Source organism: Rattus norvegicus, chromosome 1 (assembly GCF_021556685.1).
Source record: "Rattus norvegicus strain SHRSP/BbbUtx chromosome 1, alternate assembly SHRSP_T2T, whole genome shotgun sequence".
Classification (NCBI taxonomy): Eukaryota; Metazoa; Chordata; class Mammalia; order Rodentia; family Muridae; genus Rattus; species Rattus norvegicus.
This window is the reverse complement of record NC_141534.1, coordinates 231,438,004-231,510,092: the sequence shown is the minus strand read 5'-3', so window position 1 is coordinate 231,510,092 and position 72,089 is coordinate 231,438,004. Positions and strand designations below refer to the sequence as shown.

Genomic DNA, 72,089 nt, shown 5'->3' with positions numbered 1-72,089 from the left:
GTGTTGGTGGTCTCTTCTGCTCTGCAGCCTCAGGAGTGCCTACCTGACCAGGCGGTTGGGTCTCTCTCTCACAGGGTCTGGGGGCAGAGAGCTGCTGCGGGCTGGGATCCGCGGGTGTGGGACTTCCCTTGTTTTTTTTTTTAATAAGTGAACATTCAAGATACAGTGTTCTATTTAAACACCAAGCAAAATGAGTTAGCTCAGATCATAGGGTAATACTCTAGCTGCTATGTAGATATGTCAAAAATCTTAATAAAATACAAATCACTAAAGTTTAGAAATTCTGATATAAAGGTATCAAGAGTGTTATCCCCAGTGACAACCTTAATAGTTTTAAGATTTATACTTTCTTGATGGGAAATAGGAGAGCCATTGGTGATTCTGCTGGCCTCTGTCTCTTTGAGAATTCATTGAGTCCCATTTGTTTTTTTCACCCAGTGAAAAATATTTGTTGAGTATGTTCTATATGTTAGTTTTAAAAAAAAAGGAAAAAAAAAAAACCAACATTGTTTGTAGAGTTGAAACGAACTGTTCCTGGGAAGAGAAATTGGCTTCTACAGTTTTTGCACAATGACCTGGCATTTCAGTTTAAACTTTTGCTGACATTCATTTCAATTCATGGGAGTAGATTTAAATTAAAATAAGACATTTCCTTTCTTTACTAAATGTGAAAATCAAATGTGTCTTAGTAGACTAAGGTTAGGAGGTACTGATTTTCATTTCACAACATGGAGAAGAGAGAATTCTCAGGAGAGAATCCACCTTTACCCCTGCCTTGTGTCCACACCTGCCTGGGGAGACTCATGGTATTCCCCTAAGGGAAAGGAAGTCTGACCTACCCGGAAGAGCTCAGGCCCAAACACCATTGACCAAATATGCACAGCAGCAGAAAGAAGAACTGAGCTGCTGTGAGAGCAGAGGTCAGGTGAGTGCTCTGTGCTGAGACTGTAGAACATGAGCTGTTTGGGACCAGGAGGTCTGGCTCAGGGAAGGCAGGAGGAAGGACACCATCCAGATTTCTCAGTGTAATGAAACAAAAGATGTGGGTTAAAAGGGGATAAAGAGAAGTGAGACTGAAAAATATCCCCGAAGAGTTTATTAGACATGGTTCCCTCTGTATTTCATGATTTTAAAGCAACCTGCCTTAATCAGCTTTTGTTCTTGTAGTAAAATGGCCAAAACTAGGTATTGGACAGGGATTGGCAACCTATTCTTCTGATTCTAGAAGCTGGGAAGTCCAATATCATAGTTTTGTCCGGAACCAGCACCTGTGGTTTCTGGTAAAATCTTGCTGTATCCACAGGATGGATACGCCAAGGGCAGAGATGATGCTGTGTCCTCCGGTGGCAGAAGAAACACATGAAAGGGTCCAGCATTCTCCTCCTGCCCTTTTCAAAGGTCACCAATCCTTTCATGTGGGCTCCTGGAATGATTTAATCACCTTTTAAAGGGCCCTCTTTGTAATAAATCACATGGATTTATGTTCTAACATATTAGTTATGGAAGAGCATGCGTATTCAAGCCCCAGCAAGCATGCTTTGCTTCTTAGCCCACCCCCAAGAAATTCATATTTCTGTGTACCCTACTAATATATGAACACCGAATGATAGGATACATTTGCAGGGGCTTTGGTCATTTTGATGATCAGGTCTACATTGATGATGAGCCTTGTAGGACAGACAGTGCATCAGTGGTGCTGTAGAAAAAGCAAAGGATTTCATAGTCTCATATTTGTAAATTAAGTGGCCATGTAACCCCATGTGCTAACAGGACAGTCTCAGTGGGCCCTTTGTCTTTTGCTTAACCAACCCTTCTTATAGATGTGTGTTTGTTTACTGGGCCAGAGAGGACCATTAAATCCCAACGGTGTCCTTTCTTATATGCTTGTGGCTGGTTCCTCTATTCTTCTCCTTTAAGTCATAACAATTATAGCAATTAATTTTGCCCACAATTTAGTCATTGCTGCTACTTCGTTACTCTGTGAAGTTCAGAACACTCCACATGCAATATGTCACCACTTCCTTGGAACAAGCAACATGAGAAAAACCCAGCTGGGAGTGCACAAGTAGAGACTCACAAAGGTTAAATGATTCGGTAAAGGTCACTCAGCTAAAGGTGCAGGGAATGGGACTGAGCTCAAGTTTTCTGGTTTTCTGCCTTTTATCTCTCACTGTTCTATCCAGAAGGCTTTACTGAAGCTAGACGTGAGCCTGGTAGGAATCGCTGGATGAGATCTCATAGCATCATTGTTTCACATCCCTCCCTCAGAAACAGAGGACAAGCCTTGAATGTCATCTCTGATAAGTTGTCACTTTGCTTTTCCTCAGACATCACGAGTGACCTTCAACGTGGTGACGCACGAGGCAGCCCAGACCATGTTTAGACATCTCTGATCGTCACCCAGTTTCTCCACATTTCTCTCCATAATTTCACTTGGCCTTATTCTGTTGTCATGATTTTTACCAGAAAAAAAAAGAAAAGAAAAAGAAAAAAGAAAGAAAGAAAAAAGACTTCTATTCTTTCTGTTAGACAGGTCTATACATTGTGCAACTCAAATGCACTGATATAATTTCCCGCCTCACACAGACTCTTTTCCATGCTTACAGCAGAGCCAAGCCCCGTTCTGCCTATGACAGGCTTTTTCATTCATTTCTGTGAGCAGCTCATTAATTGTGCCTATTAACCCAGAATGGCATGCTCGTGCATATGAAAGTCTAGCTTTGTTTTAGAGTTTTTTTCATGGAGATTGTAAACAAGCCTCTGAGCAGCAGCCTTCTCTTTTCTATTCCACCTCAGTTATTTAGATACAGGCTATATGCCTGGTCCTCTTGAGACCCTGGTGTTAAACTGTTAAACCCAATCATTTATATACTTATACCTTAAAAGCAAGAGAACATATAATAAAAAAAACATACTTTTGTCAAGGTGGAGGGCTAAGATTTTGAGGAAAATGGTGAGGTAGTTGTGGTGTTGAGTATTGTCAACTTGACAGAATTTAGAATGACCTAGGATATAGGCCTCTGGTCATTCCTGTAGGAAATTGCCTTGTATGTGTTGTAACTGTAGGAAGACTCATCTTAACTGTGTGAAGGTTAATCTCTCAGTGAGGAATCCTGGACTCTATAAAATAAAAACAAACTAAGCACTAACTTGCACTCATTGTTCACTTCTGACTGTGGACACAATGTGTCAAGTTAACAATTAAAATTAACTCTCATAGTTAAGCTAGGAACTTACTGAGCTGGTCAAGAGAATCTTCAACTCAAGATGTCATCTAGGCAGGACCACACTTGGGGTTCTCTTTCCTCCATCTCTCAGGAAGCTGATATTATAGTCATGAGCCATCAGGTTTGGCAGAAAATGTCATTTTTGTTAAGTTAAGCACAATAGTTTGCAGATCTTCGGATTTGACAGCTACGAGGGCTGACATTTTTGTTTGGGACAGTGCCTTTCCATTTCTTCTGCTGTGCTCCATTGCTGACTGGGAAGATGAATTGGTCTATCCTATAGGACACTAGTGGATCACCTCATCGCATGAAAAATCCTTCCCCTTTGGAAGTCTCTATTTCTATTCTTTACATGAGATGGCATTTGATTGGGGTTCTTTCCAGCTCTGAGGAGCACAAATCCTTCCTCCATCTAATAAAACTTTTTATTTTTATTGTAACCACAATATCATTAAAATTTGTCTTCCCTTTCTTCTTTCCAAACCTTTCCATCTCCCAATGTTTAGTCCTTTTGCTCTCTTTCAAATTGATGGTCTACACACACACACACACACACACACACACACACACACACACACACACACACACTCCTAAATATATAAATACAACCTCCTCCTTCTGTTTTCAAGGATGGCCATTTAGTATTGGATAACCCATTGGTGTGCTCTTTCTTTCGTGGGAAGACTATTTCTGCTCTCAGCATTCCTTAATTGCCTGTAGCACTTGGTCTAGAGTTGAGATCTGCTGAGCCTTCCCCCTTCTATATGCATGTCTGTTGATGTTGTCCTTGTTTAGTTCATGCTTTCCTTTTTATTGTGCTGTGATAGTTTCCTGCCATGTAGTGGCTTTATATTGACATGAGTGATATGTCCTCCTTTGAGAGCAATGGTGCTGCAATTCTATATTCTCTTGAACAATACTATACATGCATACCTTTGCCATTCCAGAGGTTCAGAAAAGGCTTAAATGTGTGACTGACTTTGACCAACAGGGCATTAGCAGAGATGATCAATCTGTATTTTGGCACTGGCCCAAGATGAAAAACATAGCTATGAGTCCATCTAGTATAAGTTAAACACCTAGTAAGTGTATGAAAGAGAAACAATTGATTTATAGTTTTGTTGCTGAAATGTGTAGATGTTTTTCAAGCTCAGTTAGCATGAGATTAGACATGTCAAATTTATAACCTGACCTAAATTTTTGCTTTTAGTGGATATGATGCACATTTTCCCTTCAAAACTGTTAAATATTTACTTTTAGTGTTTTATTTATATTGTATTAATATTTTATTTGTATGCATCACAATCAAGGTCCCAATATCCCCACACTCCTTTTTGAGGCAGAGCCATTTCCTGTGACCTAGGCTGGGTTTGAATTCAAAACCAATCCTTCCTTATCCTTTAGAAGGCTGGGATTAGATGCACACTGTATCCTGTGGATAAAGCCTTAATCCCTTGTACACATAGTTTTGGTTTAGTTTGTTTCAGAGTGATGTCAATCATGGAAAGAAAGATGGATTTATTACCCAAACTGTTTCATTTATGAGAACAACTCCAGATTTCAAAGGTTGAAATAAACCTTATTATCCTGAGTGCAGCAATCTGAGTTTTTGTTCACAGTACTTATAGCTACTGGACTACAGACTCTGTGCTCCTTTACTCTGGCTTCTAAACTACAAACTTAGTCTGCAAGCTTTTGTTTCCTGCTGTCCAGCAGTGGGGAGGAATTGCTTCACAAGGAGTGGCATCCGTAGTCTTTATGGACTTAACATGAAAGCATATTTTTCTACCACGCTGTGCGCCAAAATTAATTTGGTTTCTTAAGGGGAATAACTTGGGATTTCACAGTTGTTTAGGGTTACAGCATTTACCTTCTGCATATAGGATCTTCCATTATAGGATCAAACAGGACAAGACCCTAATTGTATCATTGAAAGCTGTGAGTAGCAGTGCCCTTAGCTTTGGTCTAATGGTCTCTAGCTATTTTTGAATTTGATGTTTTGAATTTACTTACAGTCTCTATACAAGACAGTTTTGGGATTGCTCATGGAATAGTAACAAAATTCAAGACATCCCTAGATAATTGGAATAAAGAAAACATATTGTGTTCTCACATTGTTTATTCAGAGGACCCATCAGCTTCATGGTTAAGAGACAACCCTCATTTTGTCTGTCAACCTTTCCTCTTAGTAGTGTTCTACAAGATTTCCAAGCTGAAACTCAGAGCCTTCAGCAAACACAGTGCATTGAAAAGGTGATAATGATTAGGAATGGAGGAGGCCTGGTGGTGAAGCTAGAAGAAAACTGGTTTTCAGTCACTGACGGCATTGAAGTTGTATTTTCCTTCATAACAAGGAAGAGATTTCCCCTGTACAGTACAATGATGGTTGGTGTAAATTATCCAGGAGTGGAATAGTCTTGTATAAATTGTTAAATTCTAGATAAAGGAGAGAACTGAATATCTCTCTTTAGGGGACACAGGAACACTTGACCAAACTATTTTGGAATTCATACATTGCCCATCATGAAAAGACATGGAAAGTGTGTTAGTCAAATAGTACATCAAAACATTAAACTTGGGGTTGGGGATTTAGCTCAGTGGTAGAGCGCTTGCCTAGGAAGTGCAAGGCCCTGGGTTCGGTCCCCAGCTCCGGAAAAAAAAAAAAAAAAAGAACCAAAAAAAAAAAAAAAAACATTAAACTTAGTCTAGTGGAAATGGGTCACAAAATACATTTTTTCCGAAATATTAATAATTTATTAAGCATGTTATATTTTTTCTTGCATAATTTTTTGAACTTAGCATTATATTCATATATCAAGCATCATGTACTTGCCTAGCTGAACATTCAATAATCGTCATGTGTATATGTGTTTTATGACTTTGAAGTAGAAACTTTTTATAGAGCAAAGCCTTAGATTTCTAAGTATTGATCTATTCCATACAGCAAGTACAATATGATGATGAGATTCTGGCTCAAAAACCTTTCAATTGGCACTCAGAGATTCAAAGGGTCACCTTGGCTAATCTCTCCCGAAACTGCCTACATTGTGCCTTGTATTTGATGTATTACAATCTATAACCACCTTGTGTGTTATACTATGTGGCTTTCAGTGGCTTCATGCATATTGATAGCTTACTAATTTGGAAAGAAGATGCTGTATTTATTTACTCTGTGAATGCATACTATGGGGCAATAAAGGAAGTGAAGCAATGGGTGTTTTTCTTGTTTGTTTTTCTTCTTTTTTGCGGGGGTGGGGGGTGGGGGGAGAGGGGTTCTAGGAGTTTACCAGAAAGCTAAATTCCCAACACTTAGGACTTTCTCATTAGGAAAATTAGACATGAGACAGATCACAGAAACGTTCTTCTTCTTAACTTTGTCATACAGCCATAACCACAGCAGGATTCTCGTGCCTTTCCATTCAGTGTGTCCTGAACCAAGAGGCTCAGTCAGGCACCCCTTGTGTTCTTGTTCAGGCTCCTACCCACCCTCAAAGAAGCAACCCCTCAAATGCAAAGAATTTTACCTATAAAGATTTTTACCCTAAAACTTTATGAACAAAACTTTATGATGGGAAATAATTTCTAATTTTTCAGCTCTTGTTTCTTGCTAAAGTAGGAGACCTGACTCATGCTAAACAGTGTATAAACTGAATTGCAGTTGGCAGAATGTGTCCACATTTGTGGATTCTCAGACTTCGGGGTATATTTTGCCTTCCAGTCACAGCCATGTGTTTCACAGATATGTGAGGAAGCACTTGGGAGCTAGTTTTGTTCTCACTACCCATCATAACCTTGGTGTGGGAACCAAGGACACTGAATTTACTGGACACAAATTTTCCTTTCAGTAACTCAGCTAATAACCAAGGACAATGTGAAGCCAATTTACCCTCATTTAAAACATTCTTCATGTGGGCATTGTCTTTTATTTAATTTTATTTTAATTCTATTCCAGGTTGAACTGGTTAAGATGATGCTAGATTTCATCTAGTGTGTACAATGAGGCACACAGGAGGTATGTCATTTGAAGAGAGGGCAGAGGCACAGTGGTGGACTGGCAGAGGTAACCAGACAAGGAACACTGGTTACTGGTAACCGCAGGACTGTAGGAAGTCGGGGAGGAGTCAACCCAGTATTTCTTGAGAATGTGGTGCTGCTAATATTTTTTGATTTCAGAATTTTGAAAAGTAGACTGTGGGAAAATAAACTGCTCTTTTAAGTCACCCAGTTTATGCTGTTTTGTTATGCAAATCCCAGAAAAGTAATGTGCCAATTGCTTGGTTGTAAAGAAACAGCCTAGCAATTGGGTACCATGGAATTATTTGACTTGATTTATAAATAGTGTTAGTTGACCTTTGTTGGAGTCCTGTGAAATAGGCACTTAACACGGGACATCTGATTACACCTTTGGGACACTCCCTAGAGTTGCTAGTAGATCATTGTAGGTGAAGCAGAATGGTTCAAGTTCCTTGATATGGTTAAGATCTACCTCTGTTTATTCAGTTATGAACTGTTAAACTCTTTATCCTCTCCAGATTCAGAAGTGACATCTGTGTGTGTGTGTGTGTGTGTGTGTGTGTGTGTGTGTGTGTGTGTGTGTGTGTGTATACTGTGGTGCTTGTGTAGAGGTCAGAAGACAGCCTACCAGAGTTGCTTCTCTTCTTCCACCACGTATGCTCTGAGAATTGGGTTCAGGTTATTAGGCTTGGCTGCAAGTGGCATTTACCATCTCAACAGCTCTCCCCAATCTTTTTTAATTTTATTAATTTGGTTCTTCCTCTTTCTTTTGATTCTTTTAGTTAAGGGTTTGTCTATCTTTTCAAAGAACCAACTCTTTGTTTTGTTGATTCTTAGAATTATTAACCTTTTTATTTCATTTGTTAATTTTTTAGCCTTATTTTAGTGACTGGGGTTCAGCTTGTTCTTCTTTTCGAAGAGTGTTAAGGTGTATCATTAAGTTGTTTATTTGAGATCTTGCTGATTCTTGATGTGGCTACTTAGAGGTGTAAATTTCTTTTCAAGGACCACTTTCATCATATTACATAGAGTTTGGCATTTGTGTTTTCTTTCGTCTGTAGAAGTATTTTGCTTTTTCTCTTGATTTCTTTGAGGATCCCTTTCATCATTCTCTAGTGTGTCATTTTGTCTTCATGAGCTTCTCTGTGCTCTATGGTTTTTCTTGCTGTTGATTTGTAGCCTTGCAATCAGAAAGAATACAAGAAATTATTTTGGTTTTTCTGCATTTGTTAAGAATATTATTTGTACTTGTTAAGGTGTTCAGAATTGTAATGCCCATTGTGCTGGTTAGTTCTCTTTTTCAATGTGAAACAAGAGTCTTCTGATGCCTCTATTCACACATAGAAGAACTTCAGAGTCACCAAAATCTGTTATTGTCTCCATTAAGAAATGGAAACACTTGCTTCCTTTTGAGTTAATTTGAACAAGATTGATTGAGCCCTATTTGAATTCTTAGTCCTCTCTCTCTCTCTCTCTCTCTCTCTCTCTCTCTCTCTCTCTCTCTCTCTCTCTGCATCTTTGCTATTTGTGTTCTGTGGTTATTGGCCTATCTGCAGTCTGTTATGTGTTTTTGCCTGGTGTCTGTGATTTGTGCCTGTGTCTGACACATGCATGTGTCTCAGTCTGTGCCTGTACTGTGTCTGTCTGTCCATCTGCAGTCCCTAACAATAGGCATTGCTCAATATTTACTGAAAAGAAAAGAAAACATTTCATGGGAAAGGAATGACAAGTTTTACAGAAAGTTTTAACAGAGTTTTACAAGAGGAGAAGTCTTTTTACTGTCCCCAACTGACTCATATTAGCAAACATAACCACAAACAGACATTACTAAGCTATATCCCACATGTTATTTCCAACATTTATTAAGATATATATTTGTTGTATAAGATTGCTTCCAACCTGTTGGCTGGGTTTGGCCAATGATTACTACAATATGCACCTGAATTACTCCAGATCCATGGCATAGAAGAGTAGTACATAATTTAAGATTAAAGTTATAGGTCAGTTTGGGTTACAAAAACTGATCACATAGAAAGGTTGTCACAGTGTTCTCTTAAAGGTAGATTAAAATAAAACAGTAAATAAAATAATACTGAATACACAGTAGCATAGCAACCTAAATAGCAGTCTCAAATGACTCCCATGTAGTATTATTAACTTTGCTGTAAGGTTTGCCAAAAGTTCAATTTTGGGGAGGGGTCAAGAGATATTTTCACAAAATACTATCACTACAAACTAGGAACTGGAAACCTCAGCCTAGGAACTGCCTCCATCAGATTGGCCTATAGGCTAATATAATACATTAATATATGTAGGAGGGCCAAGCTCACTGTGAGCAGTGCTATTCCAGGCAGATGGGCCTTTGTTATATAAGAAAAAGATGTGAAGGCCAGGTGGTGGTGGTGAATGCCTTTAATCCCGGCATTTAGGACACAGAGGCAGGTGGATCTTTGTGAGTTCAATAGGGCAACCTGGTCTACAAAGCTAGTTTTAGGATAGCCAAGGCTACATAAAGAAACCCTGTCTTGACAAACCAACAAGAAACAAAATGTAAGTGAGCAAGCCAGGTACAACTCTCTGTGGTCTCTGCCCTGGCTTAGGATAGGCTCTAGCCTGAGGACTATATCCAAATTAACCCGTTCCTACCCGTTGCTTTTGGTTAGGGTTTTATTCCAGCAACAGACAAGCAAAGTACTACAGACATCCCTGCGGGTTGTTCCCCTAGTAAGTGTGAAGAACCCCTTAAAAAAGATCTTTTCTCACCTGTCCGGTTTGAAGCCCATTTTGTCAGATTTCAAACAGTGATGATGCTTGTTTCTTGACCCCATTTGCTTGGCATCTCCTCTGTCATCCCTTCCCCCTAAGGTACTGTCTGTCCATTGTGGTGCGGTGCATTCCTGGAGGCAGCAAATAGATGGCTTCTGCTTTTTTTTTTCCCCCCTTTTTTATTAACCAAATCTTACTAGTCTGTGCCTTTGGTTAGGGAATTGAGATCATTAGTGTTCAGAGTTGTTATTGAAAAGTATGTGCTGATTCCAGCCATTTTGTTAGTTTTGTGGTGTGTTTTTTCGTTTTCCCTCATGATTAACTATTATTCTGGCATGCTTTATTTTTCCCTTGAGACTCATGAATGGACCTCCTCAATATGAAGCTTCCTTCAGATATTTTTAGAAGACCAGGCTTAGTGTTTAGTCTATTAAGTAAATTTGAATTTTTAAAAAATTTTCCTCCAATTATGACAGATGAATTTGCTGTGTATAGCAGCCTGGATTGGTAATTATTGTTTTGCAGAACTGGAAATACATCTTGAAAACTACTCACTTATTATTCTTGGCTGTATGTGCGTGGTATGTGTGTGGGGGCCGGGGCTATGATGTGGGGATATTACAAAACAACTTTTAGGAGTCTCTTCTTCCACCATGGGATCAAACTCAGGGGTATCAGGCTAATATGACAAGTACTTTAATGGGCTGAGGCATCTCCCTGACTCTGAAGTATACCTTTTGAGTCCCCTCTAGCTTTTAAAGTTTCAGATAGCAGATCTATTGTTATTCTGATAGACTTTGTATCTAAGTGTGTGTTTCTCTCTTGGTGCTTTCAATATACCCTTTTGGGGGGTTTATTTACTGTTTTAACTATAATTTCACAGTGGGAGATTCTTTTCTGCTCATGTCAGTTTGGTATCTTAAATACCTCACGTATCTGTGTTGACATTTCTTTTGCTAACTCTGGGAAATTTTTTGTTATGATACTTCTAACAATGTTTTCTATACCTTTAGGGTGAAAACTGTCGCTTACTTCCATGCCCATTACCTATAGAGTTGCCTGAGTCAGGTTGCCTGAATTACTTTTTTATTGCTGTGATAAAACACCAATACTGAAGCAACTTATAAGTGGAAGAATTTAATTTGAATTATGGTTTCAGAAGGTAAGATAACATTATGGCGAGTGAAGGAATGGCTGAGAGCTCACATCTTGTTCCGTTACCATATGGTACTATGAGGTCATTCTCACTGCAAGCACCGCACAGTTCCATATTGAAATACATCACTGGCACCTTCTCATTGCACCTTTGCCCTTGTTTGATCATTCCATTCTTTCACTTTGTCTTCAAGCTCATGCCATCTATCTTGGCCTTAATCTATTCCATTACTGAAACTGTCTGAAGAGTTTTTTATTTGACTTAGCTCTATTATTTTATTTCCATCATTTCAGATTTTTTTTGAAGGCCTCTTTCACATCATTCGTCACCTTCCTTATTTTGTTAAGCTGTTGCTTGTGATTTTATATGATACATAATCACTATTTTGAGTTCTATAGTCGGGAGTTTATCTAACTTATTTCCACTAGATGTTATTATTATAAGGTTAATATTTTTAGAGGAATTGTGTTCCGTTTCGGTTTCGTGTTTCTTATGTTACTAGGCTGGGGTTTGTGCCTCTGGCATTGGTTTGGTGCTTGGTTTATGTTTTCTATTAGCTATATGCTTTCGTTGAACTATGTACAATGCTCATGTGGGACATGGATGTAGAGTATGTAGTGGAGAAAATGGTTCTTTAGTCCAAAGTTTTAGAGTGCCTGGTATAAACTCTATTATTATTTCTTGAATCAGTTGTTAACTGGAAGAGGAACCACAGATACTTGATATTATCTCAGTAAAAAAGTCATACTAGCCAATTAAAATCAGGACCCACTTTGACTTCAGTAACTGTTGGAGCACATACAACCAAGGATAGTGTGGTTTTGGTTAATAAGATCAGAAGCAGAGGGAACACGGCTGAGTAGGATAAGGATTAAGAATTATATGGACTTTGAATGATAATTCAGGTGGGTGAAGTAGCTGGGAGAGGAAAGATGATACTGCTATCATCCAAAGAGTTTAGAGATTGTTACATCTATGAAAGGTCACAATTGAAAAGTAAAAGGAGCCAGGGATAGGGATGATAGAAAGGTGATCAGACAGGAGTAGGAGGCTGGAAGATATAATGTAAAGAATGCCTTATAGTAAACTGGGTGAAGGGGATGAATAACCCTAAAATATAACAGCAATGATGAAAGTAAAACCACATGAGGCATAAGTAAGAATACGAACTAAATAATAGAAAGCAATTAATAAAGAGATGCCTATGGATGAATTGCTGACACCACTGTGCTGAGCTGAAGGTGATGTTCTCACCCCTCTGGTTCCCAGAGTCTCCATTTGGTGCTGTTTCTGAGTCATTTTAAATTAGTAGTTTTCATGGTGGGCAGCTTGTTCCGTAGAGAAAACATGCCGATATTTGCAAGATTTTTTTTCTTTCTGAAACTCAAGGGTAGGTGGAATGGTAATGGTGGGATCTTTGAAGAGAAGCCCAGGATGCTGCTAAACTCAGCACAGGACAGTCCACTCAAGTGAAGGTCAGTATTATAATTGAGAAACCATTCTTTGATAACCCTAATATTACCTTGTTAGAGATGTTATATAAACAAGTCATATTTTTTCCTAATTTATTTCAGTTTTTGTTTCCTAAATGTTATGGATTGATTGTAGTATGTCCCTCCATTCCTCTAATCATGGAATTAGTATGCTAAAGCCCTAATACCTAGTATCTCAGAATGTCATTGTCTTTAGAGATAGGCCAGTTAGAGAAGAGATTAGGTTATATTTAGGCTATTAACCCAATATGACTGATGGCTTTTGAGGAAGAAATCAGGCACACGGATACTGAATATACACATAAAGTTAGGAATCAATCATGATCTGAGTGTGTCCTTCATATGTGTGTTACATGAGCACCCTGCTTTTGAATGGCATTATTGTTGGAGTGAGTTAGGTATCACAGAAGGGGTTCCTGGGACTAAATGAGTTTGGTCTCCTTCTTTGTCAACACACATGCTGTTTGTCTTTTCATCTTCCACCGAAGGATGGATAAAGAAGGATTTGACCGACGCCAGCACCATAGCTTGGCCTTCCCAGCCTTTGGAACCGTGCACTGATACATTCTTGTTCTTTACATATAACTCACTCACAGCCTTTTTGGTTACATTAGTATGAAATGGACTGAACAGAATCCCAGGACACAGAGAGAAGGCAGGGACTAGAGGAAGCTAAAGGAAACCTTTATCCTAGTCATCTGCTCTCCCAAACTGTGAGGTCAGAAGTAACCTCCTGGGACTGATATACCTGGAGGGCAGACTGGGTCATCTGGTGGCCTGTTCTAGTGTTCATCATTTTAGTCCCTTGAGATGGAGTCTTGCACAGAGCTTCCTGTCTCTACTTCCTTCCTTCTTCCATACCTCTAACATGGAGATTTTCGGGATGTGTATAGTCTGACTTGGCTTTTTACCTGGGACTTCAACAGTTCCTTTCTTTTGTCTAGCAAGAGCTTTTGCCTGCTGTGCTAGCTTTCCAGACTCCAGTAACCATTGTAGGATCACCACCATCCTCTTTTGTGTGACCTGAATTACTTATTTATTTTAAGAGCAGTTTAAGGAGTTTTGAACAATTCCCTTTAGGATATAATGTTGACAGATTAAAAAGACAGCACTGGACTACTCTTTCAATGTTTTCTTTTTGTCTCAAAAGCTACATGGAGCTTTTTGATTTTAAAGTTTAGAATTTTTATTTTAGAAGTAGCATATGGTTAACTATTACACATGGTTATTATGAAAATCTACAAAAATCAGAAAAAATGTTACCAGGTAGAGAATAAAATCACCTGTAATTTAGTGGTTTTTACAGTGAAAATTTCTTTTTTTCCTTTGGGTATTATTAAATTTCTTATTTTTTCTATAGAGATATGAAATATAGGTATTTTTCTATATAGGGTTTGTTTGGGAGTGCTATTTTAAAATTTACTTTACATCTATTTTTATTTAATGTGTATGGGTGTTTTGCCTATATGTATGTCTATGCACCATGTGAGTGCCTGGTACCATTAGAAGTCAGATACATGAGATCTCTGGAATTGGGGTTACAGATGTCTGTGAGTCAGTATGTAAGTGCTGGGAACCTAACTCTGGCCTTCTGGAAGAGCAGCCAGTGCTCTTAAGCACTAAGCCATCTTTCTAACCCAAGATATGTTTTTTTTCCCCATCTTTATTAACTTGGGTATTTTTTATTTACATTTCAAATGTTATTCCCTTTCCCGGTTTCCATGCCAACATCCCCCTAACCCCTTCCCCTCCCATTCTGTATGGGTGTTTCCCTCCTAATCCTCCCCCCATTACTGCCCTCCCCACAAGAATCCTGTTCACTGGGGGTGTAGCTTTGGCAGGATCAAGGGCTTCCCCGTCCACTGGTGCCCTTACTAGGCTATTCATTGCTACCTATGCAGTTGGAGCCCAGGGTCAGTCCATGTATAGTCTTTGGGAAGTGGCTTAGTCCCTGGAATCTCTGGTTGGTTGGCATTGTTGTTCATATGTAGTCTCAAGCCCCTACAGCTCTTTCAGTCCTCTCTCTGATTTCTTCAACATTCTCAGTTCAGTGGTTTGCTGCTGGCATTCGCCTATGTATTTGCCATATTCTGGCTGTGTCTACCAGGAGAGATCAACATCCAGTTCCTGTCAGCCTGCACTTCTTTGCTTCATCCATCTTATCTAGTTTGATGGCTGTATATGTATGGGCCACATGTGGGGCAGGCTCTGAATGGGTGTTCCTTCAGTCTCTGTTCTAAACTTTGCCTCCCTATCCCCTCCCAAGGGTATTCTTGTTCCCCTTTTAAAGAAGGAGTGAAGCATCTGCATTTTGATCATCCTTCTTGAGTTTCATGTGTTCTGTGCATCTAGGGTAATTCGAGCATTTGGGCTAATATCCACTTATCAATGAGTGCATACCATGTGTGTTTTTCTGTGATTGGGTTACTTCACTCAGGATGATATTTTCCCATTCCATCCATTTGCCTATGAATTTCATAAAGTCATTGTTTTTGATAGCTGAGTAATATTCCATTGTGTAGATGTACCACATTTTCTGTATCCATTACTCTGTTGAAGGGCATTTGGGTTCTTTCCATTTTCTGGCTATTATAAATAAGGCTGCGATGAACATAGTGGAGCATGTGTCTTTTTTATATGTTGGAACATCTTTTGGGTATATGCCCAAGAGTGGTATAGCTGGATCCTCAGGCAGTTCAATGTCCAATTTTCTGAGGAACCTCCAGACTGATTTCCAGAATGGTTTTACCAGTCTGCAATCCCACCAACAATGGAGGAGTGTTCCTCTTTCTCCACATCCTCGCCAGCATCTGCTGTCACCAGAGTTTTTGATTTTAGCCATTCTCAATGGTGTGAGGTGAAATCTCAGGGTTGTTTTGATTTGCATTTCCCTTATGACTAAAGATGTTGAACATTTCTTTAGGTGCTTCTCAGCCATTCGGCATTCCTCAGCTGTGAATTCTTTGTTTAGCTCTGAACCCCATTTTTTAATAAGGTTATTTGTTTCCCTGCGGTCTAACTTCTTGAGTTCTTTGTATATTTTGGATATAAGCAAGATGCGGTTTATAGTGCCTTATTTCCTTCCCAGCTGAGATTTCCAGTGAATGCTGAGCACAGAGGCTTCTAGAGTCTGTAACCATCTTTATCTTTGGAGTATTAGATGTTGGCTCCAAAGGACAGATACTTCCGGAAGTCATACATACATTGTACTGGATCTTTGAAGTCCCAAGGTGAAATTATTATGGCTAGTTCCTTCTACCGTAAGATCTGAATTCCATGTAATTTTGAGTCCTATATTGCAGGGAATCACTTTGCACAGACCAGTTCCTGTGACAGGAAGTTCTACCACTTTAGTTTTTAAAATCAGTGACAGGAGTGGTGAAAGAACTGTGGGGCAGGTTATCAAACTTGCCAGCTGGGTGGTCCTAAAAATGAAGAGGACACATTGCCAAAAACATAATGTTCATCATTGAAGGAAGTCCGGACAGGAACTTAAACAAGGGCGGAACCTGGAGGTAAGAGCTGATGCAGAGGGCACAGAGGAATGCTGCTTACTTTCTTGCTCTTCATGGCTTGTTCAGCCTGCTTTTTTATAGAATCCAGGACCACCCACCTAGGGGCAGGCTCCAGTCACACTGGGCTGGGCCCTCTCCCATCAATCACTAATTAAGAAATTGCCCTACAGGCTTCCTACTGGTTCATAGTCTGGAACAAGTCTCAGTCTCCTGGGCTTCTGCTTCCTAATGAGCAGTTCCTGCTGTAAAGCTGCTGTGAGGATGCAGGACACTGGTGACAGTGGCCACCATGCAGCAAGAGCTTAGTGAGTGCCACTGGCCGTTGGCGCTATCATTTTGTAATTTTTGTTGACAGCTAAAATCCTGGCTTAGCATAAGTACTCACTCTCCAATGTTTTGATAGTTGAACTTATAAGGATGGATAAAGATGTCTATGCTGTAAAATAAGCACCAGTAAACTTTAAAGTTACCAGGCAGAGAGAGATAGAGAGACAGAGACAGACAGACACATAAAGGGGTTGTCACCAACAACTATCCACAGGATCAAATGAATTTCCACTTTTACTACATCTTCTAACTCTGTATGTTTAAGAAGGAGCTAGGGATATATGACAGTAAGAGAATCTATCATACTTGGGCAATGGTGGTTCTTCTGGGGTTTTCGGGGTGGGGGATTGCACTCTACAGCCTAGAACGCTCTGAAATTCATTATATAGCTCAGGCTGGCTTTGGACTTACTGGACTCTTGTCTCAGCTTTCTAAGTGGTGAGATTACAGTCCTGGACCACTGAGCCTTGCTTTGGAGCAGACTTGATGATGTATTGATATTTAACAAAAAGAATAAACTACAGTAGGTCTTTGTGGTGAATGTTTCCAAAATATCTAGACTCTGCCTCATGTATGATACAAAAAGGGATTGTAGTCGGAGTTGGCCAATCAGATGTGAGCATGGTCAAGCCACATAGTTCACAGCTGTTCTTTGCCTCCTAAGGAGAGTCAAAAAGGATTTCACCGTACTTCCTTTCAGAAATAGAATTTGTGATAGATTTCACAAGTGTTGGGCTAAGATTTCTTTTTCATTTAAAATAACTTATCCAATTTCTGTCGTGGGCCAGCTTCTTTCACAAGTGCCATTCTGCTACATAATCTACGAGAAAAGAATTAGCTATGCAAATTAAAGCCATAAAAAGAAAGAGAAGGAAATGTTTGGGTCTCTAACAGAGGTCATGTTTCTCTCATATAATTTAAAATAAATGCACTTAAAATGCATCAAGTTTCTATTTTCCTTTTAGATTAGACTTTAGCAATCTTTAGAGGTGGTTCTTTAGAGTACTATGCATCTGGATTTGAATAGTGCATTAGTCAGCTTTCTATCACTGTGTTAAAATACCATGACCAAGGCAATTTATGGAAGAGTGTATTTAGCCTTAAAGGTTAGAGGCCATGGTGGCAGAGCAAAGGCATGGCAGCAGGAATAGGAAGCTAAAGCCTCACATATTGAACTGCAAGCCTGAAGTAGACAGTGTGAACTTTAAACCCTCAGAGCCTGGCCCCAGTAACACACTTCCTCTGAAAGGCCACACCTCCTAAATTTTCCAAACAGTGCCATCAACTGAAGATCAAATGTTCAAAAACGCCCAAGATTATGGGGAGCACTTATCATTCAGACCACCAGAGATACAAGGCGCAGTTTCTATCACTTGTAAATAAAGCCTTATTTTGGTATTGATGTTTGGAATAATAATCCTTGCTGTTATAATTATTGTTAGGGGTTGGGGATTTCGCTCAGTGGTAGAGTGCTTGCCTAGCAAGTACAAGGCCCTGGGTTCGGTGCCCAGTTCCGGAAAAAAAAAAAAGAATTATTGTTAGGAGTATGATACATGATGCATGTGAAAAACAGCTGTTGAAGAAATTGTCAAGCATCATTAGCAATCAAAGGTTCGAAGTATCACTACTTGCACAGGCTATTCAGAACAAATCAAATCCTTTTATATGCCTCTGACCTTTGTGACTCACAAAATATGTACCAAGTACATTTACCTCATTGGCCATTGGAATTCTCACTGACAGTAAGAACTCCAATTTGGGTGGGGTCTATGAATAAGAAGGGAATAATTGTGTACATAGATAGACTAACACTAACACAGAAAACTGTATTGGTAATAAGAATGGTAAAACAAACTAAAAAGAAAGCCCAGGATAGTATAAAGACTTGTTCTAAATCTATGTTGGCTCGGTGTCCTTATGACCTTAAATTATTACCTTCCTCACAAGAAGCAAATCCATAGACACCTAGATGCCTTCCAAATATATTACACAGTTTCTAATTTTTCCAAATATTAAAAATGTCCCAATTATATTTGTAAAAAAAAAAACCCAAGCAATACATAGTAGTTTAAAAATAATGTCCACTCCATTCCTCCTGTTATTTCATGCAAGGATGCTGCCAAATCCAGTTGTTAGTCAAGCTGTGTTCTTTCCTGGAAGCCCGAGGGATAAGCCACCCTAAAGCTCATCCAGAAGGATTGTTCATCAGAGGTCACAGTAATGTCTTCAAGGTCACTGTCAGCTTCTTTCTATGTTCCCCTCTTTCATTGACCCATCAAGTCCGTAAGAACACATGATCTTTTTCTAATGTGAATTTCTGACTTTTCCTATAATTAGAAACTTTAATGAATTGTTAAGGTTCACCTGCACAAATGCTACCCCCAGCCCATGCATACCACTTTTAAACATTATTTTTAAAAGATTATTTTATCATTTACGATTATGATTGTTTTGTCTTACTACATATATGTTCACCACATGTGTGCCTGATGCCCACCGAGGCTAGAAGAGGGTATTGAATCCCCTGTAACTACTGTTAGAGTTGTGACCCACCATGTGGCTACTGGGAACTGAACGCAGGACCTCCTCAAGAGCATGGAGTGTTCTTAACAAGTAGACCATATCCATAGCATTTATTTTTATGTTTTCTGTTTTTGTTCTTTGAAAGGGTAGTCTCGCTGTGTAGACCTGTCTGGAACCTTGTATATAGATCAAGATAGACTTTGCCTCAGAGACAAACAAATATCTCTGCCTCTGGTAGGGTGGAATTAAAGGCATTCACCTCCACACCTGGCCTAAGCTTCTTCTAAGCTTATCTCCAAGTCAACTGGTTAATAATGTGAACCATATTCACAAAAATCTGTTTCTCTGTATAATACAACTGTGAGTTGTACCTGACAAATCAAGGAAGGAAGAGTTTATTTTGACATAGTTTGATGGTACAGTCCGTCCTGACTGGGAAATCGTGGTGGCAGCAGGAGGTGGCTAGTCACATCGTGTTCGTAGTCAGAAATCAGAGAGATGAGCAGTCCTGGTCAGCTTGACTTGTTCTTTTTGTTTTCTCTAGAACCCCGCCCATGAAATGGAGCCCTCCACATTCAGGGGGATTCTTCTCTACTCAGTTGAACTTCTGTGGAAATACCCTCACAGATGTATCTAGAGGTGTGTCTTTGAGGATATTAAATTCAGCCAAGTTGATATTAAAGATTAACAAACATAGTGATACAACAAAGACATGGCGTCTGACTAAAAGAGCTCCTGATAGGGGCTTTGTGGAATCCTGCCCTCTACAGTCTTCAGACCTGACATCTGTCTAGCTGCAAACCTTCCTTCTCTTCCACGTGATCTTCTAGAGCCATGTCTCAGTACTTGGCCTTTTAAACGGCTCTTTTCAAAGGTTCTATTGGAACAGAACATTTTCTGCATAGATGACTATTTCTACTGCCTTCTTTCCTGTTTAAACTACAAATAGTGTTGCTTTGGCCACGTCGGCTCCTGGAGTGGAAAATGGGAACTTATTGTCCACTACCACTCGTCTTCATTGGATACACACAGATGCTGGCTGGCCGTTTCACAAGGATACATGTCTCCATTTTGTGTTTTTCTTTCTTATTTCTTAGATTTCTTATACAGTGAGACCTTCACATGTTGCCATGTGTGTGGCATGGATCGTTTTGGCATCATTTCTTTTACTCATTTTCTCTTTTAACAACTTACATAGATTATATATCTCACATGTGTATATGTACACACACACACACACACACACACACACACACACACACACACACACATTTCTCTTCCTCCTCTCTTCTCATCTTCTTTGTGGTGCTGGGAATTAAATCTGGGGCCTTGTCTATGCGGAGTAGGTACTCAACCACTAAAATAGAGCCTCCATCCTGCCTTAGATATTTTTATGACAGAATAACATTTAAAAATGGCTCCAACTAGTACTTTCTTGAAAAACCTAACACAACCCATGTAACATTTTGTTTTTGAGACAATGCTTTACTATGTAGCCCAGGCAGGCCTCAACCTTTGATTCTCTTATCCATGAGTCCCAAGTGCTGAGATTACAGCCTTTGTCATGTAATCAAATCCACTGTCCTCTTCCCAGTGATTCCCAACTAAAGTATTAGCTATGGAGAAAGGAGACTTGCTATATCTTTGTTTGACTCCTGTCTGGTAAAGTTATTACATATTGAGTAATGGAGATTTTCTTGGTTTCTTTCTTTGGAAGGTATAGATGTTAGACGTCAGTTATAGTAAGATGGGCCACGGAGGCTTAGGACTCGCCCTGAATTATCCCTCTAGGCTGCTGGCCTAGCATTGGATAAGATCAGACCGGAGGGAGTGCAGCTGAAGAGGCATTTCTTGTTTAAGCCCACGGGCATATGAAACTTGCAGTAAACATACAGGTAATTTCTGTGTATGGCCCTAGTTTCTTCAAGGGCTTTCAGAATTAAACAAAAAAACAAAAACAAAAAACAAAACAAAACTGTCTTACTGCTTAAAGAGTCTTAAAGAAATGGAGATACACAGATACAAAACAAAAAAATAAAATTCTAAACTAAAATGTGTCTCTAAAACAGATATTCCTGGGTAGCTGGTTGGATCTTTAATTCAGATGTTGGGAGATGTCTGAGTTTGAGGTCAGCCTGGTCTACATTATAAGATCCAGAACAGCTAGAACTATATAGTGAAACCCTGTCTTAAACAAACAACAACAAACCCCCAAACCCAGAACCAACTAACCAGACAAAAGAGCAAAACCAAAAATGTACTTTTACAATGATTATCTTACATGCTCTCAAATGATGACTTCCCTTTTTTCTGAGGAACACACTTGCTTCCTGCTAAAATGACTCACAATTCCCTCTTTCTGATCAGCTTCTCCAAGATGGGGTTGAAGTTCTTCCTGTTCTAGAACCCTCCAAACGAGGACTTACAAAGTGATGGAGGGATGTAGCTAAGCCACGTACATGCCTAAGATGAAGATGTATGATGCCCTGAGTTTTCTGTACAAAGTTGGAAGTGCAGGCTGGGGACATAAAGGGGACATAAAGAATGTGTTTTCTAGCTCTCTGCCTCCCCTGCCTCTCTGCCTCTTTTCTCTCTAACCCCCTTCGTCTTCTCTCCTCTTCACCCTCTCCTCTCTTCTTCCACAGGTTTCTGCCCCGCCCTTCCTCCCTCTCTCTGGCCCCCTCCTCTCTTCTCTCCTCCATAGCCCTAAATGAACTATTCTATACTAAAAAAAAGGGATGTGTTTTCTAAAAGACTCAGTGGACAGATTAATCTACACTTTCCAATTGGTACATTCCAGAGCTTATAGAGAAAAATAATGTTTCTGGTAACATTGTTTTGCAGATTTACTGTTGAAGTTAAAGCCTGTGAGAGGTTCCCAGCGATGCTTCAAAAGGTCCCTGTGCACCATCACCAGCTTCATTACAAATATCAGGACACAGTAATAGTTCCTTCTCTGTTTTTGTCAGGAGAGACAAATACGGTTCACATGGGTAACCCATTTTGACATCCCACCCCTACCTCTGTAATGAAACGATAACTTTTTAGTACTGGATGAGCAATTTGAAGACACTATTCCTCTCTAATACTAACTTGTACAATGCCATATCTCTTGTTGAAGACTGTGTTGACGAAATGGGTAGGATAGCTTGTGCTAACTTGGAAATGAGCCCCACATAGGCTGAAATGCCTTCCCTCCCCTCCCCTTCTGTCTCCTCCTCTCTACCTTCCTCAGTTCTTTCCCTTTCTATTCCTCCCCTTTTCTATCATCCCCCCAAGCTCTGTGGACTATCTGTGAACCTGTTGTGAAGGTCTAGGTGCCAGGGTGGAGCATGCACATGCATTGCCGAGTAAGTTCTGCCCTGAGTGAATTCTAAAATGCGCTTTCTTCTAAGAGTTACTATAATCTCTTTCTCCCACACAGAGAAAACAACTGGACTCTTTGTTGATTTGACTATTTCCTCTCTGAAACTGAGGCAGGGAGGGATAGGGGAATGACTAAGAAGGAATTCACAAAGGCAGGCGGAGGAAATTTAATTTTAGCTTTGAAAAGTTGAAGAATGCGACACCCCCTCCCTGTGGTAAGTTCTGAGAGGTGTGTGAATTGTGTCTGGATTACAAATGTGTCCCCAGATGGCACAGCCCTGCTGAGCAGGTAGATTAGCTCGAAGGGGCTGTATGCAGAAACAGCAGCATGGCCAGACATTTTTTAGAACTAACTAAAACCAAACTGATTCTCTGTGGATCAAGTAGAGTACTATCACTTCCCTTTCTCGTCTCTTTTGCTTCCTATCCATCCTCATCGTTTCTTTTGTGTGTTTATTATATAAACACATAGTTTGCGTGTGGTGTTTGTGTGTGTGTGTGTGTGTGTGTGTGTGTGTGTGTGTGTCTGGAGGCAAAAGCTGGCCTTCTGTGTCTTTCTCAGAGACTCTCCCTCTCCGCCTTCATTTTTAAGACAGGGTCTCTCACCAATCCAGAAACCTACTAATTCACATAGACTTGCCTCTATCCCCTTCGATGCTAGGGTTATAGATGCTGTCACCAGGGATCCGAGCTCAGTTCTGCATGCTCATGCAGCCAGCATTTCACTTACTGACCCATCTCCCCAGCCTCTACTACTTATTTAGTCTTGAGACAGGGTCATCTCATGTGTTCTATGCTGGCCTCAAATTCAGGATCTTTTTACCTTAGCTTCTATTGTGCCACAATTACAGAAGTTAGGCACCACAACTACGTATGTCAGTACTTTTTAAAATTTATTTATTTATTTATTTATTTATTTATTTATTTATTTATTTATTTTCATATGTATGTATATATTTAAAAACAACAGCACAGCATGCCTATGGTGGTCAGAGGACAAATGGCATGAGTCTGTTCTCATCTTCTGCTGTGCTAATCTAGGCACTGAATTCAGGTCATCAGAAACTTGCCCCCACTCAGTCATCACACCAGCCATATTAGTCCTTATTTAAATGTACACTTATTATAAAATTTTTTATTCATGTGGTCCCAGTTTGAACATTCAATCTCTGCCCACCTGCACAGACTTCTACCTTACCTGTCTAAACTGTCAATGTTATCTTTCTTTCTTCACTGCTTTCTTTCTTATATCAAGCTTAATTGTAGGCAAAATTGTGAACTCTCACTATCCAAGAATCCTCCAGGCCTGCATCCAATGTGCTCCCCAGTTTCTGTTTTACATTCTTCATTGTTAGTATGTTATTTTCCCATCAAAATAATAAACATGACTCACTCACCCAGGTATTATTTTTCTATGAGCCCCCTCTTAATCCTTACCAAAGTGTTCAGATGAACGAATGAAACATCAAAGTGAATGTTAGGGAGGGACTGGTGCCACAGTCTTGCTTCCTCTGTCATTTGTGGAGCATTTGAAACAGTGGGAATGAAGCTTTGAGAAACACGTTACCTCCTTTTCCTGGGCCTTGGGGGTGCTCAGAACCTCTAGAAGGAAGGAAACATCTGGGTAACAAATATTAAAGGAGTCAAACTGGACCACACACCCCAGTATCCCTAAGAGGTAGGAGGGGTAGCTGGCTGCTGGAGTTGGCTGCTTGTTTAGCTCCTCAAAGATTTCTGCCCTTAGATGCATCTCACACTGACAAACTGGTAGGACTGGTTTGTAATAGCCAAGATCTGTTTGGGTGCAGGTGCTGTTGTCTTACAAAGAGGAGGAGACTTAGGCTGCTCATCCAAAGGACTGACAGATGCTGCCCAGGTGTGGTGAATATCCTCTGACATTCTGGGGCCCTTATGACAGGGAAATTGCTCTAGGCATGTCCAATGCCCTTAGATGTTCTCCACTGACTTTCAAAACTCAGTAACACCATTACAGAAAGCCAGCCCCAACCACTCGGAGGAGCAGCACCTTTCCTTATGCTTCCCGTGAACCCCTTTCTATGAGGTCTGTCGACATACTGCCTTGTAATGGGTCTTTCACCTGCCTTTCTCTTTGGCTCACTTAGTCGATGACTGATTATGCACTTAGACTATCCACTGAGCTGAACACATCTATAGCCCAGGGTGGATGACCAGCAAATGCTTCTTGAGTGAAAGAATGTAAGAAGTTTATCATTTAGTAAAGCAGACAGTGGAAAACTTATGCCATTGCAGGCCTAGACCCCAGAAGAAGCTTCTGGCAACTACATAAAAACAAAACTTGTCTTTGAACTAAGGTTGTGTTTGAAGGTCTCTGAATTAACGGAAATCAACAAGGTTATAGAGCTGCGCTATCAGTGGATGGAGGGCAAGGAGGAGAGAAGCTGACTCATTCCTTTGAGCTGACAAAGCACACAAATCACTCCAGGCAAAGGGGAGAAACAACGAGCACTCAGCTATGGAAGTCAGTGCTACAAAAGGGGTTTGAGCAGATGCCCTTCCTCTGGTCCTGAGGGTGCCCCGTGTCTCCATCTGGAAGTCAGTATCTGGACTGTGCTTCTTGTGGCCTCGATGTTGTGTGCCTCCACCTTCTTTAGGAAAACGCAACCAGAGCAGAAACACGGGGGCAGGTTCTGGCGTGCACCACTGTATGTGTGAGAGACATAGGAGGGCAGGATGGGAGTTTATAGTAGAGCACAAAATGCCAAGTTCAACCTGGAAGGGAGAGGGTTTGGAAGAGAGGATTTCCTTTCTTACTGATCGGTAAGTATCTTCCCATATCGAGTTTTTTAAATTACCTGCATGAATTGCTTTGATATAATAAAATACACTACCAGTATGGTGGGGATAACGGGCAGAGCAGTGGGAGGAGTAACCGAGGAATGGTTGCCCTTTGAAGAATCGCTGCCTTCAGGTCTACCCTGGCTCCCTGGCTCGAAAGCCTGGGCTGAGCAAGGGAGAGGAAAGTGTGGTCAGAGTTTCTGCATTCAGGTCTTTAGGGTCCAATCTCTGCTCAGTCAATGCTGAAGTCTCCCAGTGTGTTAACTGCCTCTCTGAACACCCACCACCCATTTGCCCTTTTCATAGTCAGTGCACGTAGGTTTCAATTTCAACTTCTTCCTGAGTTGCTTTTGACTCCCTGTCCCTGACCTAAAGGGTTCATAGCCAACTTCCAAGCCTTCCAGACTTGACCTGGGTCCCAGTTTTCATGTTCCCAGGTTCTTTCCTAACTGATAGATTGGGAGTTGTCCTTACACAGCCAAAAGGGGTCACAAAAAAGCTGACATAGAGTTAATTACAAGCAGTACGACCCATGGGCTCTGTCTGGCCTTGCACTCACAGCAACTCTCAAGCTTCCATCATCCCTATCCTAGAAATGTGACCTTTGATAAATCATGAAAAGTTTCTCTGTTTCTTGATTTCTTTATGTACATGGAGAAAATCAAATAATGTTTACCATTCAATAAAAACTTAGTGTTACTATGTAACCAGGGTATACATTCATAATAAAGTTCTTTTTTTTTTTTTTCCTTTTACGGAGGGGTTTTATGTAGTCTAGACTGGCATTGACCTTGCTATATAGCCAAGGATGATTTTGAAATCCTAGTCTTCCTACCTCCTTTTACCTTGTGCTGGGTATCCTGGTTATTTATTCAATTGTTTATTGTCAATATATTTATTAATTGAAACAAGCTAGAGTCATTTGAGAAGTTTCCCTCAATAGAGAATATGCCCCCATCAGATTGGCCCTTGAACACTCCTATGGGACATTTTCTTGCTTAATGATTGATATGGGTAGGCCACACCAAGAGTGGGCAGGGCCACTTTGGGCAGGAGTCTTTAGTTTTATTAAACAAACAAACAAATAAGCAAACAAACAAAAACAGTCGAAGAAAGCCACAGGGAACAAGTAGCATCCCTCTGTGGCCTGTGTTTCAGTTCCTGTGTCTGGGTCCCTGCCCTGAGTTCCTGTCTGACTTCCTTGGATGATAGATGTGATACAGAAGTGGAAGCAAAATAGTACCTTTCTTCCTCATGTTGCTTTGGATCATTGTGTTTAATCACATAATAGAAACCCAGTTAAGACACTAGGGTTACAGGTGTGTGTCACTGGGCAAAAGCTACAGCCTGGTACCACTCCTTTCCCCTACAGATAGTTTGCTCTCACCAAATATCATCTCTTCTCATCCACCCTGCCCACGGTAGGTTCAGAGTCAGTGCCAGGAGAAGAGTTTTCCAAAAAGAAAACGGTTTATTTAGGCAATTTATTGTCCTTTTCAATAAAGTGCTGTTTTTTAGGTTTCTGCTCCTTCCCTTGTTTCCCCAACATGGCATCTGAGTGGGAGGATCAGGTTATCACAGTGGGGTGGAGAAAGACTTCTCCACTCCATGGTGTCTATATTAGTCAAGGGTCTTCAGAGGAACCAAGCAAAACAATAGAAGAGATTGGAATAGAGAATAGAGTGGAATAGACTGGAACAGCACAGCATAGCACAAATCAAAACAGAACAGAACAGAGCAGAGCAGAGCAGAGCAGAACAGAACAGAGCAGAACAGAGCAGAGCAGAGCAGAGCAGAACAGAGCAGAGCAGAGCAGAACAGAACAGAACAGAACAGAACAGAACAGAGCAGAACAGAGCAGAACAGAACAGAACAGAGCAGAACAGAGCAGAGCAGAACAGAACAGAGCAGAACAGAACAGAGCAGAGCAGAGCAGAGCAGAGCAGAACAGAACAGAACAGAGCAGAGCAGAACAGAACAGAACAGAGCAGAGCAGAGCAGAGCAGAGCAGAGCAGAGCAGAGCAGAGCAGAACAGAGCAGAGCAGAGCAGAGCAGAGCAGAGCAGAACAGAACAGAGCAGAGCAGAGCAGAGCAGAACAGAACAGAACAGAACAGAACAGAGCAGAGCAGAGCAGAGCAGAGCAGAACAGAACAGAACAGAGCAGAACAGAACAGAACAGAACAGAGCAGAGCAGAGCAGAGCAGAGCAGAGCAGAGCAGAGCAGAGCAGAACAGAACAGAACAGAACAGAACAGAGCAGAACAGAACAGAACAGAGCAGAACAGAACAGAACAGAACAGAGCAGAGCAGAGCAGAGCAGAGCAGAGCAGAACAGAACAGAACAGAGCAGAACAGAACAGAACAGAACAGAGCAGAGCAGAGCAGAACAGAACAGAACAGAACAGAACAGAGCAGAGCAGAGCAGAGCAGAGCAGAGCAGAGCAGAACAGAACAGAACAGAACAGAACAGAACAGAATACGGCAGTCTAGACCAGAGACTAGACTCAACTAGACTAGACTAGACTAGACTAGACTAGACCAGGCCAGGCTAGGCTGGGCTATAATTGTTAGGTTGGCTTTTGTCATCACAGATGCTGAAAAGTTCTGTCATGGCTGCCTAGGAACTGCATCATTAGACATTGTAGCTGTTCCAGGAACCTGGCAGCAGGACCAGAAACACAGGCCACTGAGGAATGATGCTTACTGGCTTGCTCCAACGGGCAGGAACACAGGCCAATCTAGTAGGGGGCGTATTCTCAATGGAAGAAAACTTCCCAAATGACCTGCTTGTGCCAAGGTGACAAAACAAACAAACAAACAAACAAACAAACAAACAAACAAACAAGCAAACAAGCAAACCAATAACGAGGATATCCTGACATTTTAAATGAACTTGTTAGAGCCCTGAGAATCCCTAGAAGAATGTTAATGCAAATCCTGGCATCAAAAGACTGAAAATCTTGGAATGTAACCCTGCAGATAGCCATCTACAGATCCTATGGAGGAATGTAGGAAACAGCTTGCATGCATCTCACCTCTTCAACTGTTCCCTTCTACCAGGGTCTAAAAATGGGATCTTCCACATCCAGGCTGGATCTTTCTTTTCAATTCTAACCTATGTGTCAATTCTTTCAGTAAATACCCTGAGACACATTCAGAAGTGTGCCCTCCCCTCAATACAATGTATATGACACTGAAAGTTAAGTACTGCAGTGTCATCCACACTCTGTCGGGTTTAGCTGATTTGGTGGCTCCTTGACCTGTGACAAGTGTGGAATGCTGGTAGCATTCTGGAGTGCTCTTGTCTTATTACACTCTGAAGCCTACCTTTGATGTGTCTTATGTGTCTTCTGACATGCCTATCCTTGGCTCCTCTTGTGACAGCCTAATAATGTGATACCATCAGGCATTTTAGGGTGGAAAGAGGTAAAGGCATGATGAAAGTAACCTCAAAATCATATGCCATAGAGAAATGTGGCATCATAGCTATATCATGATAATTTTGAGTATTTCTTAACTTTATTTTAGTATAATTTAGTTTAATTTAACTTTTTAATAATTAATGTTTAACTAGTTTGTTAAATCTTTCCTTCTCTCCCTTCATCTCTTTACACCCCTCCCCATTCTCCCTTCCTTCTTCCTTCCCCACTTCAGTCTCTTTTTCCTTTTTCCTTTTCCTTTTCTCTGTCTTCTTGTGTTTACAATTGCACTTGAGGCCTTGTGCACTCCCCTACCCCCTCTGATTTATGTATGTCCTGTTGTAACACAGGAAAGAGTTCAAGGCTTCTGGGCTGGTGGGAATGAATCATTCAACTATCTCTTCAGCTGGAAAAATTTGAATGTGTTAGACAGGACACAGGTATCAGCTGCTGCAACTCTGGGGAAAGGTTTGACAGAGAATTGGAGTCTGCCTTGTTTTATTAGATCGTAGGTCCTAGATCCATAGGTTTCTGCCTTCACTATGCCTTTAAAATATTTCGTGTATTTTACTACTGAGCAATACCCACATCCCCACAACACTTCTGACAGCCAGTGAACTCTCCCTGCCCTGCCACAAACTGTACTTAAGCTACCTTTTCAAGACAGCAGCTGGCAGAACTCCTAACCACACCCTCACCTAGATTCCTCCTTCCTTTTCAGAGGCAGATTGAGAGATAAACTTAGGTCCACCCTCTGCAATCCACCAGGTAATTCAGAGACAACTGGTAACCAAGCACTAAGGAGGAAGTGGGGCAGAAGCTTCTCTGCCTGAAGCATTAACTTTGACCCACAAAATGTACTACCCTCCTGGTGCCGTCAGTATAAGGCAGAATATCAAAGGGGGAAGGGAGAGGAGGAGAGGAGAGGAGAAGAGAGGGGAGGAGAGGGAGGGGAGCAGAGAGGAGAGAAGGGAAGGGGAGAAAAGAAGTGTCAAAGAGGATCAGGAAGAAATCAGGAAAGGAGGAAAAGAGAGAATTGAAATTTTAAGGGAGTGTTGCGAATTAGTCCTAGGACAGGGATGAGCTGATGACCAACAGTGTCTCTCTGGGGAGGGTCCAGCTGAGAAACAAGATAGTCAAGCTTCACAACTTGTAGGTGAGTACTAGAGAAGTTACCCAAAGCTTCAGAGGATTTGTAGAAGCCCCCCCACCATCTCTCCCTCTCTCCTTCTCTCCCTCTCCCCTTCTCCGTCTCCCCTCCTTCCCCTCCCCCTCTCTTTCTCCCCTTCCTTCTCCTCTCTCCCCCTTCCCTTTGTGTGTATCTTTCTCTGTATCCCTCTTCCTCCCTCCTTCCCTCCCTCTCCCCCTCTTCCTCTCCCTGCCTCCCTCTCCCCCTCCTTCTCCCCTCTCTCTCCCCCTCTGTGTATGTGTTTCTCTGTATTCCTCTTCCTCCCTCCCTCCTTCCCTCCCTCTCTCCCTCCCCATTCTCTCTGATTAATGTCTGACCTGCTGCAGCATGGGAAAGAGTTCAGGGCTCCTGGGCTGGTGGGAATGAATCATTCAAGTATCTCTTCAGCTGGAAAATTTTGAATGTTTTAGACAGGACACAGGTATCAGCTGCTGCAACTCTGGGGAAAGGTCTCACCAAGAGCTGGAGTCAGTCTCATTTTTCCAGGTTCTAGGTCTATAAAGTAACTCTGCCCTTCACTGTGGCTTCTTTTAACAATTAGGCAGTTTCTGTTCTAAAAATTTAAGAGATCCAAATATAGTTATCAGTTAAATGGCTGTTTCCAGTTTTAAAAACTATATGTGAATTTGAGGTGAACCTAAGGCATTGCCATGCTGTGCAAGAGCAGTGTCATATAGTTGTCCCCTAGCCCAGTTTTATTTTTTAATTTTTTTTTTTTTTTGGTTCTTTTTTTCGGAGCTGGGGACCGAACCCAGGGCCTTGCGCTTCCTAGGTAAGCGCTCTACCACTGAGTTAAATCCCCAACCCTATTTTTTAATTTTGAAATGGATCCCACGATGTTGCCTAGGCTAGACCTGCACCCACTCTGTAGCCCAGGCAGCCATTGAACTTGTAATGCTCCTGCGTCATCATTTTCCACGGAGCAGGGCCTACAAGCCTGAGTCATGGATAGGCCATGGGTTTAGACTTTGATTCCTGGCTTAAGCACGTGGTAGTCTGTAGTCTTGATTCACTCTCCTAACTTTTCAATCCTCTGCTGTTGAAAGTGAGGAGATCCACACAACCATGGAAGGATCAACTGAGAGAATGTCTACAAATCACCTAGGAGAAAAAGCAGCACAAGGTAGATAATAAATAAAAAATGTTTAACTTTCCATTTTTCCATTTCTCCTTCTCTTACATTTTTATAATGTTTTAAAAGTAGTAGACTTCTCAGGATAAATATAGCATCTTTGTCATTGGAAAGTAACTTTCCTTGGAAAAAAAATACAAGTTCTTGTTAAAATTTTCGAATAATATATCACCTAATTTTATGCTGCCACCAGTTCTGTATTCTAGAGAAAAATCACAATCAGATCCTACCAGTTTTGAATTTTAAATAACTTGGTGCCATATCAATTTGTCTAAAAGTCTTTCATACTTTTATTTCTTAATGTGTTAGAAGGTTGTGCTCTCATGTTGGCCAAAACTAGTTTATCCCATTTAAGCCATCATACTACCTCTGCGTCCAAAACAGTTGTTCCTTTTTAACTCCTTTGTTGGTCAGTTTAATGATATAAATAACTTAGCTTGGATGTTGTATATAAGACTTGAGTCCTTAACTCAGAGGCCATGACATTGTTGGACCAGTTCTCCCTTTTCATACCTTTCATTTTGTAACATCTGTCAGTTTATTGCGTTCCAGGTAGATAAAGTTGCTTCCTTTTTATAGCTCTAATAAAGCTTTCTGCATTTTTGTGATAACTAGAATCTAAACAGTAGGTGCCAGTAAATATGAGTGGTGGTTTGAATGAAAATGAACCTATAAGCTCATAGGGAATGGTGCTATTAGGAGGTGTGGCTTTGTTGGAGTAGATTGTGGCCTTGTTGGAGGAAATGTGTCACAATGGCTTTGAAGTTTCATATGCTCAAGCTAGGCCCAGTCTCTCTCTCTCTCTCTCTCTCTCTCTCTCTCTCTCTCTCTCTCTCTCTCTCTCTCTCTCTCTTCCCTGCTGATCTGGATGTAGAGCACTCAACTACCTTTCCAGGACCACATTTATTGTGCTGCCACGCTTTCTACCACAATGATAAGGAACTAAATCTCTAAACTATAAGGTCCAATTAAATGCTTTCTTTTATAAGAGTTGCCGTGGTTATGGTGCCTCATTACACCCTAAAACAATATTATTTTCTGCTATGCCTACCTTCATGTTATTTTTTGGCCGTTTTGTAAGTATTTTATGGTTTTCTTGTTTGGATCTTTGTTTATCCTAGGGTTTGCAATTGCCTTTGTGTTTTCCCTTTCATGGTTTTATTATACCTTTAACTTTCAGTGTTTCAGAGATCAAGCACATACATTTTTCTCTTTTTATTTTATTTTTAAATTATTTTAAATTATGTATCTGTATGTATGTCTACGTGTGAATGTGTGCACCTGAGTGCAGGTACCCTTGAGGACCAGGAGTGCCCAATCTTCTTGAACTTGCTGGAGTTACCAGTGGTTGTCTTCCTCCATTTAAGTGTACCCAGTTTCTCCTAGATGACTTTAAAACCCCAAGTTCTATATTTTTTCTAATTTCCTTAGTTTTTATCCAACATTAGTTTTCTAGAATACCATAATGCATTTATTAGCCAGGTTCTTCTTGCTGGGACAGTTTTTCAGATTCCATTGAAAGATTTGTGCAATATCAGTGAAGTTCTCTTTAGATCATTCGTCAACAGAGATGTGTCTGGGACTTTTCTTCAGGACTAGAATGTCACTTTATATTTCTAGGAAAAGGGTCAGAAGAGGCCCAGTGCCACTCTCATCAACGGTATCTACTCTGACTATGCCATCCCTGTTGATGTGAACTTGGCCAGCTGACCCAGGGAGCTTCTCAGATTTTGTATCGTCAAGTTTCTGTTTCACTCCCTTTACATATTTTTGGGAAAGGGCATTATATGCTCTCCATCCTTTAGATGGGCATTCTGTTTCACCTCTTTGAAGGCAGAAGAACTTTGTAAAGTATTTAAAATTTTCCTGCATGACATGTTTTTTCTCTTCTCTCTCACTTCTTTATTCAATTACTTATTTATGGTCATACAGATTCATGAATATTTATTTTGCACTTTGGTCTTAATCAAATACTTCTTTATTTTGTTTCTGGACCTAGTCCAGCTTTGACCACTTAGGACATCTTTCATTTGGCTCCTTTCCTCTTTTGATATGCCTCTAATATTATGGATTTGTGTTCTTTCATTTATTCTTGTGTATTTCGTACAGTCTGGCATCGTAATGGCTATAGCTAACCATTTGCAATTTCTAGCTATGAAAATAATTTTTCTCATGCCTGTGATCCCAGCACTGTAGGCAAACAAGATGGAGGGATGGTGAATTCAGAGCCAGCTTGGGAACTACAATGAGGGGGGAAAATGTTTAGAAACAATGCACCTGGCTCTCTCTGGCTAGGTTCTCAGAACTGTTGCAAGCCAGATTTTTTCCCTCTTCACACAATAGCAAGGACCTGGGAAGGCAATAAGTGGTCCCTCTTTGGGGGAAGCCATGCACACTGGAAGGCATTGATATCCCAGTTTATACTTCAGGAGTATGAAAACAAAACAACACACACAAAAATCAGACCAACGAGCAGACCACAAAACTTCCTCTTTCAGGGGACATTATTTGTATTTTTTAAAGTTTCTTTTTCCTCCACATTAGCCCTTTGCTTGTTTGTTTTGTTTTGTTTTCACATTTTCTTGGGATAACACTATTCAAAATTAGACTTTCTCACAGTTCTGGCAATCTTTGCTTCCTATTCAAAAGTTAGAGGTGGGGAATTCAACTTTCGACTGGAAGCTCTGAGGACTGGAGCCAATCATGCTGCTTCTGAGTTTCCTTATAGGGCAATTTGGGACCATGGTTGGAGAGGGCCTTGCATCCTGATAAGGTTCTCTTGGGCTGACTGACACCCTAGGGAAGTGTCAGTCAGCCCAAGAGAACTGTCTTTCAATTTTATTTTTAATGTGTAAACAGGAGTATATATTACCAACCTAGTATCCATACTTTAACTGTGCATCCTTCCTTCAGGGCAGACTCTTCTTCCTATCCTTTGCCATTGTGTGTAGAGGGAGGTAATTCTGTAGCACGCAGTAGTTAAGGAAGAGGAGTACAATTTTTTGTTTTCTTTCTTTCTTTCTCTCTCTCTCTCTCTCTCTCTCTCTCTCTCTCTCTTTCTTTCTTTCTAATTCAATGTGTTCAGTTGGGGTTACTTGCTTGGAGTGGAGGTGTTTATTTACAGAAGCAATTTATCAGTAGGTATGTCAATGAGAGAACTATCTACCATCGGGCTGGAGAGGTGACCCAGTGGTTAAGAGTACTTGTTGCTCTCGCAGAGGACCCAGGTTTGATTCCCAGCAGCCACATTGTGTAACCATCTGTAACTCCAGTACCAATACCTTCTTCTGACCTCCTTGGGCACCAAGTACATATGTGATACTTCTACATACATGCAGGCAGACATGTATGTATATTCATATAAAAAATGAATAAATTAATAAAAATTAAAATTTTCTATGACCGGTCTTAATGTTGTGTTTTAGTTCATTGTGGTTTTGCTGGGGATCCTGATAGCAGAAACGTTAGATTACTGCGTGCAGTCTACTGTTGATCTTTTTTCCAAATCCAGCTTAAAGCATTTTTTATGCTTTTATTGTTTTAAGAAGTTTGGAAGGAGGAGGGGTATGTATATTAGCCTGATCTAGGGAGCCACATTAATACTTTTTTAAATAGTTCTTAGTATGGTCATAGTGAATATTTAAGAAATATCAGTATAGTTGAAGAACACAGAAATTTTATAATTTTTCTGTGCTGAGCCCTGGAGTTGGCTGAACACTAACAGTGCACTGCAGGTGTTCTGTGACATGCCACAACTGTCCCATTCTGGTCTTCTAACTTAATCGAGAACAAAGACATTCTTTGTGACTAGTCCCTTTGTTTTTTACTTTTGAATAAACCCCAGGGAGGAGCAGCCAAAGACATTTATTCTGCCTTGTAAATCAGTAATATTAAAAGCAACGTTATCTATTACCACTTGATGGTGTTGGGAGGATGGGGCTCAGCTGGAGTTCTTGCCTCTCGCTGTTATCATCCTGGGTTAAAATCCTTGAAGATGTTAAAAATTAACTTTGTCAATAGATACTCACGCATGTGGCATGAGCTCCTACACAACTACATTGCTTCTACCCACTCAATGATGTGAGCCAAACACTTCTGGATTAATGCTTTTGCTATGGTTTATGATGCACTAAAGTGGATTAAAAATTCCTGTTGGCCTCTTATAAAATGCAGCTGCCTATGTTATTTAAATATAATTTGCTCATGAGATAACATAATGTTGGGTGAAAACTGGCTTTAGTTTAGGCACTGCTGTTTTAGTTTGGGTGTATGATACCTCACTTTTCTTGAGGCCCTGAGTTGGGAGTGACAATAACTTGAGTCAATGACGAATAAATCCCAGTGTGCCTCTCTGGTTGGTACAATACTGTGCAAATGTAAGCAGCACGTCTGCAAATAGTGTTTCACTTTGTTAAAGAAGCGTCTCTTGGGCTGAAGCATTGAGTGAGAGCAAAGCACTTTGAATAAACAGCAGCCAGGGAGACTCTTGCTCTCTGCCTCCAGTCAGAGTAGAAAGGAAGGCACACCTCTAGCTTGGAGATGGCTAAGACTTTGGCAGAATAGAGGCTCTAATCTTCCCAAAGCCCCTCTTGATCTCGAAGTTGACTTCGTGAAAGCCCCTGTCTCCGACTGCTCATCTTGCAAGCTTACTACATTTAGGAGGTTGTGGATATGTGACTGCCTAAACAGTCACATCTCTTCAAGAATTTTCTGTGACGTCAGGGGTTTCAGACATCTTAATGGATGTTATTTCCAGCCTTCTAGAAGAAAATCCAGCTGAGCTTCCCTGGTCTGTTTTGGGCTTGGATGTCTGACATTGAAGAGATTTAACGCCTATGATCAGTGACAGTCCTTTGGAGGACAGACAGACTCAAAGCCATTCTCAAGGATTCTTCTTTTATTTCTAAAATACCTTTTGACCACTGGAAAGGCAGCGGATCTCGGCTTTTGTTTCTTTTAGTGTGTTCACAGCAGAACTGAAGAGGGAAAGGGTATCTCAGCCAGGTTTCGTTTCTTTCTACTTTTCCTTCTACTTGAAAGACTCCATTGTTCTACCTCCAGTTACAGCCTTGGAGAAAGCTACTAAAGATCAAGGGAGGGAAGGAGGGAGGGAGGGAGGGAGGGAAGGAGAAAGAGAGAGAGAAAGAGAGAGAGAGAGAGAGAGAGAGAGAGAGAGAGAGAGAGAAGGCTGGTTACTTTTGTATTCTCAGCTGGGCAGACTGTGGCCGCACAGGCTTTTACAGACTGGTGGACGCAGATGCCAGCCATATTTCTGACGTCTAATGGCTTTATCACAACTACATTAGCATTGCTTGTGCTTGAGTCAATCGGGAGTGAAGGCTGTGCTTGACTTAAGCTGACTTTAGAAACACACAATACCTTAGTTGGCTGGCAGCTGTGATGGGATTTAATCAGGGTAAGTGGGAAATGGATCAGCTGTTTTCCCCACTTTCACTACATAATCTCCAACCTGCTTTTTTATTTATGGAATGTTTTCTCTGGGTGATAAAAGTGCAAATCAAGTGAAACGAAGTGAGACTGTGTACTTAGGTACTCTTATTTCTTTTCTTATATATTGATGCTGTTTGGTAGGTTTTTCTTTAGTCTTTTGGTCTTAATTAAAATTATTCTTTTTCATTTGAAAGAATTAACTTCTTATCGGAAGTGGGGCACCCATGTGCCACGCAGTATGTGCGAGGTTCAGAGGACAATGTTGGGAGTCACTTTTCTCCCTCTACCTCGTTGAGTCTCTCTCATGTTTCTACAGCCCCGAGTCCTCTAAGCCAAGTGGCCTATGAGGCTCTGTGTACTTTTTCAGACTCCTATATCACTGTAAGAATGCTGAGGTTACAGATGTGTGTCACCCCATCAAGCTTTCTACCTGGCTTTCAGGGATTGGACCTGGTTCATCAAGTTTGTGTGCCAAGTACTTTTACCAAATGACCCATCTATCTTACTAACCTGAGCCCTGTGTGCACTCTCTCTCCTCTCTTTCGTTCTCTTTGTGTCTGTCTGTCTGTCTCTGTGTCTCTATCTCTCTCTGTGTGTTCTGTTTGTTTGTCTCTGTGTCTCTGTCTTTTGGTCTCTCTCTCTCTCTGTGTCTCTAGGTTTCTCTCTGTCTTTCAGTCTCTCTTTCTTTCTCCTCTCTGTCTTTCTGTGTGTCTGTCTGCCTTTGCCTCTGCCTCTCTCTCTCTCTCTCTCTCTCTCTCTCTCTCTCTCTCTCTCTCTCTCTCTCTCTCTCTCTCTCTCTCTCTCTCTCATAGAGCCTCACTATGTAATCCAGGATGGCTTTAAATTCCTAACCCTTCAGCCTCAGTCTCCAGAGAGTGGAGATTACAGACATGGTAGGACTGGGCCTGTCTTTTGTATTGTTTGTTAGTTTTTTCACTGATTGGTTGGTTGGTTGATTTTTTTTTTTTTTTTTTTTTCTTCGGAGCTGGGGACCGAACCCAGGGCCTTGCGCTTCCTAGGTAAGCACTCTACCACTGAGCTAAATCCCCAGCCCCCCGGTTGGTTGATTTCTTGAGAGAGGCTCTTACACTATAACTCAAGCTGGACTCACACTTGAGCCCAAGCTAGCCTTGAACTCACAATAGTTCTCCTGGCTCTCAAATGCTGGGTTTATAGCTTGAACTCCTTGGCTACTTCTGTACCGTTACAGCCGTGAAGGCTCTGGTTGCTTTTTTTGTAGTTGTGTGCTGATACTTCTTCTAAAATTTGAAAATAAAACACCCGATTATGTCTCTAAGTCTTCAAAGAACTGTAGTGAAGAGGAAGGACAAGCCCAGTGTGAGACTAACAGCTAGAAAAAGCTATGGTTGAATTAATTCGTTAGTGTCCTCTGTGAGGTTAATAACTTATTAATGTAAATAAGACAAACTGCCAAGGCTTGTTCTGGAAACTTGGCCAGCAGTGTGATGAGGCTAAAGAACTTATGGCAGACTCAGGGCAGTTGGGATTGCCTCCTCGAAAGAGCTTTATTCTGAGTTCATGGAGTGAGTTTGTGGTTCCCACAGGTTACTGTTGCTTCTCAAGTGCATCAAGCCACCGTGATGCCATCTCCCAAGAGGCTTTTACTAGGGCCAGTACCATGCCCTTGCACTCTCAAATTATGAGCTAAATACATTTATTTTTTAAATAAAGGGACTAGTCTCTGGTATCTCAGTATAGTAATAGAAAACTGGCAAAGACCTTGGTAAATATGCAACACAAACTTAAAGGGACAGAAATGCATAGATGTGCCAGAGTGACTTCCTGGTTACGAATTATTTGTGACAAGCATCATCAACACTCTTCCAGAGGAAGAGAGTGGTGGATAAATGTTGGTTAACTGAGTATCCATGCTGGACATATGGAATGATGTCATGAAAGCTGCCTTGGAGTTGAAAAGCAAAGACATTATCAGGAATAGCAATGAAGCAAGGTGGTGGGGGGGGGGGGGGGGGGGGGATGAGAACAAACCTAGGCTCTGGAGCTCTAGTGTCCTCCCTAGGATGAAATGCTTCATTAGCAGGAACAGGAACAGATGCCACACTCTCTTCAATGGTCTCATCTCCTTCTGATAGGAGAGCAATCATTTGTCTGCGTGGATAAAGCAACTTAAATCACCTATTTTTGTCTAGCCCTTCCATAAACACATGCGGAAAGGACTTTCCTCACCTGTCAAAACAGATGTTTTTCTTTGAGGCTTTCAAACAAAAAGTAATTAGTTTTAAAAATGCATGGTAATTACTTAAATTTGATGTGTCAGTATCTTGGAAAAACAAGGAAACTCAGGACCAAACTTTTCTCTTTTTTTCCTGACTCATTCATAATGACTCAGGTTTGGTCATTGGTCAGAAACTAGAAAATATTTGCAAGAGAAAAAGGGTACGTGAAATTCTAAAAATATTGAAAAAATAAACAAAAAGCCAATCTTGCAGCTGCCTTTTCCTAATATTTTGTAAAAATGATCACGATCCCTAATAATTACCACCCAGTCTGGGGATAATTCTATTAAAATGTTAACCATAAAATGCATCAGAAGCTGTGATATTTACTTTACAGAAAGTACAAGGTTTGTATGATGTGCCCCCGTGCATTTTTATAGAAGTGGGTCATAACGTGAGAAACTCTCAGAATTGGACTGAGGAATTAGAACCAGATCCCACATTCTTTTAAACTGTTTCTCTTTCTGTTAGGAATGTATCTATAAATACTGGACTTGGCACCTCTGGTAAGAATGAGCTAGTGTTAAATCTCATGTGTTATGATGGCTTTTTTTAAAGAGAAGCACGGAGATCTGAAAGCTCTTAGTGGGAGCATCATGACCCTCTCCTTCTGGAAATCCTCACCTTGACTGCAGAGGATCTGGCTGTTGCTGCTTTAGGAGTCAGTTGGGCTTGTGCTAGTTGACATATCTATCTAACACCTCTTTGTCTTTCTCTTTTCTTAAGGATATTTTGTTCTATTTGTACTATTAAATACAGTGTTCAGGTTCTCCAGAGTTCTGGACTCGACCCACCGTTCATCCTATTCCTCTGAACTTCTGACCAGATCCATTCTTTCTTCATTATCAGCACCCACAGACCTATAGCAGAGGCTTCTCCCCAATAAATGGGAGGCACGTCAGATTCCCACTTAACAGTTCTAGCCAACAGACCTTGGACACTTATATTCCTCCTAGCAAAGCTGATCTCTTCTTCTAAATCTCTTTGCCTCTTTTCTTTCATAAAAGACCAATCACCCACCCCAGAAACTCCTAAAAAGGAGACAAAATACAAAGAACATAAACAAGAGTCAGCAGTGCTTTTTCCCCCCCAAATCTGTTTACGCCTGTTGAATTTTCTATTTAATATAAAGTATTAAATTGTATAAAAGCCAAAGAAATATAAGAATGAAAAAGAAGAACATCTGTTTTACAAGAATTAGTAAACATTTAGGTAGAATCTATAAAAGAGAGTACTATATAATAAAGCGTAAGGAAGATGTCATAAAATTAGAGGATATCAAAATATTCATAAATATGCAAAGCAGTTATTATCATGCTTCTCACCAGCTGACTGTGGCTTCTTATTCCATTAAAAAATAGAAACTGGAGACCAATGGTGATTCTTTATGCAAGAAAGCAGCAGAGTGCCAATCACACTGGAAGGGATGTCCTGGAACCAAGACTGACTAATGAATTCACCAAGAAATGATTAATGCCGGAAATAAATGATCTAGATGTACCTTTTTAATTTCTTTCCTCACTTTCACTCTGTTAACCGACTCATTCCCAGGCCTCATCGTTTCTACTTATAGGAATTGGACTCTGACTTGTCAGAGAGGTCAGGGTAGGATGTTAACACCAGCAGGACTCACAGCTCGTAAAAAACTGTGACTGAAATCCTGAGAACTTTGGTTAACCATGCGTTTGAGGCATTGCTATTTATCTAAAGGGTAATTATATTATAAGGAACAGCATCAGTTTCCGGGTTTGAATCCTGCTTCTATTTCTGACTGATACAGTACTGTATCAGTACTAATACTAATCACAAATTCTAATACTGAAACTTTCAATGCTAACAATGCTAACTCCTTAGGCTACGAGGATCAACTGTTTATTAAACAAAGCGCAGGCACCCCATGATAGCAGAAAGGCTAAGTATGCTACTTCTAGTCCTCCTTTAAAGTATTTTTTAAAGTAATTCTATTTCCCAGTCAACTTAATACAAAGATGGGCTCTGGAAATCGTTGGATGAAAAAGACTGAACTTTGTGCCCCCTTTGGAGGTGGCTAAGGCAATTGGAGAGAACCCAGGGACAATAGGATCCTGTAATTAGATTACACGGTGGCCAGAGGTCAAAACCGGGGAGCAAGCAGAACTTTCCTTCAAGGGTCAGTGGTCGAGCACAAGCTGAGTTCAGCCATATTTGCTGTGAAGCCCCTGGAGGGATCCTAGGGGAAAAGTAAAGCGCAGGAGGCCATGAACCAGGTTCCCGGATCACTGTGGCTGGCATGAGATCTCTGCTGTTGTCTGCAACTTTCTTTCTCTAGTATGGAGAATGAGCCTCTAAAAGCTAAGTTGAATCTGCCATTCCTATCTTCAAACCCCTAGAGAGCCCAACTAACCCAACTTCCTGGAAAGGGTCCATGAGTCTCTATAGTTACCAGAGTACCCACTCTCCTCCGACCACCACTAGCCTTCTTTCTTTATTTTTTTTAAATATTTTGCAGTTTTGCATTTACTTATTTTTTCGGGGGTAGGGCGCATGTGTGGGGGGTCACAGGACAAGTAGGAGTCAGCTAGCTCTTTCGCCAAGTGGGTCCAAGGAAATAAGCTTAGGTTGTCAGGCTTGGTAGCGAGTGCCTTCATCCAACATGGCCGTCTCTAAGTCCTCATTGGTGTTCTCCCTTCCTTTCTTTTTATCTAAAGATCTATTGTTTTTATTTTATAGATATGGTATTTTGCTCACATGTATGTCTGTAGACCAGAGATATGTGACCCCTGTGGAGGTCAGAGGAGGCATTCGATTGCCTGGAGCTGGAGTTATGAACAGTTATGAGCTGCCATGTGTGTGTGTTGGGAACTGAACCTGGGTACCAGGTCCTCTGCAAGAGCAATAGTCAGTCTTAACTACCTAGTGATACATCCACCCTCTCTCTGATACTTAGAGAAAAGGAGAAAGTCCCTCATCCTTTTGTTCTGTGTTTCCAGAAGGCCATAACACCCACAGCTACTTGTCCTTGTCTTGAGCTCGTGGCTCCAGTCTACTTCTCCAGTAAAGTGTACCTCTATTCCCTCTGACACCCATACTCTGCCCATCTTACTTCTCCCTCCTTATGTTATGTGAATTAGTAATTTAGCTTTCTCATCTGCCTATTCGCTAGACTAAGTTTTACGAGGGCAGAGAACCTTAGCTATTTTGTTCATTAATGTGTCTCAGAGCCCGAGACAGTTCTCGGCATGTGAGCTCATTAAACATCATATGGAAGGATCAACACAATTGAAGAACTAGGACCAGGCTGGATAAAAGACAGCCTGAAGCATTCTTGGCCACTGGCTAAGCACTTGCTGAGGGAAGGCAATGAACTGTTCAGAACTTTCTGACTTCGGCTGGTTGGACAGTCTCCCCTTTTCCTAGGTCATGGTATTTTCTCAATTTTATTGCCTTAGATTCAGGCTTACTCAGGCAAAGAAAACTAGAGAACTGTGGATAAGACCTAGATGATCCAGATAATAAAAATGTCTTCACTTCAATTTTGTGCCATAGAGGCACATAGCTATTAAAGTCTCCCTCCTCCCTCCATTCTTGTCTCTAGTTTTGTTTAATGATTACCTCGTGATTCAGCAATTAGTACTCTTCTTTGATTCTTTCAACTTCTTTAGTTTCTGACCTTGTCCTCAGTAGGTTCATTTCTGTCATTAACTATTTAGTCCCCTCCCTGTTTTCATTATCTTATTGTGACTTACATGTTTCCAGTTTTCATAGAGTACTAGTGTTCTTTATATAAAAATGCTAATTATAAAATTATTTAGGTTGATTTGGGGGCATGTACTATCTATCTAGGTCTGACTTACAAATGTCAGATCAAGTTTCACTAATCTTCACTTCAACCTTGAAGCAGGAGTTTGGACTCAGTAAATGTATTGCAATCTGCACAGCACACACATAATCTTTGGCCCAGACCCTTGAGAGTCATAGGAAGTAAATGGTGGTAGATCCCGGGATTATATCCCAGGTGACCTCTAGACAATGAGTATGTTAATTACCTCCTAAGGTAAAACTTGTGACACTCAGGTCCACCACACTAGTCACTAACTAGAGCATGCCTTGGGGCTTTTGTTGACAGTAGCATGTTATGGACATCTCGAGGAGCTTTATCGTGGAAACTCCTCAGTTTAGGTAGCATTTGACATGTGTTATCAGGCACAAAGCAAGCAGGCTCTCCCTACAGTTTCTACCCCACAGTTATTCAGATACTGTTCAAGGAGACCTTTGTTCTTTTATAGGCAGGATTATTAAGGACTCTTTTGGCTGTATGTCATTTTTTTTTTTTTGAGACAAGGTTTCTTTGTGTAGCCCTTGGTGTCCTGAAAGGCACTGTATAGATCAGGCTAGCCTCAAACTCTGCCTGCCTGCTGACCTTAAAAGGCATGTGCTATGATGCCTGGCTCAGATTAATTTTTGAAGGAATTAGAGAAAACTTCATTTGGTCAGTATAACTAGGGACAAAGAATAAAAGGAACACGTGTCAAGGCTAATACCAGCTTTCCTTCTTTTTTTTTTTCCTTCAAGTAAAAGAAAATAATATGACTTAAAATCAAGTAAGTAAACATTGAGATGGAAAAGTGAATCAGTAATCTTTGAGTTTGGCAAACGATGACCCTAAAGCTGAAACCTTTCTGCTATTTTGGTAAATAAAGTTTTATTAGAACACAGCCCTGTATACTCCCGTACTCTTTTACTCTTTCTATTCTGAGTGCTCTGTGCAAGGGCAGCTGAGCAATCTTAATGGAGATAGCAACACCAAAAATCTACTACTGCCTCTTTACAGGCTGCCAGTGGGACAACTAACTATTCTAAATTAGTCTAATCATTGTTTTCATGTGAAATGAGAAAGTGATAAAATCACATAACCATGCTAATCATCTGTGAGATACATAAATAGTATTTCCCAGTTGAATTGTTCACAGAATAATTCTGGAAACTAATGCTATGAGAAATGTCAAGCCATTGTTAGCTCATGAACTCCCTACACAAGATTATTAAATGGACCTTAAAGTAGAGCCCCTCTCTATATGGGAAGAGGGAAGAGATAGTCACTGAGAAAACTCTTTTGTTTGTTTGTTTCTTTCTTTCTTTCCCTGATTTTTTAATTTAAAAAATTTTTATTATATATTTTATTTACATTTCAAATGTTATCCCCTTTCCCTGTTTCTGTCCATGAGCCCCCTATCCTATCCCTTCTTTCCCTGCTTCTATGAGAGTGTTCCTGAACCCACCTCCCACCCCTTCCTACCTCCCCGCCCTGACATTCTCCCATACTGGGTCATCAAGCTTTGGCAGGACCAAGGGCTTCTCCTCCCATTGATGCCCAACAAGGCCATCCTCTGCTACATATGCAGCTGGAGCATGGGTCTGTCCATGTGTAATCTTTGATGGTGGTTTAGACCCTGGGAGCTCTGGTTGGTTGGTATTGTTCTTATGGGATTGCAAGCCCCTTCAGCTCCTTCAATCCTTTCTCTAACTCCTCCATTGGGGACCCTGTTCTCAGTTCAATGTTTGGCTGCGGAGCATCTGCCTCTGTATTTGTCATGCTCTGGCAGAACCTCTCAGGAGACAGGCTCCTGTCAGCATGTGCTTCTTGGCATCAGCAATATTATCTGAGTTTGGTGGTTGTATATGGGCTGGATTCCCAGCTGAGGCAGACTCTGGATGGCCAATCCTTCAGTCTCTGCTCCAAACTTTGTCTCCATATCTCCTCCTATGAATACTTTTATTCCCTCTTTTAAGAAGGACTGAAGCATCAGCACTTTGGTTGTCCTTTTTCTTGAGATTCATGTGCTCTTTGGATTGTATCTTGGGTAATTTGAACTTTTGGGCTAATATTCAATTATCAGTGAGTACATATCATGTTTGTTTGTTTTGTGATTGGGTTACCTCACTCAAGATGATATTTTCTAGTTCCATCCATTTGCCTATGAATTTCATGAAGTCATTGTTTTGAATAGCTGAGTAGTACTCCACTGTATAGATGTACCACATTTTCAATATTCATTTCTCTGTTGAGAGACATCTGGGTTCTTTCCAGCTTTTGACTATTTTAAATAAGGCTACTATGAACATAGTTGATCATGTGTCCTTGTTGTATGTTGGAACATATTTTGGGTATATGCCCAAGAGTAGTATAACTGGGTCCTCAGGTAGTGCAATGTCCAATTTTCTGAGGAGCCTCCAGACTGATTTCCAGAGTGGTTGTACCAGCTTGAAATCCCACCAACAATGGAAGAGTGTTCTTCTTTCTCCACATCCTTGACAGCATCTGTTATCACCTGAGTTTTTGATCTTAGCCATTCTGACTGGTATGAGGTAGAATCTCAGGGTTGTTTTGATTTGCATTTCCCTGATAACTAAGGATGTCAAACATTTCTTTAGGTGCTTCTCAGGCATTCTGTATTCCTCAGCTGAGAATTCTTTGTTTAGCTTGTTTATTAACAAGGTTATTTGATTCTCTGAAGTCCAAGTTCTTGAGTTCTTTGTATATATCAGATATTAGCCCTCTATCAGATATAGGATTGGTAAAGATCTTTTCCCAATCTATTGGTTGCCATTTTGTCCTATTGACAGTCATTTGCCTTATAGAATCTTTGCAATTTTATGAGGTCCCATTTGACTATTGTTGATCTTGGAGCATAAGCCATTAGTGTTCTGTTCAGGAAAATTTCCCCTCTGCCTATGTGTTTGAGGATCTTCCCTACTTTCTCTTTTATTAGTTTGAATGTATCTGGTTTTATGTGGAGGTCCTTGAACCACTTGGACTTAAGCTTTGTACAGGGTGATAAGAATGGATCTATCTGCTTTCTTCTACATGCTGACCTCCATTTGCACCAGCACCATTTGTTGAAAATGCTATCTTTTTTCCACTGGAGAGTTTTAACTCCTTTGTCAAAGATCAAGTGACCTTAGGTGTGTGGGTTCATTTCTGGATCTTCAATTCTATTCCATTGATTTACCTGCCTGTCTGTATACCTATATCATACAGTTTTTATCACTATTGCTCTCTGTAATACTGCTTGAGGTCAGGGATAGTGATTCCCACAGATGTTCTTTTATTGTTGAGGATAATTTTCTTCTCTATCCTGAGTTTATTGTAATTCCAAATGATTTTGCAAATTGCTCTTTCTAGCTCTATGAAGAATTGAGTTGGAATTTTGATGGGGATTGCATTGATTCTGTAGATTGTTTTTGGCAAGATATCCATTTTTACAATATTAATTCTGCCAATCCATGAGCATGGGAGATTTTTTCCATCTTCTGAGATCTTCAGTTTCTTTCTTTAGAGACTTGAAGTTCTTGTCATACAGATCTTTCACTTGCTTGGTTAGAGTCACACTGAGGTATTTTATGTTATTTGTGACTACTGTGAAGGGTGTCATTTCTCTAATTTCTTTCTCAGCCTGTTTATCTTTTGAAAAGAGGAAGGCTCCTGGTTTGTTTGAGTTAATTATATATCCAGCCATTTTGCTGAAGTTGTTTATCAGGATTAGGAGTTCTCTGGTAGAACTTTTGGGGTCACTTAAGTATACTACCATATTATCTGCAAATAATGATATTTTGACTTCATCCTTTCCAATTTGTATCCTGTTGACCTCCTTTTGTTTTCTGATTGCTCTGGTTAGGACTTTGAGTACTATATTGAATAAGTAGGGAGAGAGTGGGCAGCCTTGTCCAGTCCCTGATTGTAGTGGGATTGCTTCAAGTTTCTCTCAATTAATTGATGTTGGCTACTTGTTTGCTATATATTGCTTCTACTATGTTTAGGTATGATCCATGAATTCCTGATCTTTCCAAGACTTTTAACATGAAGGGATGTTGAGTTTTGTTAAATGTTTACTCAGCATCTAATGAGATGATCATGTGGTTTTTTTTCTTTGAGTTTGTTTATATAGTGGATTGTATTGATGGCTTTCTGTTTATTGAACTATCCCTGTATCCCTAGGATGAAGCCTACTTGATCACGATGGTTGATTGTTTTGATGTGTTCTTGGATTTGGTTTGCAAGAATTTTATTGAGTAATTTTTCATCGATATTCATAAGGGAAAATGGTCTGAAGTTTTCTTTCTTTGTTGGTTCTTTGTGTGGTTTAGGTATAATTGTAATTGTGGCTTCATAGAAGGAATTGGGTAGTGTTCCTTCTGTTTTTATTTTGTGAAATAGTCTGGACAGTATTGGTATTAGGTCTTCTGTGATGATCTCATAGAATTTTGCACTAAACCCATCTGGTATCAGGCTCCTTTTGGTTGAGAGTCTTTTAATGACTGCTTCTATTTCTTTAGGAGTTATGGGATGGTTTAGATGGTTTATCTGATCCTGATTTAACCTTGGTACCCGGTATCTGCCTAGAAAATTGTACATTTCCTCCAGATTTTCTGGTTTTGTTGAGTATAGGCTTTTGTAGTAAGATCTGATGATTTTTTGAATTTCTTCAATTTCTGTTGTTATGTTTCCCTTTTCACTTCTGATTTTGTTTATTTGGATACTATCTTTGTGCCCTCTGGTTAGTCTGTCTAATAATTTTATCTATCTTGTTGATTTTCTCAAAGAACCAGCTCACAGTTTTATTGATTCCTTGTATAGTTCTTTTTGCTTCTATTTGGTTGATTTCAGCTCTAAGCTTGATTATTTCCTGCTGTCTACTCCTCTTGGGTGTATTTGTTTCTTTTTGTTCTAGAGCTTTTAGGTGTGCTGTCAAGCTGCTAATGTATGCTCTCTCCAGTTACTTTTTGGAGGCAATCAGAGCTATGGGTTTCCTCTTAGCACTGCTTTCATTGTGTCCCATAAGTTTGGATGTATTGTGTCTTCATTTTCATTAAATTCTAAAACGTCCCCAATTTTTTTATTTCTTCCTTGACTAAGTTATCATTGAGTAGAACATTGTTGAGCTTCCATGTGTATGTTGGTTTTCTGCCATTTTTGTTGTTATTAAAGAACAGTCTTAGTTCATGGTGATCTGATAAGATGTATGGGATTATTTGAACCTTCTTGTATCTGTTGAGGCCTGTTTTGTGACTGATTATATGGTCAGTTCTGGAGAAGGTACCATGAGGTGCTGAGAAGAAGTATATTCTTTCATTTTATGATGAAATGTTCTATAGATATCTGTTAAATCCATTTTGTTCATAATTTCTGTTACTTTCTCTGTTTCTCTGTTCAGTTTCTGTTTCTATGATCTGTCCATTGATGAGAGTGGGGTGTTGAAGTCTCCCACTATTATTGTGTGAGATGCAATGTGTGCTTTGAGTTTAAGTAAGGTTTCTTTTATGAATGTAGGTGCCCTTGCATTTGGAGCATGGATATTCAGAATTGACTGTTCATCTTAGTGGATTTTCCCTTTGAGGAATATGAATTGTCCTTCCTTGTCTTTTTTGATAACTTTTGGTTGAAAGTCAATTTTATTCGATATTAGAATGACTACCCCAGCTTGTTTCTTGGAACCACTTGCTTGGAAAGTTGTTTTCCAGCCTTTTACTCCAAGGCAGTCACTGAGGTGTGTTTCCTGTTTGCAACATAATGCTGGGTACTCTTTTCATATCCAGTCTGCTAGTCTATATCTCTTTATTGGGTAATTGAGTCAGTTGATGTTGAGACATATTAGGGACCAATAATTGTTCTTTGCTGTTATTTTTGTTGTTAGAGGTGGGATTGTGTTTGTATGGCTATCTTCTTTTGGGTTAGTTGAAATTAGATTACTTTCTTCTTGGGTGGACTTTCCCTTCCTGTGTTTGAGTTTTCCATCTATTATCCTTTGTAGGGATGGATTTGTGGAATGATATTGTATAAATTTGGTTTTGTGAAGAAATATTTTGGTTTCTCCACCTATGGTGTAAGTGAGAGTTTTGCTGGTTATAGTAGCCTGGGCTGGCATTTGTGTTCTCTTAGGGCTTGTATGACATCTGCCCAGGATCTTCTAGCTTTCGTAGTCTCAGTTGAGACCTCTGGTGTGATTCTGATAGGTCTGCCTTTATGTTACTTGACCTTTTCCCCTTACTGCTTTTAATATTCTTTTTTTGTTTTCTACATTTGCTGTTTTGACTATTATGTGATGTGATGGGAGGAGTATCTTTTCTTATCTAACTTATTTTGGGGTTCTGTAGGCTTCTTGTATGTTTAAGGGCATCTCTTTCTTTAGGTTATGGAAGTTTTCTTCTATAATTTTGTTGAAAATATTTACTGGCCCTTTAAGTTGGGAATCTTCAATCTCTTCTATACCTATTATCCTTAGGTTTGATCGTTCATTGTGTCCTAGATTTCCTATATGTTTTGGGTTAGGAGCTGTTTGTATTTTGCATTTTCTTTGACTGTCATGTCAATGTTTTCTATGGTATCTTCTGTACCTGACTTTCTTCTATCTCTTGTATTCTGTTGGTAATACTTGTGTCTATGACTCCTAATATCTTTCCTAGGTTTTCTATCTCTGGAGTTGTCTCCCTTTGTGATTTCCTTATTGTTTCTATTTTCCTATTTAGATCCTGAATGATTTTGTTCAATTCCTTCACTTGTTTGGTCGATTTTTGTGTTTCCTATTCAAGGGCTTCTTCCTATTTACCTGTATTGTCCTGTATTTCTTTAAGTGAGTTATTTATGTCCTTCTTAAAATCCTCTAACATTATCATGAGTTGTGATTTTAAATCAAAATCTTGCTTTTCCATGTGTTGGGGTATGCCTCTCACCATCTACTTATCTCTGGTGTTAGCTGATCTTGCTGTCTCTGACAGTGGCTTGACCCTCCTGTAAGCTTGCATTTGAGCAACTGGGAGATCAGCTCTCTTCCAGAGGGGTCTTGATGCAGAGATTTGTGGCATAGGGTCAGCTCAGGGTGCATGGAGAAATGGAAAGAATCCTGTTCCAGACTGCTCCTCAGTTCCTGTATCCTGAGGGCTCTAGCGGGGTTCCTCTTGGGCCAGGAATGTAAGCAGAAGTATTAGTCTCACCTGTGCTCTTAGGAGTGTCAGCACTTCCGGAAGACAAGCTCTCTCCCAGTGAGTCTGTTACAGAGAGCTGTGGCACAGGGTCAGCTCTGGGTGCAGGTGGAAACTGGAAGGGATTTATTTTTTAAGAGTATAATTTCTTTACTTGCATGGACACTTGTGCACCACATGTGTGCCTGTTGCCCATGGAGGCAAGAGGAGAATATCACATCTGGAACTGGAGTTACGGATGGTTGTGAGCGGCCATGTAGATGTTGAGATTCAAACCTGGATCATCTGGAAGAGCAGCCAGGGCTCTTAACCACTGAGCCATCTCACTATCCCTGAGAAGTCTTTTCAAAGTGGAGGATATGCTCATCGGAGTGTGGGCAAGACATTGACTAATACATAGAAATGATAGTATAGCTTCAGGCTTTATACTACTGTCTTAGATAGCATTCCTGTTATGATGGATGATGAAACACCATGACCAAAAAGCTAATTGAGGAGGAAAAGGTATATTGAGTTTATACTTCTACATTGTAGTCAATCACTGAAGAAAGACTGGACAGCAATTCAAGCAGGACAGAAACCTGGAGGTAGGAGCTAAAGCAGTGGTTGTTGGTGTGGTGCTGTTTATCAGCTTGCTCATTGAGGCTTGCTCAGTTTGCTTTCTTATAGAATGCAGAACCACTCCCCCATCAATCACTAATTAATAAAATGCTCTACAGACTTACCTACAGCCATATCATATGGAGGCATTTTCTTAATTGAGGTTTCCTCCTCTCAGATGACTGTAGTTTGTATCAATCCAGCAAGTACAACTACAATATAGAGAGAAGTCAGCTTCACTAACATTTAATGTATAAATTGGCACTAGTCCCTGCACAAATGTAACATCAGCAAGTTATTTGAAGAACCTTATAGAAAACCTAGAGATTACCTAGTTTCAGACAAGTAGGTACAGAGTTCTTGCTTTATTTTATTTTATTTTATTTTTTATTTCAGCGTGTTGACATTCTGTAAGGTTTACATATACTCAGTTAAATGACTTGAGGAGTTCACTCTAGACTTCACAAAATAGATGACAAGCACTTCTATAAAAATATTTAAGGTTGAAGAGAATAATTTACACTCTGCTTAATAATAAAAAAAATGGTGGAGGCAATATTCCTTATAACCCTTTGGAATTGGTCCTCAGATGTGAAGGAGGGCTAAGAGATGGACTATAAAATTCTAGTGAATTGTGGAATAGTCATAATAATATCTCTGATACAGATTCCTATCTTCTGTCATTGTAGATTTCACCCTGGTTGAGTACTTTGTTGAGTTTCAATAATTTTTATATAATTAGAATGATTTTTTTTTTAAAAAGAGCCATGTTTGTAGATACAGATGAGATCCTTTTCTGTTCACTTTCTTGGATCATCAGGAATTGACTTCCCAGCTGGAACAATTGTTAGAGTTAAGAACAGAAATAATGAGCACGGTGGCAGAATGAATCACAGGAATTTTAAAACATAACTAACTATAAGTCCACAGTGTTTACAGAAGCCTTAAAAGTGCTAATGAGCTTTTAAAGTTAGGAATAGTAAACATTGGGGCTGGAGAGGGGCTCTGAGGTTGAGAGCACTCACAGCTCTTGCAGAGGACTGGGTTTTGCTCCCAGCATCCACATGGCAGTTCACAGCTTCCTGCAGCTCCATTACTAGGGGATTAGATACTTCTTTATGGCCCTCAAAAGCAACAGGCACCCAAGTGATGTATAACCATAAATATAGGCAAATACCTTACATATAAAAATAATTCAAAAAATCTTTTTTTTTAATATAGGAGATATCTTTGTAAATTAACAGAAAATAAAAATCAAAAGAACTGCGATTTGCTATTTCTATATGTCTCAGTTAGGGCTTTACTGCTGTAAACAGACACCATGACCAAAGCAACTCTTACAAGGGCAGCATTTAATTTGGGCTGGCTTACAGGTTCAGAGGTTTATTATCATTAAGGCAGTAACATGGCAGCATCCAGGCAGGCATAGTGTAGGAGGAGCTGAGAGTTCAACATCTTCATCTGAAGGCTGCTAGCAGAACAGTAGCTTCCAGGCAGCTAGGATGCGGGTGTTAAAGCCCACATCCACAGTGACAAACATACTCCAACAAGGCCACACCTACTCCAACAGGGTCACACCTTCTAATAGTGCCATGCCCTGGGCTGAGCATATACAGATCATAACACTATATATATTTTTTTAACTATTTGTGAGTCAATAAAAGAGTTTGCTAGCATGTCTGACACTCTTGTTCCCACAGTTGTCTTCTATCTCCACATGCACCATGGTCAACACATACATATACATGCACATACTGTTATGCATGACTTTGTTTCCTGAGGTTTTAGTTATTCATCGTTAATCTAGTCTCGAACCACTGAATAAAAATGTCCCTATGTGTTAATTCCATGGCCTTCGGAGTAGTACAGAATGATCTCATGCCATCCACTTTGTTCCGCCAAGCTCCCTCATCACTTCTAGTCTAGCAGACTGATGCTTGTACACCGCCAACCTGCTTCCTCCTTAGTAGCTGTCCCAAGCACAAGATCATCTGGCACCACGGTTCCTGGGTTTGAGGGACCATCATGTAGTCAAAACCATGTCATGTTGCCTGTGTCATTCTCGTCTCTTCCACTTGTCCCACATTCACATTACAGGCTATGATAGGGCTGTGAGATATAATATATTTTTCAAATGTGGACTACATGCAAATTTTCGTACAATATGCTCTTCTAATTATTCTCTGAGTTATCATGAAATTCTCACCGTGCCTAATTTACAAATTAAACTTTACAATAGGCATGTTGTATCTTAGGAAAAAAAACATAGTCTATAGTTTGGAATTATTATGGTCTCAGGAGCCCTTCCAATAAGGGAGCTTATTGTACTCCATATTTTGAACTTTCAAAAGTTATTCTCATTCACATACTTTCTCCAATCTGGTAGCAGCCAGATTCTTCCATAGTGCTCCGAGTGACCACTGCTTTCTTTGTTGAGCAGCAGACTACACGTCAAGTTAGTACTTGACTCCAGGAGTTCAATTTTTTTTTTTCTCTCTGACGATTTTGGCCTAACCACAAAGACTTTTCCTTTTGTATTGGTTTAGGACTCTCAGAGGCAATCTTTGCTACTGGAATGTCCAGAAAGCCTGGCTTCTCATCAACTTTCTCCTGCCTTTAGGAAGCAATGCGAATTTCACAGGCTTTCTAGGGTTCGACAAATGTCAAAATACTGTTCACTCCTTCTAGTCCGACAGTGAGCTGGTGTCAATGGTAATTAGAATTCATGATGACAGACTGGCACTTACGACATGCATAGGAATAATGTAGGGGCACAGGCTAGGAGGACTGAACATTTATCTTATGCTTATAGTCTGCAGTCCTCTACAGATTTCAGTTTTTCAGTTAAACTGGTTTGAAGTCCTCATGTGTTCAGTATACATATTTTAGAAAGAAATTCATAAAAAACTGCCATGGATGTGGACTGAACTCTAGTCTCATGACTAGAGATACTTTTTTTTGTTTCTTTAAGCAAAAATTTGATCATGTCGGTTTCATATAGAAAATGAATACCTTAGGGGAATTTAGAATAAAGTTTTTAAACCTTTTTGTCTTTTTGTTATGGCTTGGATTTGGAACAATTTTAGAAATAAGAAATCATTAATTTGTGTCTTAATATGCGTGGGGATGAAGAGAATGTGAGCCTTAAATGTGTGAAACTGTTTGAATATACATGACATTTTACTACATTAGCCAGTAAATCTCAGGCAGTCAGGAGTAGCTACAAAATCACACATATTCTATTTGTATTTCAACTACCTAAAACAGTATTTTATTTATGCTTACAATGTGCCAGGCATATACTAAGCCTTGGCATAAATCATCTGAGTGGTTCTCAGAAACATTTCTTTTAATATGTCTGCAGACCCTCAATCCTCATTAGTAGTGGTGGCTCCAAACCAGGAGTGTAGTGACTCATCCTTTTTGACTTGGGAGCTACCACTTGAAGGAAAAACTACAAGATTCTCAGGCTGGCAGAACTTAAACATATACCTGATATAGTAGTTACTTCTCTCACATTGTACAAAAAATTACCCAATAAAAGCAACTTAAGGAAGAAAGAGTTGATTTGAGGCTTACAGTTTGAAGGGATACAGGTAGGGACACGTGATAGTCAGATGACGGGTGGCTGACAGCATTGGGGCTACAGTCAGAAAGCAGAGAGATGACTCCTGATGCTCAACTCGCGTGTTTCCTCCCATTTTCTCAGCCGGGAAGGTCAACTCTGCTGAATCACTGCCTTTCTTCTGTAGCTCTGGTCCTTCTGCTGAGGAGTGCAGACTTTGGAAGAAAGCACACTTTGCTCAGTCCTCAAAGCTACCAAGACTCATCCCTTCAAGCCTACAGAGCCATGTTCCCAAAGGGCAATTGCCACACAAGAATATATGGAGGCATCTGTCATTATTCTATGTCTTCCCCACTTGCAAAGGAAAGATTAGTTTTCTCTAGTGGTGCTCACTTCAGAGTACCTAACAGTGGACAACCAACCCAGAAAGCTCCCAAAGGGATTTTTGTAGACTTTTGCTCTCATAGAACTTTGATTGGCCACTTTCTGTCTATTAGTCTTATATATTATGGTTTCTGATTTTGTGTTTGTGTCTATGTGAGTTTCTTTTTTGTTGTTTTATTTGTTTACTGTTTTATTTTAAGAGAAAGGGTATAGAATTGGGGAGGATCTGGGTGGAACTGGGTAATATACTTGTATCAGAATATACTTTATAATTTTTAAATTAAAAATAATGAACAAACAAACAAAAGAGTGTGTCTTCTTTATTCAGCTTTATTCAACAAGACCTGACACCTACATATGGTTAGGAGAAAGGATGTCGATTTATTGGGTGCAAAAGATACCAAAGTTTAAAATAACAAAGGTCTCTCCACTGTCCTTTCTTAGGGCATGGGGTAGAATTTCTTATATTCCTCCTTGATAAATTATCTACTTCATGCCCAGGAGAAAATTTAATATAGAATAAAAATTTCACTACAGATGGACTTACCAACTCTAGGCCAGTCTTCTACATCAAGATGCATAGAATATGATTTTGTTTTTGTTAATTGTGATCTTGCAAAGCAATGTCCTTTAACTTTATAATCTAAATATAAAATTCTATCTTTTATTATTTATTTTTCAGGTTTCTTTTTTAAGTGTTTGGAATGATAATCTAGAGGAAGCATTGCCAAGGACGTCATAGAGAGACAACCGAAGAAGCCAAACTCACTGAGCTCTGTTGAAAGCAGGCAGCCTTTCACAGCCCTTTGATATCCTGTCACTGTGGTGATTTGGCAGTAATTTTGGCAGTGTGAATGAACAAGAGGTGGGGAAAAAAATCTCTTTTGTGCAGTGACACTTGGCTGTGATTACTCCATTGCATTTTATGCCTGGGACTAAATGAGATTGTGCGCCATTATGTTAATAGGCACAGCCACTTGTCAAAGTATCTCTGCAGAGCAGGAGAGCCTGGGGCAGAGCTCACTTCTGCCCTGTGCCTAGAAGTCTTTCAGGAACATCATAGGCAATGAGTGCTCTGGAGCATGATCTTAGGCCCTTCTCTGTCTACTGATCTCAGTTGAGAGTGTCAGATAATGCAGATACTCTTTATCATGATTTGAATATCCTTTTCTCATGGGCACTGCCTATAGACAGGTGGGTTCATTTCCTCTCTGTTTCCTGAGTCCAGCATTACAAAGTAGATGAGGGTGTGGTGCTCCTTTTTAAGTTAGGAATACCACCTCTGCAGCGACGCTTCCCACACTGTTACCTGCTATGATTCAAGCCCTAATATTAACACTAACTTACCAAATAAAATGATTTCATCTTCCGCAACCTTAATTGAAACTCATTGAAACATATATGTGGCTAGCTCAAGCCAATGCTCTTGACCTAAAGTTGACCTTAAAAACAAAACAAAACAAAACAAAACTAAACAAGAAAAAGAAGGAGGAGGAGGAGGAGGAGGAGGAGGAGGAGGAGGAGGAGGAGGAGGAGGAGGAGGAGGAGAAGGAGAAGAACAACAATAACAATAACAACTCTATAGCTTTGGATTTGTCCTCATTGCTTCGACATGTTATTTTTTTCCTTAATGTATTTTTAAAATAGACTTTTTATGTATGGGGGGAGGGTGTTTGAGAGACAACTCATTGGTTAAGTGTGCTCAATACTTACTGTTCATCCAGAGGGTGTGAGTTCAGTTCCCAGTACTGTCTTCAGGCTGCTTTCAACCTCCCATGACTCTAGCTCCAGGATCCCAGAATTCTTTTGGCTTCTCTGGGTATCCTCACACATAAGGTAGACTCTTACACACACACACACACACACACACACACACACACACACACACACACACACGAATAAGAAAAACTAATCACTAAAAGCAAAACAAAACAATAACAAACTCCCTTGTGTTTGAAGGAACCTGATGTGAAAGATCGCAAGAGTTGAAATATCCCAGGCCCTAAAGGAATTCAGTTACAGCATTTTTAAGGTCCCAGTGAAGCCTGTGAATGCCACAGAGCACAGGTGGTAGTGTGTGCTGAGTACACATGACTGGAGCCGAACAGTAAGCAGTTCAGTCTCGAGTTAGGGAGGCAGAAGGAAAGCACACAAGCCATGGAGGAGCTCTGTTAGATTGGTTAGATCATGACAGGTGGCTGTTGATTCGGACAGGCATATAACTCACCCGGGTGCCATGGTGGAAAGGCATGCCTTATTTTAGAAGGAAATTAGATTCTGCCTAGGGACTAAATAATATTCTAGCAGCACAGTTTAACTGTGCGCTCTTTAACAAGATCAGTTTTGAAATTTTCTTTTGACAAAGACTAATAGAAATAATATTAAAAGAAAGAAGGTTGGGGAAAATTGTATAAACCATATAAAACATGATGAGGGAATGATGGGACATGTATTCTTTCAAAAAATTTTGTAAAATGCTTTTTTAAAAAAATAAGTTAAATTTTTAATAAGGTATAGACAAATCTATAGAAAAGGAAAATATATCACCTGTGGCCTGCTGCTAGGGATGGCAGCGAGGTCTCAATAACACAGCAGAGGGATGGCTACACAGCAAAGTGAAGTGTGTTGCTTGAGAGGCAGGCACAAGACACGGGCACAGTACACTGCCTCATCCAAGGCTGTGCAGTGTCTCCGCTATACACTGTACACTCTGAACCCTCAATAAATGTGCATTTGAACATTGTATGTATCCTGTTTCTTGATAGTCCCCATCTGGACTGCAGTGATAGCTGTACAGTTATGTAAGTTAATGATGATCATTGAACTGAACACTTACAATGTGTGAGTTTTATAACATAAATTACACCTCGTAAAGTTACTTAGATATTAACCAGCTGTAGCTCCATGACCTTGGATTTAGAAGTAAGTTCTTGGCCTCTGAAGCACAGGCAACAACAACAACAACAACAACAACAACAACAACAACAACAACAACAACGCTGTTGACTCAACAACAACTAAATCATTGACTCCATCAAAAAATAAGAATTTCTGTGCATCAAAAAACACAACTGACACTGTGAAACTCATGGAATGGGAAAACATTTGGAAATCATATATCTAGTAAAGTTTTAACAGATAGACACACACACACACACACACACACACACACACACACACACACAGACATTGTTCTTGAGGCTAGCCTTTAAGGCCTGTCCAGCCCAAACATACATATATAAAGAACAGCTATGGATCAACAACAACAGAGGACCTGATTGAAGGTGAACAATGAACATAAATAGCGCTTTCTTTAAATACAGCTACAGAAAAAGTTCAAGTCTAAACGCTGTTAGAACTGTTTTCTTTCGCAATTTGACTCTTCCCTTCTTCTAGGAGGAGTGACACATAATTTTTAAAGGGCATTTCCAGTTGACTCAGAAAAAGAGTATTTTCAGGTTGAGTGAAGCTGGAGAAATGGGATAAATGACTTCACCTTTGCCCTACTATAACTTATTAAGTCATTGGAGCCCCAGCTTCTTCATCTGTGAAATTAAGGACTTCTAACTTCAAAATCTTAAGATATGATCAAACTCCAAAACTCTTTGAAATCATATATTTGTGAAGTTGCTTTCACAGTGGAATTTGTGTACTTTTCAAAGTCATAATTATGGAAGGATATAGACTTCTGAGGCAGAACAATCCATTTCTGCTGGCTGTGCCATTGTCCTTTGGCTGTATGTCTACTGTAGCCAGCATGACTTTACATTCTGGTATATAGCCCCAGGTTATGAGTCCTATGTTCTTTTCCTTCAACTTGGGGGAATATTGAGGCCTGAACCCAGGGATAGGCACTTGAACACAATGCCTACTCCCAACCTTAAAGTTTAAATTCTTTAAGGAAATGATTCAATTTTCCAAACACTTCCTCTTCTTCTTCCTGTCCTCCTTCATTCATTTTCTCCTTGAAACAACACAGTTGAAAACAACTTCACAAATGAATGGAAGTCACTACATTTACCCAGACCCTCCTCCCTCTGATTTGACTTGTCATATAGACATCTCTTGAAAGTCGTTTTCATTTCTTCTTTTTTTAAATTTATTTTTTATTTATTCTTTTCTTATATTCCAGACTTTATCCCCTTCCTGGTCTACCCTCTGACTGTTCCACATCTCATACCAGTCCCCCCCCCATTCCCCCCGCCCCCCCCCCCCATCTCCAAGAGGATGTCCCCATCCCCCCATCCCCACCCCACCAGAGCTCCCCACTTCCTGGGGACTCCAGTCTCTTGAGGGTTAGGTTTGCATTTCTAACAGTCTTAAGACACTACATTTCTGCTATTGTACTTAACTTACAAGTACTTTCTCAACTCTCATAGCAGTTCTTTAATGTCAGATCAATGCTAATTTCAAGACTGCAAAATGAAAAGAGATCAAGAGGTTGACTCAAGACCATTCATCTACTAAGAAACAGTAGATATCGAGAGTTCATGCTGTTTACATCCCAAACTCCAACTTTACATGGTAGAGTTGTTTCATTAGAGCTAGTGAGAACTGCTTCATCATCAATGAAGCAGACTGATTGATGGATCACATACAAGAACCCTAACAGCAGTAAATGTGGAAATAAAATGACTTCCCTCAAAGTAGGTTGAAAATACCCTGACTGTTAGCAGCTGTTTTGTGGTAACATACAACACTAAAGTCTAGCCTTGAGTTGGTAATCTTGGTGCCTGACTACATGGAGTCATAATGACTTTGTAGAATGCAATTACTCTGCTCTTAAACAACAGACATTTTCAGGGAGAGAAAAAGGAAGCCATCTTTAATATAAGGATCTAGCAGAGAAATGGATTAACCTAATCCCATTAGAATAATTATACTAGAAGTAACAGTCTTTGGCTTTCAGCTTATTCTGAATGAGCAGCTATTTTCAATGTGCACCCTGTAATGACTTCCAATTCTCAGAACACTGAAGAACATTTCCACAGGCTACACAGCAAAGTGAAGTGTGTTGCTCGTGAGGCAGGCACAAGACAAGGACACAGTACACTGTCTCATCCAAGACTGTGGAATGTCTCTGCTACACGCTGTACACTCTGAAACCACAGTAACTATGCATTTGAACGTTATATGTATCTTGTTTCCTGAAGAACAGTTTTCTGTTGATCTTTGAGTCTCACTACAGATCAGGACAGAACCTACAGGACTGGTCTAGAAAGTTCCTGTTTACCTTTCATATATTCTCCTTACATTCAGGTTCTCAGAGCAGCTTTACTTAGGATGATAAATTTACTGTCTTGATAATTTTAATAGATTGTATAATAAGATTACAATATCAGAATCAACCCATTCACTCTTCCTCCATTTGAATGTAGTGGGCAGTGGGGGGAGGGGCAAGAGAAGAAATACACCTTGGGGAGGTTGTTATTGTAGACATACCCTAGTAACCACTGTTACTGAGTAACTGCCTACCTCACCCAGTTCTGGGAGCTTACCTTTCTCTGAGCTATTCTATCTGCCCCTAAGACTCAAAGTCTCCAATTCTAGTATTTACAGAGAACAAAATTTTGCATTATAGAACATCAACTCCTTACTTTTCAGTGAATATACATACCTTTTTGGCTTAGAGGGAATTTCTGGTGTTTAAATAATTTTTCTAATAGACATCGTATTTTAGTAAATGGACGAAGCTCTTATTTTAAAAATTCATACTAAGTACAGTGAGTTTGTTTTTCCTTCCATTCCATTTCTTTTCTGGGGCATAGTATCACTTGTAGCCCAGGCTGGCCCAGAAATCACTACGTAGCCAGCCCAGTCTAGGCTTAAACTTTTGGTGATTCTTTTGGTACATTCTGTGAATCACCATACCCATCATTCATTACAGTGTAGGCTATTGAGATCATTATAGCACAAAAGATATAAAATTCATAAAGGGACAAAGTCAAGACTTCTACAATTTGTTTCCAAGGGTGATGGAAATTTGACAAATTCCATTTCCAGATCTCTTACTGTGAAGAGTGAGGAGAGTCCAGTGACCAATCTGTTTGCAGAACATATGTGTGTCTGCATGTACAGAGATAAAACTGTAGACCAGTGATCCCGATTTGCTGTTTATTTTCATAGCCATGAATTCATTTCTGAGCATGGTGTTTTACAAAAGTTACCTTGCTGCAAACATTTATATGGTGGCAAATGACATTTCCCTGCGGGGACTTTTGTAATCTTTTAAAAATGAGAAAATATTAGCACTGGGCTTATAAATCTCAGTGTGAAAAGTGACTAGAGTTAAGGAGAGAGAGAGAGAGAGAGAGAGAGAGAGAGAGAGAGAGAGAGAGAGAGAGAGAGAAGATGTGAGTGGGTCAGACTTTCCCACTGCCACTGCCTTGGTCTTCCTGCACACCACTGATCCGGTCCCTGTAGAAAATGAAGTTTGAGGAAACTTCTCGTTGAGGAGCTTTGAATGTAGTTATTTATGGTTCGTGGATGGTGGTTTACAGTAAAGAGGTATTGGATGTGTCTTGGGCAGGCTTCACATGCTGGTGTACGGAAGATTTAAGGGTCCTAGCTGTCTATATCTTTGAAACTAGTGGGGTTGAAGAGTCACACTGGAAAAGGCAGGAATTCTGTGGTCCCTGAGAGTGCTGAAGACCGCAGCAGGAATTTCATAAACACAGGAGGGAGTCTGTAAGATTTCTATCACCGTGAAAAGCAGCTTGAAATCTTCTATTTTTGACTTTCATTTGTGCTGTTTGCTCCTTTTACTGCTGTTCACTAGTACTCTGGTTCTCTTGGTTTTATTACAATTTAGGGAAAGTGCCAAACATGGGCATAACAAGGCCATAGACATTAATTCACGTTTTTCATTCATTTTACATAAAGTTTGCTGCTTAGACTCAGAGCACAGCCTTCCGTCCCCTTCCTATCCTTTCCTCTGAGGACAAAGTTTGTGAATATAAATATCCTCAGATTGCATTTGTTTACTATCACAAGGAAATGTGCATACCTAAAAGTGCATGTCAGCCACGGCCTTAGTACTGGGTACTTAGCTTGGCTTGCATGGGGGAAAAACAAAAACCTAAGGGATTGTGTAGCAATAACCCTGGCCTTGACTGACAAACCAGTAGGTTGTTTCTGTTCAGGTATGGGTATTTGGTTTTCAATTACTTCAGTTATTACAATGCCTGGATTAATTAATCAAGCAATTTTGTGGGCTGCAAGACATCCTTTTTAAGATGCCAAGGCTATCCATTCCTGTTCCTCAATTGCCACAGAGCTGTGAGACAGGCTTGTTTCAGAAAGTTGAGCTCTCCAGGTTCTTCTTGCCTTACTGACAGTCTGAAAAAAAATGGGACTTCAGACCTGTAAACGGTCTCACCACTTCAAAGAGGTATAATCCTGTCTTTGATCCTCTCCTCTAGCCCCTTCGGAGGATGTGTGTGAGAGAGTAAGGGACTGGGAGAAGTGAGCATTTGGGAAGGTCAGCCAGAACAGGAATGCTTGTCTCTAATTAAATTCTCAGCTTTCCTGAGCTCTCTGTCCACCTCTGGCTTCTAAGTTTCGGGTATAGGGAAGGCAGATGTGAGTGACTCAAGGCTTAAGGCAGCCAGTTCCACGAGCTGACACTGTTTTTCTGACTCTGCCTAAGCCATGTCTGATCTTGGGTCATGACCTCAAACAGGAAGTGCCTCTAAGTTCCCTCCAAACATGGTATGTGAATGAGGGGGTGGAGTTTAGCACACACAAGCCCAGCTGCCAGCCTTTCATGTTTACAAGGGATCAAGAATTGGTCAATTAAGGTCAAGAATATATCCTTTCTTCTCCCTGCAAGAGTGCGGCCGGGATTGTGTTACAGACTAGGAGAAATACGGACTTTACTCCAGGGTTGTAGTTTTTCTTCAATGTACCTGAATGTAGTCTGTAACTGTTTTGAGCTTCATAAAACTTTGTCAACAAAGTGGCTTAAATTCAGCTCTGTCCACTGCCTAATGAGTTTTCTAGAGGGAAATTTAAAGCCAAATCGTTAAACACTCTGCTTCTAAAATATAATTAATATTTGAGAATAAATTGGTGTTTGAACAAAGTAGTAGGAAACCAGGGTTGAAGGATATTGAAGAGGGCTCATCCAGCTTTCCTCCTGAGGACAGCGTGAATCACCAGCTCACTCGGAGTCCTTTCTGACCTGATTAATTTTTTGTCCTTCTGAGGTTTTGCTGCTTCAGGAAACCTACATGTTTGGCCAGTAGAGACTTACCATAGCTCCTTGCAAGGGATGGTTTCCCTGGTTGTCTGTGGTCACAGTATCTGGTATAAAAGTCACCTCACATTGTAAACAAAAAACAAAAAATAAAAACAAACAAAACAAAACAAAACCTCTGTTCCGCTCTCTGGGTAAGCTTCACAGCAGGGCTGTTCTGTTATCTCCCACCTGGCATCGTCAGCTTAGCTCTGTGCTCATCTAGGAATGCCAGTAATGCTTCTCTAGTGAGGAGATTTGGGGCGCGAAGGGAGATGCTTTCTGTTCATCTTTCTTTCCATTAATTTAAGCAAGTGTTGATCCCCGTAAATTATTTATGTGAGCGCTGGAAGCTGCCTCCCCAGGTGCAAAACAATCTTTTACAGGCTTGCTACTGCGCTGCTGAGTGGGGGAGGAGTCAATACCTTTTAGGAGTTAGGAAGTTTTAGAAACAGGAGTCTTCAGTTTATGTGTGGAAATGAGCTCTTGGTGAAATACACTGGAAACAAGAAAACGAAACCTGGTTTCATCAATGGTATAAATCAAATTGAAAAGAACAAAATGAACTGGTGATAAGACTATAGATTTCATATGGACCCTTAAGGTTGAGAAGGGTTCCAATTTATGAGGGAACAGCCGGCCCATTCTTCATTTCATTTCTAACCTCGTCTGTTTGCCACAGCTTTTCTGAGAGGGGCAGAGGAAGTTAAAGAAGGCAAAGAGGATAGACAAAGATGCATTTGGCTGTGGTATCTATAGGAGAAGCCTAGTTTCCAGGGACAGGCATGTATGTCATATACATAGCAATACATATGTTTCCTGTGTTGATACATTGAGTGCTCACATCAAACTTCTAAGAACAGGATCATCATTTATCTCATTCTGTAGTGAAGAAAACTGAGGAAGCCTGAGGTCAAGCAACACTTGGAAAGTCACAGAACTTGCTAGAATGAATAACTCGGATCGGCCCCCAGGTGATGTTGTTGGCTGTAGTTGGTTCCTTGCACACACTGACTTCAGAAAGATGGAGTTCTGTGTTTCACAGTCTAATAGGAAGTTCCCATGCATCACACCAGCCTAGAATGCTTCTTAAGACGAAGTTTCCAGCTAGTGTTTGAACATCTCCAGGACCGTGGCCTGAGAATTCATGTTCAGCAACTTTGCTGCATTGAGGTTGACGAAGAACTGCTGATCTATAAAGTGGGGAAGAAAAATGGACAGAAATGCCTTTTTTTTTTCAGAGCAACTATTTTCTCACTCACCAGAATGCTCGAACAGAGAAGACATGGGTTCCAGTTCAGAGTACTAATGTGGAAAGCAATCCTCCATGTTTCAAGTGTTTCCCATGCTTGAAGCCCCATTAGCAACAACGATGACTGCTTGCTTTAATCTCACCTCTCATCTTATTGCTAGGATGAATACCTCCCAGAATACCCTCATATTCTGAAATAACCTTGAGGCCAAGGACCAGAGCTCTCTGACCCACTGCAGGCTCAGTTTGTGAATATCAGATCCTTACTTCTAGAACAAGACCCCAAGGAAAGATGGTCAGAAGGAAGGAGAAATGGAGAAAACAAACTGGGGACCCTATTCTTAGGCAGAAGCCTCCTTAAGAAGAAGTTTGTTTTAACAGAAAGAAGGAAAATAGGAAGATAAGAGTTTCCCTAAATAGTAGGAATGAAGGCATGGAGGATGCATGACCTTAACAAAAAGGACTCAGAGAAGGGAGCTTTGAAGAAGTTGGGTCAGTTTGGGGCAGGTTGACTAGATTACTCTAGGGACCACAAGTGTTTATTTAACTCTCAGTTGGGTTTATCCCTACGGCCACTGACATACTTAATCCCATGTGCCCTTTAAATAATGCTTCAGTATGTGAGGTAGCTATAGTCTCCTTTCTGCTGCCTCTTATGACTCAATACCCGTCCCACTACAGGTCACTGTCCTCATCTCCCTTCTTTCCTTATGATGGAGTTTAGATCCTTGATGTCTAAGTTAACTACCAGCTCAAGGGTTGATTCATTGAAACCTTAGCACGAGGGTCTTGGTCACAGGAAATTGCCCCTCGCTCTTTATCCTCAATCCCCCTCTTCAGGCATAGTGATTTAAACCAGAGGCTTTTGTCTATTGTAGAATCCAGCTGCTTCGTCAGCAGGCCAACGAGCTAGGTGGCATCCTGGCATTACCATGCAGGCTTGCCTGGACTTGGACCAGGCTTTCAGTGGAGACAGCTGGAGGCCGTAAAGGGGCTGTGTTCTCCTGTTTCTCAAGAGGTCTTGTTTCCTGGAGAGATGGAAATAAACTCTAGGGAGCTGCAAACATTCTGATGTGAGCTGAGGTAAACAAGGAAAGGTCATGTTTGCTGTGGTCAGGAGTGACTGTATCACCATCTAGGAAGGAAGCCAGGAAGTCAGAGTTCTACATATTCTGCAGAGAACAAGCTCCATCCAAACAGAAATTACAGCAAAACAGATCACTTTAGAGACATGGGAAGGATGTAGACACAGAACTGTAGACACAAAATGGCCTAAGGACAGTGTGCTCAGGACCTCTGTCCACAGAACTTGTATCTTCCCATTTCCTTCTAAATCCTATGAGTAAGTTTTCGTATTTCGTTGTTGTTTTGTTTTGTTTTTCGAGAAAGGGTTTCTCTGTGTAGCTTTGGCTGTCCTGGAACCCACTCTGTAGACCAGGCTGGCCTCGAACTCATGAAGATCAATCTGCCTCTGGTTCCCTAGTGCTGGGATTAAAGGCATGCACCCCTTCCTGGCTATGGGTTTTTGTTGTTGTTGTTGTTGTTTTTTTAAGGGAGTCACAGGCAGAACTCCAGGTAAAATATTTGGAAACCTGAGAGCATTTCTGTCTGTGAGATCAGCTTGTTGTATGACTATGAGCAAAACATTCTTACAGATCTGCTCATGGCCCTAAAGTTCTGAGCCAGGTACTAAGACACTGGACTCTGTTATCTCAGTTTCTCAGCTAGTTCCCAGAAATTTAGAGAGGAGTCCAGGTTAACCCTTTTAGGCCTCCGGGGGGGGGCAGTTTTATGTGTCACAAGTGTATTAAACTAAATAACATCCTTGAGTGGTACGCTAGGAGAGTGCAGTAGGCATTGAATGGTATGAATAGGACCCTGGAGACCTGAAAGAGTTAATGGGCTTGCTTGGGAGTAGGACTGATTGGGTGTTAAGATATAAGATTTGAAAATGAGAGGGCTGTAGTACCTTTACTTTGGGAATACTCTAATTGATCCATTAGTGCACACACACAGATACAGAGAGACATACATATACACAAAGACACATTCAGACACATAAATACACAGAGATACATAGGTACATACATGACAATGACACACACACACACACACACACACACACACACACACACACACCATGCATACACACTTGGTATTATGTTATTATCTGTACTGGGAGAAGCAAATTGCACACAGCTTTACCCAATCTATCTCTCACTCTCTCTCTCTCTCTCTCCTCTCTCTCTCTCTCTCTCTCTCTCTCTCTCTCTCTCTCTCTCTCTCTCTCTCTCTCTCTCTCTCGATAGACCTAGAGCTTTGTACAATTTGCTCTCCAGCTGAGCCACACCCAGCCATGTTCCATTGTTAGGATCCTATCCCTCCCCACACCCTTCACAGAAGTTCCCTTACTGACTTGCTCAGGGCTGATTAACAGGAAGCATGAGAGCCAATGAAGAAACACCTTCTGTGAGTGTAATGAGAAACCTGGAATAATCTAGACTGCCCAGTAATCAGCTTGAGATTCTGGGAGCTTCCTTATCTGTTTCTAAGCAGTCTCCCCACCCTCCTGGAATGGGAGCATTTCAGGAGGGCTGTGTCATTACAGTGTTTTGTATTGTCAGTTTGACCCTGAGGAGGAGTTGAGCCCAAAGGCAATCTGATGTCCTGGTAAATTTGAGGAGTTTTCAGTTAAAGGGCTAGAACAGCTGCAGTTGCTTGCTTTGGCTGCAGGGCTCTCCCTATGTCCTCATTCTGTGTGCCCTTCCACTGCCCTAACCTCTGAAAAATCATTGAATAAGGACTTCTCTTGGAAATATTTTTAAATCAAACTCATAATATAATGATTTACATGACTGCAGTAAAGTCCTCTGAGTTAAAGCATATACAGTGCCACATGCCTGTAATCCCAGCACTTGGGAGAGTGAAGCAGGGAGACTGAGTTCAAAATGGAGCCTGAGTTACTTGGTAAGATCCTGTGAACTCAAAGAAAACAGAACAAAAACAAACAAACAAACAAACAGAAAGTATACTTTTGTCTGTCAACATGTAACGAGAGTCCATGATACATTGTTAAGATTCAATAAAAACAAATATTTATGGAATAAGTAAATGGTTTTTATTCCTCTGGTCTCTGTTTCTCTCTCCTCCTCCTCTCTCACCTCTCTCTTTGTCTAGGAGAAAAAGAAAAGTCACAGTTCAAAGTCTTGATACATATACTGTGTGCCCCGATTCACTTTTTGCTTCTTTGATAAGCACCAGGACCCAAACGGCAACGTGAGGAAAGGGATTATTGGGCTTACAGATTCTAGTCTATCACAGAGGGAAGCTAAAGCAGGAATCAGGGGAGATACTGAGGAGGAACTCTGCTTGTTGAGTTGCTTATTCATTCTACCTTGTTCAGAGTGCTTTCTTCTATATAGTACGCAGGACCATCTGTGCCGCGGTGGCACCATCCACAGTGGCAGCTCCCACTTCACATCAGTCATCAGTGAAGAAAATGCCCACAGTCAGTCTGATGGAGGGAGCTGGGGTCCCCTTCTCCCAGGTGACTGTTGTAGTAGAGGTGATGACATTGAGATACGCTGCCATGAGGTGATGAGAAGCTTCCGTCTATTGCTGCCCTGTCAAGAGGTGGGAAATTCTACTGTAGTTGTGTTTTGGTGAGGTGTGGGTACAGTTTGTGCCATCTGTCCTGGGTCAAGTTCTAAGTGAGCCAGTGTGGAGTTATCACCATTTCCACCCCCTAGGCTTTTGCCTGTGTTCTTTATCTGCAGGCTATCCCCTTCCCTCTCATTGCTGCCATCTAACCAGACAAAGCACTGTAGGGGTGGGCTCTGTGCTCTTCGCTGTTTTCATCCCTGTCGCTCATTTGGATCCCAGTTTGGGCTTATGTTTTATTTTGGCTTTATTATGTCCATCTTATCTCCTCCGATTAGTTCCATGGTTCCTAGAGTCTAGTCTCTACAGACCCAGGGATAAGGTCGAACATCATGAGTACAGCTTGTAAACACAATGCTAGATACTTAGCATTTAATAGTCTGTCATTACATAGCTAATTGATCATTCTTTCCTCCTCAATATTAAGATGAATCTCTCCTCCACATGGATTCAGAGGTCTCACTGCTCATGGTGTTGTTTGAGGTCATTGACTCCCGTGGCCTCAGTCTCCTGATCTGGAACGTAGGGTTGACATGGGTCTGACAGTAGCATATGTGTATAGAAAACATCAAAGGGTTACTGAAAATTCTAAATAAACAATGTATTTAGAACCATGACAGGCATGTAGAATACAGTCAGTTAACACTGTTTAATGAAACAAAGGGAGAAGTTGACATCTCTGTTTTGCCAGTGCCTCTCGTCCCTTGCCCCCAGAGAGACTACTATTCCATGAACTATGACAGATTCAGGTCCTGTTAGTTTGCCTGTATGATTTGTGAGAGCTTGACCCATGCATGCTTCCTGATTCTCTCAAACACATCCCATGTGTAACAATGAGCAGTATTAATAAAGTATGTATTTGTTTCTAAGCCCTAATCTATTGGAATTCCTCCTTGCTTAAATGCATAACCTATTTATACATCTATAGTTCCTAAAAATTGTTAAGTATAAATATTAGGCTTTTTGCATTTTGAAACTTTATTATAAATTCTATCTTCTTTTCAAGATATCTTCTTCAGCAAGTGATCCAGTCCCACTATGACAATAATAACCAAAGAACAAACTGGGCAAAAATCCCCCCTGAGGCTCAGACAATCTGCTGTCTTCTGGTACAATTGGCTTAAGGCTCAGAAGATCTTAGGAAAATGCACAATACAGAATAGGCATTAAACACTCAGAAAACAGAGGGAAGTGAACCAGCAGCAATCTTCCCAGCACCGAAGTGAGTGCTGTTTAAACATCTCTTGTCACTGACAGCTGACTGAAGAGGGGAGGGACCCCCACTGTCTGCGAGGGTAAATACTAAAGCTCGAAGCAAGCACAGCAGAAGTTAAAGATACCCTGTCCATCTCCACAAGGTTCTAGAGACAATCCAGACGCATAGGAGTTGGGAAGAAAGGAATTTGGGTTCCAAATCTAGAAAGATAGCTTTGGAGGACATGAGGACATTTTTACCCCCTATTCTACTGTTACAATTCCTGCACTTCTGTTTGTTTGTTTTGTTTCTTCTTTTAAACAACGCTCGCTTTCTATATAAACTATAAACAAGACTCCCCTGGGCTATATATTTTCAGGAAGCCTTATTTTTTTTTTTCTGGCAGATTTCTGCTTAAGCCACTATTATCCATAGTATGACTCATTACGAAGATGCAGAATTTCACAATAAAGTGACAGGATCTTAAGGGTGATTCTTGATTTAAAGAGCCTTTTATTTTAAATTTCCCTTACACAAAATGTAAATTGTGTAAGGCGGTGAGAGGGAATACAGAGAAAATCGGGACCATCTTGGGTTTTATTAAAGTGGCAGGGCCACAGGTGCATAGCATAATCTCTCTATCCACACTCAATTTCATTGCCAAGAGGGACCAGTTGATGTTTCTAAGGATTCCACATGACTGACAGCTTACAGAAACTTAAGCACTGAGGCATGAGGCATCACACAGGGTGGCCACTCATGCTTCCAACTGCAAAGAAATCCCTAAGATTCAAGGAGGCAGAAGGACTAGCACGTCTAGGGAGATTCAAACCCTCTCCTAAAACTGTTCCCAGGACTCTGCAATGATATTTCTGACCTCAGCATCTGCACTGAGTCCAGTCACACTGCTATTTGTTGAGAGTCTGCACCTCCAGTTTGTCTTTTAGAATAACAACTTTCAGCAGTTGCTGGCTATTTAAAGCTATTTGGGAAGGGAAAATATCAAGTGTTCCTGTGTGTGTGTGTGTGTGTGTGTGTGTGTGTGTGTGTGTGTGTGTGTTACAGTTGGCCAGGTGCAGCTTTGTTCATGGTTCTTAGCCCTCCTTTCATTCTGGGAGATCATATCCCACCTCCCGCCACCCAGCCCTGGGTGAGTGTGCGTCTGAGACTGTCCATGACTTGTTTTTGTTTTCGTGTTTTCAATAAAATTAAAGGTACTAAGTCATGGCCAGTCTCAACTCCTTCTTGACAGTCTCTGGTGCTTTGCCAGGATGAAATGCCAAATAGTATCTACCACCAACTTTCCTTTAGCCAATCTGATCCTGTTTCAGTCCGAAGCCCACAGAGGAAAAGGGGGCCAGTGGGTCTTGTCTTCCTCCTACTCCCTTTCTGCTCACCTTTCTGAGGACCAACCACAGAGGAGGGGAGAGGATATAAAGGGATAGGATTGTTGTCACTTGGCTAGGTGATGTTGGCTCTCTGAACTGGCAGATGGTTACCCGTGTCTGCCCTGAGAAATTCTAGCTATGGAACAAGTGACAAAAATGGGCTCATTTCAAAGGCTCTTTTCTTGCTCCTTAATTCCACAAAGGAAGTTTATTTTGCTTCTATTAAGTAAACTCCATATGTTAACGAGCAGCTCCCTTCACAGTCCTTGGTTATTTTAAGGAAGCATCAGCCTTGTTCTGCTAAGGTTGCCTCATATATCCATATGCTCCTTCTTGACAGGACAAAGGCCATCCTCTCCACTGAGAGCTCTGTTTCCAATAGGAATAGCCTATATTTATTGCTCAGGCAAACCTGGGTTGGTAATCCAATCCCAGACTCAGGAAGGCTGTCCAGCCCATCTTAGATGCATCTAAATGGGAATCGGGCAAAATAAATAATTTATCATGCCTAACTGAAGGAAACATATTTTTAGTTATGCCTCCATATCCAGTCTTCAGGCAAGAATGTGATGGGGGAAGATTGACAGGTGATGGGTGGAGCCTGAATTTAAGCCAGCACCTCTTTCTCTAAACACCTCTGGCCTCTAAGATTTATTTTTGAATTATTCATCTGTTCAAGAGGCCCAATTGGCATACAAAAGAATTTCTTGGGGAGCCTTTCTTTATAAAAACTTCATAGTAATATTTTTTCTGCAAATATTTTTAAACTGCATATTTTACTTATATGTGCATGTGGGCACACAAGTGTGAGTGCACAGGTACCACTGGCATATGTGTGATCAGAAGATCGCTATGGGAGTTTCAACCCTGGGGGCCCAGGGATCAAACTCAGGTTGTCAGATTTGCAGCAGGTACCTATACTACTGAGCCATCTTGCTGACCCAACAAATTCTTTTTCAGTCCTTTTCTTTGTGTTTGGAGTAGACGTATCTCATGCTCACTGTTTGGAATGCAGTGTAGTTTGGAAGGATATGAAGAGACAAGGAATTCCTTCTGTTGTCTTGTTACTGCTCTTCCAGTGTCCAGTCCAATTGTTTTAGTTTACTTTATCTGGATCTAGAGTGTCCTCCAAAGTCTTAAGTGTTAAAGGCTGGGGCCTCAGCTTAGCACTATCAGAAGATGGTGTGCATCTATAAGAGACAAACCTGTGAGATGGGGTGGTTGGTGTTGGGTTATTCACAAAATGCTGCTGAAGGAATTGAGAGACACCAGTCTCTTTGTAGTTCAGTCACCTGAACAGGAGGTTAGAAGCTTCCTCTGCATGAGCTCCCAAACATGGTGTTCTGCCTTGCCTGGGGCATGAACCAACCAGCCATGAACCAAACCTTTCAAAACTGTGAGCCAAACACATCAGATTTTCTCCGTTATCTTGCTAGAGTAAAGAAGTCTGTTCAGCCTAGCTATTTAGCTATGTAATAAGAAGTACCCCCCCCCCAACACACACACAGATAATAGTCACACTTCTCAGTCATGGCCAAAAGGTATGTAAAGGTGGGCTGAGGTACCCAAGTTGCAGATGGCTTTCATTTCAGTACTTTCTATTAACAGATCTACGTACTGAGTAACAAGCCAACAGTTCACAGGGATTAAAGCTAGGGTTTGAGCAACGTTTGAAAGCCTTGATAACTTCAGTATCTGTCTCATCTCATTGCTGACATTTACTGACTACTTTTCCCATGCGTGTTGTGTTTTATGTTCTTCAAAGCTATGTGGTTGGTTTTTTTTATTTTGATTATTTCCCATTCGTTTTGAATATTCCATTAGGAGGCTCTCTGTGTCTTTTAGAACTCATAGAGGTTAGAGGTATTTATACTGTGTTGGCTACCTTTCTATTGCTGTGATAAAATATATATGACCAGAGGGGTAAGGGGGGAGATTTCCTTATGTGCCTATGTGAATTTATGCTTACCATATGCATGCAGGTGCCTACAGAGGCCAGAAGAGGGTGTTGGATGAGTTGCCTGCATTGAGTGCTGGGAACAGAACTCAGGTCCTCTGCAAGAGCATTAAGTACTCTCTACTGCTGGGTCATCTCTGTAGCCCCTATTTACTTTCATCTTGAATTTGTTAAAATACTTTCCTATATTTATGATTATATTTTTAGCACTTAGCACATAGTCGGCAAAGAATGAACGTTTA

General features: G+C 40.6%; 2 long non-coding RNA genes across 2 annotated transcripts; both read left to right on the top strand.

Annotated features, from left to right (window-relative positions):
• The first annotated feature begins 12,171 nt into the window (after positions 1–12,171).
• On the top strand, positions 12,172–22,127 carry LOC102551351 (uncharacterized). Its single transcript, XR_015648137.1, has 4 exons — positions 12,172–12,404; positions 12,553–12,638; positions 19,566–19,660; positions 21,866–22,127. It is a non-coding gene; the product is annotated as an uncharacterized LOC102551351 (long non-coding RNA).
• Positions 22,128–29,469: 7,342 nt separating this feature from the next.
• Positions 29,470–55,056, top strand: LOC148007877 (uncharacterized). Its single transcript, XR_015648126.1, has 3 exons — positions 29,470–29,780; positions 30,860–30,936; positions 54,842–55,056. It is a non-coding gene; the product is annotated as an uncharacterized LOC148007877 (long non-coding RNA).
• Positions 55,057–72,089: the final 17,033 nt, after the last annotated feature.